Below are 72,089 nucleotides of genomic sequence, written 5' to 3'. Positions count from 1 at the left end.
GACGAATATGTTGCAACCCGAGTGATTGCAAGGGGGGGGAGAATGTTCACGACAGAAGGCCCTTCGCGGCGGCCGCGGCGCCGCCTCTGTCCACCGAGCCTCCAAAGCCTTGGCCGCTCTTGCACTCCCGCAAGTCGGCTCTTCGAGCACTGCTTATCGGGCTAGTCTAAGCGCTCCCGCGCCCACTCTTCGATGTTCGCGAACGCCCGCTCCCGAATTCCCGAGCTTCGCTCGCTGCTAAGCGAGCTGAGGGACGGCTTGTTCGCGCTCCACTTCTCGGGCCCGCTCTCGCACTGTTAAGCGTAGCTTATCGGTCGGGAGCGCGGCCCTTACATTTAAGCTAGAGTTAGTACTATGTATGCAGCGAAATAAAGCTGACGAGTTGAATTGCCCACGACGCCCCCGCCTTTACTTTTCACCTTCGCTTGCGACGTGGGAATTTCCATGGGCTACATTTGACAAGACAGGATCTTCAGCGGCAGGATCGCCCCCCTACAAACAGAATCAGCTTGTAAAAAAAAGAAGAAGAATTTTATAATGAGCCGAGAAGCGACGGCGGCACCATGAATTACCACACTGAGCGCTCAGGGTGAATTTGATCATGAGTCAAGCAGCGACGTCGGCATCATAAATTACCCCGGCCACACATGAATAAAAGCGAATGAGAACTTTATATAAACGTTGGGTCCTACCCACCGAACGGGTAAGCATGAAAGTCGGCAGGAATTTGGCTAATGCTTAAACTCCCCTCAGAAACCACAAAGAAATTGGTGGAATCAATTCTGAAACACCTCAAGCTAGGAACACACGATGCAAACAATTTGCATCAAGTTGATTGCTGCAATCAAATTTGCACATATAAACACGAGTGAAAACATTTTGCTGCAAACAAAGAACTTGCGAAGTTTTTTTGCAGCAATATATTTTGCTTGTCGTCTGTATACATTTTTTTACCGCTATCTTGGTTGCGTCAGTTGCTTGCTTGTTTGCATGTGCTGTTTGCTTTCAGTCGCAGTATTGCAGCAAGCAAAGCACCATGTGGGATAGCGAGAACACAATAAGATTAATTGAATTGTACGAGAATCATTCCGTGGCTACAAAACGCAATGTCAGTGCTAATCGCTCATTTGGTGGAATCGCAGGACGCATTACAGTGACTTGTTTAGTTATGTAAGTTTTTTACTTTTTCTAATAAAAAGTTGAAATCACTGACTGACATGCGAAAAAATTGTATTAGTTTGTTTCATCGCCATTTTGTAGCTCTTAAGAGGTTCTGATGCACTCCTTTTTCATCTCTTTTCGAAATCCACTCTTTCACCCAACACTTTCTATTTTTTGCAGATTTCAATCTTCTCACTTTTTTACGTTTAAATAATGTTGCTAATATAGCAATAGCAGAAACTCTCGATTTTTGTGCCGACATAATATTAACACGTCGTTATTCCTTGACTTTCATAAAACAACAGAACTTGCAAATAAGCGTCCTTGCAAGCACTGCAAACAAAAAATAAAAACACGTGTAGAAATTAACGCAATAAATTGCACGAAATAACCATGCAAAAGTTTGCGTGTAAAACAAAAATTTATTGGAGCATTTGTGCAAATTTTGCTGCAAATTATTTTCAACTTCCTGCAAATTGTTTGCATTGTGTGTTTCTAGCTTTACATTTATTATAAACCATAAGGGAGGACACACTAAAATTTACGTTTAAAAAATAAATTGTTTCCGTATTTTTTTTAATACGCTTTTATTAGTTCGGTGTATGTATGTATGTATGTAACGAAATCTTTGAACATTATTTTCAAGGGTTTCCAAATATCTGATAAGCTTGAAACTTTGCATAATTCTCAAGGACCGATGACAATGCAATAATTTGATAAAAAAATTTCATTATCCTGGATTGATAAATTCTTTTTTTATAAAGCGTCTGTAAAGGAGTAAGAGAGACAGAGAGGCGCGCGATCTGCGCATGCCTGCAGGACAAGCAGAACTTGATTGCTCAAAGTTAACAGGAAAAACCCCATGCAACAAATAGGCCTTAAATGAAATAATGAGATTAAGAAATAGTTCGTAAGATATTTCATAATTACATGCCCGCAAAAATTGATTATTGATAAATCGAACTAAAATACGAACAATAACTGAAACCTTAGATTAATTTAAATAAATTTAAAAAATCACGCAAAAATCACGTACCCACACTAAAAAATATAAAATAAATGACAGTTTAAAAAAACTAAAAAAACACTTTTATAAATAACCGAACTAAAAAGAAGAAAATAATTTATAACTACAAACAAAATTATTCAATTCAGAGCAATAGTATATAATTATAAACAAGATCACTAAATTCAGAGTTAAAAGCATGGGGTGCGTCTATAATCAATGTTACATTTATTCTAAGGGAAACTATTTGTAAGGGAAGAATTATAAAAATATAGAAAAATCCAACAAATAAGCGTTTCACTGTGCAATGCTTTGCCAAGTACATGTTTAACTATTTTTACAAACAATGATAAATGTATTTCTGTGAACATTAAATATAAAAGAAAAATTCTTATATTTACAAAAAATTATTAGATTAACAAAAATAGTGCAGCTGTAGAATATCTCGTCATGTAGGTATTTAAACGTTGTGCTTAGTGACAGCATTATGTATATCCGTCAAATGACAAATTCACAGCAATAGCGAAACTAAATACATGTTAAAACAATGATTGATATAATTAATTACAGAAAAAAAACACGTACTTGGCGCGAGATACTACCGTGTCTCCGGATGCACCCTATGCTTTTAACTCTGATTTTAGTGATCTTGTTTATAATTATATAAACAAGTGAAAGAATATCGAAACCTAACTACAAAGTTTCATTCAGATATCTTAAAACTGAAAGACTAGACGGTCAGACGGGCATGGCTAGATCGACTCGGCTGTTGATGCTGATCAAGAATATACAGTGACGCACTAAATTGTTGGCACAGTTGCAAACTTGTACTTTAAGTGCTATTTCCAGGCGTATACATTATTTTATTGAATAATTTTTTTTTAATATAGTTCATTTAAATTATTATGTATAAAATGGGTAATTTTATACATTTATTATTATTTTTTTTTTTTGTTTCATATATTTAGCACTTTATAAACTTTAAAAGAAAATTACCATATTTCGTGACACAAAAATCTTGGCACAGTTATTAGTTTTACTTGATTTATTTTAGACTTAAGGCCTTTAGGTTCTTATTTGTTTAACAAATGTAAAAAGGGACTTTTTTTAAGAACATGGCGTCACAAAGTTTCCAAAAAAAATTTACATTCATCCACAGTTCCTCTGCCATTTGCCTACATTTTAAGAAAATGGAGAATATCAGAAAAAAAAACCGACGTAGCTCAAAGAAAAATTGTCAAATCGCCAAAACGATGGAACTAAGCCTATTTTCCATTAGGAGCATCGTGCAACGCTACGACGGAGTCGAGAGCTTGGAGAGCGCACCTAAATCTGGGCGTCCCAAGGCTTTAAGTCATCGGGGACGCAACGCGGTCAAAGTGGACGCCTAAACATCATCCTCCCAGATCGCCGCTAAAGTTAAAACCGAGTTTGGGAAGGATATTCATCCGATGATCGTAAAAAGTGCCCTTTACGAAACCAACTTACATTGCCGAGCTGCTAGGCGAAAGCCGTTCGTATCTGATATCAATAAAAAACGAGTTTGACCTATACTAAAGAGTATCTGAACAAGCCAATTGAATTTTGGGATCAGGTACTCGTTTCGGAAGAAACCAAAATAAATATTTATCGCTCTGATGGCCGCCAGCACATATAGAGAAAACCGAACACTGAGTTGGATAAAAGTAACTTGGCACAAAAGACAAACCCGGTGGCTGAGGCGTGATGGTATGGGGATGCATGTCATCCGCTGGTGTCGGTAACCTGGTGTTCATCGGGGGTATCATGGATAAAATTACTTTACCTCAATATTTTTAAAGAAAACTTAAGAAAAAGACCCTCAAAGTTCAAAATGCTAAAATTCGTTACTTTTATGCAGGACAATGATCTGAAGCATTCTGCTCACGATGTGCGTATGTTGCCCACTAACTATAGAGCACATATACTGCCACATCCACCACAGTCACCGGACCTAAATCTGTTCGAACATTTGTGGGAGAAACTCGATAGACGAATGAAAAAACACATTTCATAAAAAAAATTGCCTTAAAAAGGCATTGTTGGAGAAATGGCTGAATATTTTAGCAGAAGTTACTAAAAAAAATTGGTGCATTCTATGCCCAGACGTTTTGCAGACGTGATTAAACAGAAAGGACTACCGACGAAATATTAATTGTTATTTTAAATAAATAAAAAAAAAAAATTTGATTAAGTATGCCAAGAATTTTGTTTCACAAAATTTGTTCTGTTTTTGTTTAAATTTAAATAGTTTTTAGTACGTTAATAAATAATACATATGTACATACTTTATATGGCCGGAGGTCCCTCCACTGAGTTGCAAACTTCTAACTGAAGTTATAATGCCCTGCAAGGGAATAAAAATACATTACTTAAGTTAAAATCTGTTTATCAATTCAATTCTTGTCGGTTGCTCTTATGGTTGAAAAGTTATACCTCTATTATTTGGAAAATTAGGAGTCTGGGACGACTTACTAACGGCTCCCGAAACTCATAACGGAAAGAGCACCGGGAGCAGAAATGTGCTCATTTAGATTCCAATTAAATAGCCGAGCTGACTGAGCTTGACTGTGAAAACATCCGTACAAAAATAGTTCCGACCATCTTCAAAACATTATATTTCCTAAATAAAGTAAAAAAAAAAAACTTTTTTTATCATTATTTTAATTTTTTGTCGAATAAAAAATAGCACCCTTACAGACTATACAGAAAGTTGAAGTTCGAAAGTTATAATTTAAATCCTGCAAAATGCTTTAACGAAGTTAATTGAGGTAGCCATCATTTATAATTTTTACATTTAAAATACCTAAAGATAAATCTATATATATAAAAATGCTCTGTTCGTGTCTACATCCTTCATAGACTTGAAAAGTTCTGAAACTAAGCCCAAATTAAGCCCAAATTTTTACACAACATGCGTTGAGGTTCCAGCTTGGTTATTGTCTACTTTTGATGTTGATAGCTTATCTGCGGTTGCGAATATATCAATTTTTTTAGCGTTTCCCCGTGTCCCTACTGCTGCGCCCTCTACAGGCAGCCAGCTGAATCAAAGCATTTCCTGTCAAACATTCAAAACATATTGAAAGAAGAAATTGGAGATACAAATTTTATTTTTTTGTTCAGGTTCAGTAAGAAACGAAGTCATGCCACCAAAGAAGTCGAGATTGGGTCGTCGTATTCGCAATACAGAAGCAAAAAGACGTAAGATTACGAATATGACTGACGAAGAACGGGCCTCCATCCGAGAGACTGAGCGGCTGCGCGATGAACTTTTACTCATACAGGTTAATGGTTAGGAGGACCGATTGCAATCATATATTAAAATGTCGTCAGTTGTTTCATCAGTACATTGTCGATATGTATGCAAAAATTGAAACAGAACGTTTGCTGTTCCTCCGATTGAATCAGAAGAAACTTCGGTCCGAGGAATATATCCATTTGCGGGATGCTGTGATGAATGATTGTAATACAACCAACGTTGGAAAGCTCACGATTTTGCCATCCTCATACATAGGTAGTCCACGCCATATGCATGAATATGCTCAAGATGCCCAGGCATATGTTCGTTGCTACGGCCGTCCAGACTTATTTATCACCTTCACATGCAATCCAGCTTGGGACGAGATAGTACAGCTGTTATTTCCTGGACAATCATATAGGGATAGGCATGACATCACAGCCCGTGTTTTCAGACAAAAGCTCAAGTCACTGATGGTTTTCATTGAAACATGGAGTTTTTGGATCTGTGCGGTGCTGGATGTATTCAGTAGAATGGCAGAAGAGAGGATTGCCGCATGCGCACATACTGATTTGGCTGTATGATAAAATTACTCCAGACGAAATTGACAATGTGATATGCGCTGAGATTCCACGGGCAGAGGTTGATACAGATTTGCATGCAGTTGTCATCAAGAACATGATCCATGGCCCATGTGGTACCCTCAACCGAAGTTCACCATGCATGGTAGACGGGAAGTGTTCCAAGCGATATCCTCGAGCATTTACAGCCAACACCGTAACAGGGGACGATGGATATCCTCTGTATAGGAGACGGTCAACTGAAGATGAGGGACTTCGGCAACTTTAAACATGAGAATTGGTGACATTAAGGTAGACAATCGTTGGGTGGTTCCATACTCACCACTATTGTCAAAATCATACAAAGCGCACATCAACGTAGAATATTGCAATTTCGTGAAATCGATTAAATATAACTGCAAGTACGTGAATAAAGGCAGCGATATGGCAGTTTTTGGTGTTCAGGCAGAAAATGGTGACAGCAATGCAGTACGAGTTGTCGATGAAATCTCTCAATAACAGGCTGGAAGATACATAAGCAGCAACGAGGCTGCATGGCGAATTTTTTCGTTCCCAATTTATGAATGCTATCCAGCTGTAGTTTACTTGGCAGTCAATTTGGAGAATGGTCAACGTGTCTATTTCACAGAACTAAATGTGCAAGAAAGAGTCCTGAATCCGCCTACGACAACTCTGACTGCCTTCTTCACCTTATGCCTGGAAGATGCTTTTGCCATAACCTTGACGTATTCAGAAGTGCCCTCTTAACCACAATATGCCACAGAGAAACGTGGCAGGGTACAGCTAGTAATAAAATAATAATAAAGCTGAATATAAACTGTCGTGTACTTCGATAAATTTATAAAATTTGTTATCTTCTATATATATAAAAATGCTCTGTTCGTGTCTACATCCTTCATAGACTTGAAAAGTTCTGAAACGTTTAAGCCCAAATTTTTACACAACATGCGTTGAGGTTCCAGCTTGGTTATTGTCTACTTTTGATGTTGATAGCTTATCTGCGGTTGCGAATATATCAATTTTTTTAGCGTTTCCCCGTGTCCCTACTGCTGCGCCCTCTACAGGCAGCCAGCTGAATCAAAGCATTTCCTGTCAAACATTCAAAACATATTGAAAGAAGAAATTGGAGATACAAATTTTATTTTTTTGTTCAGGTTCAGTAAGAAACGAAGTCATGCCACCAAAGAAGTCGAGATTGGGTCGTCGTATTCGCAATACAGAAGCAAAAAGACGTAAGATTACGAATATGACTGACGAAGAACGGGCCTCCATCCGAGAGACTGAGCGGCTGCGCGATGAACTTTTACTCATACAGGTTAATGGTTAGGAGGACCGATTGCAATCATATATTGAAATGTCGTCAGTTGTTTCATCAGTACATTGTCGATATGTATGCAAAAATTGAAACAGAACGTTTGCTGTTCCTCCGATTGAATCAGAAGAAACTTCGGTCCGAGGAATATATCCATTTGCGGGATGCTGTGATGAATGATTGTAATACAACCAACGTTGGAAAGCTCACGATTTTGCCATCCTCATACATAGGTAGTCCACGCCACATGCATGAATATGCTCAAGATGCCCAGGCATATGTTCGTTGCTACGGCCGTCCAGACTTATTTATCACCTTCACATGCAATCCAGCTTGGGACGAGATAGTACAGCTGTTATTTCCTGGACAATCATATAGGGATAGGCATGACATCACAGCCCGTGTTTTCAGACAAAAGCTCAAGTCACTGATGGTTTTCATTGAAACATGGAGTTTTTGGATCTGTGCGGTGCTGGATGTATTCAGTAGAATGGCAGAAGAGAGGATTGCCGCATGCGCACATACTGATTTGGCTGTATGATAAAATTACTCCAGACGAAATTGACAATGTGATATGCGCTGAGATTCCACGGGCAGAGGTTGATACAGATTTGCATGCAGTTGTCATCAAGAACATGATCCATGGCCCATGTGGTACCCTCAACCGAAGTTCACCATGCATGGTAGACGGGAAGTGTTCCAAGCGATATCCTCGAGCATTTACAGCCAACACCGTAACAGGGGACGATGGATATCCTCTGTATAGGAGACGGTCAACTGAAGATGGAGGGACTTCGGCAACTTTAAACATGAGAATTGGTGACATTAAGGTAGACAATCGTTGGGTGGTTCCATACTCACCACTATTGTCAAAATCATACAAAGCGCACATCAACGTAGAATATTGCAATTTCGTGAAATCGATTAAATATAACTGCAAGTACGTGAATAAAGGCAGCGATATGGCAGTTTTTGGTGTTCAGGCAGAAAATGGTGACAGCAATGCAGTACGAGTTGTCGATGAAATCTCTCAATAACAGGCTGGAAGATACATAAGCAGCAACGAGGCTGCATGGCGAATTTTTTCGTTCCCAATTTATGAATGCTATCCAGCTGTAGTTTACTTGGCAGTCAATTTGGAGAATGGTCAACGTGTCTATTTCACAGAACTAAATGTGCAAGAAAGAGTCCTGAATCCGCCTACGACAACTCTGACTGCCTTCTTCACCTTATGCCAGGAAGATGCTTTTGCCATAACCTTGATGTATTCAGAAGTGCCCTCTTAACCACAATATGCCACAGAGAAACGTGGCAGGGTACAGCTAGTTGTAATATAAAACTAAGAAATGAAAACCACTTCGGCAACCCGAAGTTTATATACTCTTCAAGTTATAGCAATAACACTCTGCTATTGTAATTTGATTTAAAACAAATATCAATACAACGTTTAAATAATGTTGCTAATATAGCAATAGCAGAAACTCTCGATTTTTGTGCCGACATAATATTAACACGTCGTTATTCCTTGGCTTTCATAAAACAACAGAACTTGCAAATGAGCGTCCTTGCAAGCACTGCAAACAAAAAATAAAAACACGTGTAGAAATTAACGCAATAAATTGCACGAAATAACCATGCAAAAGTTTGCGTGTAAAACAAAAATTTATTGGAGCATTTGTGCAAACTTTGCTGCAAATTATTTTCAACTTCCTGCAAATTGTTTGCATTGTGTGTTTCTAGCTTTAGATTTATTATAAACCATAAGGGAGGACACACTAAATTTTAAGTTTAAAAAATAAATTGTTTCCGTATTTTTTTTAATACGCTTTTATTAGTTCGGTGTATGTATGTATGTATGTATGTATGTAACGAAATCTTTGAACATTATTTTCAAGGGTTTCCAAATATCTGATAAGCTTGAAACTTTGCATAATTCTCAAGGACCGATGACAATGCAATAATTTGATAAAAAAAATTTCATTATCCTGATAAGGATCGTCAGGATTGATAAATTCTTTTTTTATAAAGCGTCTGTAAAGGAGTAAGAGAGACAGAGAGGCGCGCGATCTGCGCATGCCTGCAGGACAAGCAGAACTTGATTGCTCAAAGTTAACAGGAAAAACCCCATGCAACGAAGAGGCCTTAAATGAAATAATGAGATTAAGAAATAGTTCGTAAGATATTTCATAATTACATGCCCGCAAAAATTGATTATTGATAAATCGAACTAAAATACGAACAATAACTGAAACCTTAGATTAATTTAAATAAATTTAAAAAATCACGCATTTATACGTACCCACACTAAAAAATATAAAATAAATGACAGTTTAAAAAAACTAAAAAAACACTTTTATAAATAACCGAACTAAAAAGAAGAAAATAATTTATAATTACAAACAAAATTATTCAATTCAGAGCAATAGTATATAATTATAAACAAGATCACTAAATTCAGAGTTAAAAGCGTGGGGTGCGTCTATAATCAATGTTACATTTATTCTAAGGGAAACTATTTGTAAGGGAAGAATTATAAAAATATAGAAAAATCCAACAAATAAGCGTTTCACTGTGCAATGCTTTGCCAAGTACATGTTTAACTATTTTTACAAACAATGATAAATGTATTTCTGTGAACATTAAATATAAAAGAAAAATTCTTATATTTACAAAAAATTATTAGATTAACAAAAATAGTGCAGCTGTAGAATATCTCGTCATGTAGGTATTTAAACGTTGTGCTTAGTGACAGCATTATGTATATCCGTCAAATGACAAATTCACAGCAATAGCGAAACTAAATACATGTTAAAACAATGATTGATATAATTAATTAATTAATTACAGAAAAAAAACACGTACTTGGCGCCAGATACTCCCGTGTCTCCGGATGCACCCTATGCTTTTAACTCTGATTTTAGTGATCTTGTTTATAATTATATAAACAAGTGAAAGAATATCGAAACCTAACTACAAAGTTTCATTCAGATATCTTAAAACTGAAAGACTAGACGGTCAGACGGACATGGCTAGATCGACTCGGCTGTTGATGCTGATCAAGAATATACAGTGACGCACTAAACTGTTGGCACAGTTGCAAACTTGTACTTTAAGTGCTATTTCCAGGCGTATACATTATTTTATTGAATAATTTTTTTTTAATATAGTTCATTTAAATTATTATGTATAAAATGGGTAATTTTATACATTTATTATTTTTTTTTTTTTGTTTCATATATTTAGCACTTTATAAACTTTAAAAGAAAATTACCATATTTCGTGACACAAAAATCTTGGCACAGTTATTAGTTTTACTTGATTTATTTTAGACTTAGGGCCTTTATGTTCTTATTTGTTTAACAAATGTAAAAAGGGATTTTTTTTAAGCACATGGCGTCACAAAGTTTCCAAAAAAAAATTACATTCATCCACAGTTCTTCTACCATTTGCCTACATTTTAAAAAAATGGAGAATATCAGAAAAAAAAAAACCGACGTAGCTCAAAGAAAAATTGTCCTTCATCTGCACAATGAAGTCAAATCGCCAAAACGATGGAACTAAGCCTATTTTCCATTAGGAGCATCGTGCAACGCTACGACGGAGTCGAACGCTTGGAGAGCGCACCTAAATCTGGGCGTCCCAAGGCTTTAAGTCATCGGGGACGCAACGCGGTCAAAGTGGACGCCTAAACATCATCCTCCCAGATCGCCGCTGAAGTTAAAACCGAGTTTATCCTTCCCTTTCCTTTGGGAAGGATATTCATCCGATGATCGTAAAAAGTGCCCTTTACGAAACCAACTTACATTGCCGAGCTGCTAGGCGAAAGCCGTTCGTATCTGATATCAATAAAAAACGAGTTTGACCTATACTAAAGAGTATCTGAACAAGCCAATTGAATTTTGGGATCAGGTACTCGTTTCGGAAGAAACCAAAATAAATATTTATCGCTCTGATGGCCGCCAGCACATATAGAGAAAACCGAACACTGAGTTGGATAAAAGTAACTTATATAACCTCAATATTTTTAAAGAAAACTTAAGAAAAAGACCCTCAAAGTTCAAGATGCTAAAATTCGTTACTTTTATGCAGGACAATGATCTGAAGCATTCTGCTCACGATGTGCGTATGTTGCCCACTAACTATAGAGCACATATACTGCCACATCCACCACAGTCACCGGACCTAAATCTGTTCGAACATTTGTGGGAGAAACTCGATAGACGAATGAAAAAACACATTTCATCAAAAAAATTGCCTTAAAAAGGCATTGTTGGAGAAATGGCTGAATATTTTAGCAGAAGTTACTAAAAAAAATTGGTGCATTCTATGCCCAGACGTTTTGCAGACGTGATTAAACAGAAAGGACTACCGACAAAATATTAATTGTTATTTTAAATAAAAAAAAAAATAAAAATTAGATTAAGTATGCCAAGAATTTTGTTTCATAAAATTTGTTCTGTTTTTGTTTAAATTTAAATAGTTTTTAGTACGTTAATAAATAATACATACATACTTTATATGGCCGGAGGTCCCTCCACTGCGTTGCAAACTTCTAACTGAAATTATAATGCCCTGCAAGGGAATAAAAATACATTACTTAAGTTAAAATCTGTTTATGAATTCAATTCTTGTCGGTTGCTCTTATGGTTGAAAAGTTATACCTCTATTATTTGGAAAATTAGGAGTCTGGGACGACTTACTAACGGCTCCCGAAACTCATAACGGAAAGAGCACCGGGAGCAGAAATGTGCTCATTTAGATTCCAATTAAATAGCCGAGCTGACTGAGCTTGACTGTGAAAACATCCGTACAAAAATAGTTCCGACCATCTTCAAAACATTATATTTCCTAAATAAAGTAAAAAAAAAAAACTTTTTTTATCATTATTTTAATTTTTTGTCGAATAAAAAATAGCACCCTTACAGACTATACAGAAAGTTGAAGTTCGAAAGTTATAATTTAAATCCTGCAAAATGCTTTAACGAAGTTAATTGAGGTAGCCATCATTTATAATTTTTACATTTAAAATACCTAAAGATAAATAATAAAATAATAATAAAGCTGAATATAAACTGTCGTGTACTTCGATAAATTTATAAAATTTGTTATTGTAATATAAAAATAAGAAATGAAAACCACTTCGGCAACCCGAAGTTTATATACTCTTCAAGTTATAGCAATAATACTCTGCTATTGTAATTTGATTTAAAACAAATATCAATACAACGTTAATGGGATAAATGTTGAACACTTTTTAGCGTCATATTTTTCTCTGTTCGAGCTTGTGGGAAAACTCCTCTATTCATATCCATATCTTGAATTATATATGTATGTTTGTACATGGAAATATGTTGAAAAACCACAAGGTAAAATTTCTATCTGCGATAAAATGAAAGCCAATCTACAAAGATTCATTCAGATACCTCTACATCTAAGAGACTATGTACTTTCCGTCGAAACGAACGGCAATGACCAGTTCGACTCTGGTAATAGCGATGAAGAAAATGTACCTGTGTATACTTTATATTATATTGCCGTTACTGCGTCGCAAACTGAGCGGTCAACTCTTCAAAACATGATTATGATTACTCCAATGGACAACAAATATTTATAATGAAAAACAGGAAAATAAGAAAACTTCAGCACGCCGACGATTGTATGTATATCCTTGCAGATTGAAATTGGATCACTAGTAATTAATACAATATAAATTATATATATTATTAAAAAAAAAACAAGTAATGCCTTTTTTCATATTATTCACCTTTAAACATTGTATTTAAAGTTTTACATTCATAGTTTTGCATTTTTTTTTTTTTTTGCATTTAAAAAAAAAACATGTACCGACTTAATTTTAATTTAACAAAAATTTAAATGTATAGCTCTTGGTTAGCACTATAATTGGTGCTAAGGTCGATTTTGAATCCTTGGTCATTTCCAAGATATTCACTAAAATGTCCTGCGTTCTCACGCGACAAAAACAGAAGCTACATTTGCAAGAAACCAGTATAGTCTCTGGTTTCAGCGAAACGTGATGACAAATTTTAGTACAATAAGTTTTAATGAATTATGCAATGAATTATCTTAATAATGTATTTTGTTTGATTTTAAAATATTAAGTAGATATTTTTTAAATTCAATTTTAGTCCCGGTCGCACGCGACAGTTTGAAAAGCGATAATTCAAACTAAAGCTGTACGAATATTGGTGATCGCATTTGTCCTTTTGCACTTTTTATTGACTCTTTGGGTTTTCTATGTGATATTAGAAAGCAAAAGTAAATGCAAAATGCTTTTGTTTAAGAGATTGACATCAAAATAAAACATTTTTTGACTTTTTTTTATAAAAACGAGATTATTTGCGTTTGCGCGTGTTTGACATCGATTTTTTAAAGTTTATTTTAGAAAATGAAAAATTCTCTTAGTCTTGATCAATCTGACCAGTTTTTTATGTAACCATGTTAAAAATACTCGTTTTTAAGCAATTTTAAGTTTTTGGCCGCGCGAGAATTGCCCATATAACGAACGTCGTCCGATGTTCAGAAAATTAAAAGCGAAATTCTAGAATAATACAAAATGAAAATGGCTTAAATAAAATGAAAATCTGTAGAAAAGTGGAACAATTATTTCGATTGTTCCTATGGCATCTATACAGTCGAGTCCCGATAATTCGTACCCCGCTAAATCGAAAATCGCGATAATTCGTAAAAAATTCTGTCCCCTTGAAAAAAACTCGTTAATTCGTAAAAATTCCATACATTTTGGTCCCCTCGTTAATTCGTATTATTTGGCGCAACGCAAAGAATATTGAATCTCTTATAAATCGTAATTTTGTTTCGTAACCTCTTATAAATCGTAATGCAATGCGAAATTTTTTGTAGGTTAGATTTTTCAGACAGCTATTATTTTAAGGCTTGAATTTTTGTTTTTTATAATTTAATGTTCCTGCTTAATTGTTCAATTTTTTTTATTCTAATTTTATGTTATTGTTTAATTTTCCTTTAATTTGAAAAACGTACAAATGAATGTACATACTTATAATGTTTGTTTGATTTTAATAAACAAATGTAAAAACCCCGGTTATTCGACTCTTTCATTTTTGAGCCCCTTTAAATAGAAATCTCGATAAATCGAATTCCCGTCTAATTCGTAAAAAAAGTGATTCCCTTGCCATTTCGAATTATCGGGACTCGACTGTATTATATAGTTGTCCGCTCCGGCATATATAGGGTATATAAACTTCGGCGTGCCGAAGATAGCTTTCTTCTTCCTTGTTATACCCTTCCAGAGCAACATTATTTTAGTCAAAAGTTTTCAGAGCAGTAAGGGATTCATCTCCGACCATATAAAGTATATATTTTTGATCAAAATCAACAACAGAGTCAATCCAGCAATGTCCGTATGTCCGGTTCTACGCAAACTATAGTCTATCAGTTTTCATACAACATTTTTATTTATTTATTTTGAGAAATGTTCATTTTATCTTATTCTAGATGTAGAGAAAAATGCCAAACTGTGAATGAAAATCTGTAAAAATACATGGTATTTATAAAAAATTTTATAAAAATATTACTTTTCGAGTTTTCAAGAAATTTTCATCTATGTAATTTGATAAATACTGCGTTCGTTGAGACAAATTCAAAACTGTGAATGTATGTATAGGTGAATGTAACGAAAGTAGGCATTACTTTGTTGTTTTCAACATAAATACATTCTATTATATACTACCATAACTATTCATAATCTACAAATTTTCGCGAGCAGAAGTTAACTTCCTGTCTTGTTATACCCTTGCAGGGTATTATAATTTCAGTCAGAATAAAGAATCCGACCATAAAGTATATATGTATGTATGTTCTTGTTCAACATCAACAGCCGAGTAGATCTAGCCATGTCCGTTTGTCCGTCTGTCGTTTCTACGCAAACTAGTCTCTCAGTTTTGAAGCTATTTGAATGAAACTTTGTAGTTAGATTCTATATACTCTCACTCGTTAATACGTTGGAACGGGTCGGATCGGACGACTATATCATATAGTTGCCATAGGAATGTTTGGAAAAATTATACCATTTTCAGTTTTTAACTGAATTTGATCAAATTTGAGATATAGCCATTTTATAATATTCTAACATTTTTTTTTTAAGTTTTACGAAAATCAGACTACTATACTATTACGACTACTACTACTACTACTACTACTACTACTACTACTACTACTTCTACTACTACTACTACTACTACTACTACTACTACTACTACTACACACTCACTACTACTACTACTACTACTACTACTACTACTACTACTACTACTACTACTACTACTACTACTACTACTACTACTACTACTACTACTATATATAGCTCACATAGGAACGATCGATAAATTAATGTAATTAAAAATTAAAACTTTTTCAGCTTTCAACATGAATAGTTGAATGAAATGAAAGCAGGTATTACTTCATTGTTTTTTAACATAAATATACATATATAATTTATATTGTATTAATTCCTAGTCATCGAAGTTTTATCTGCAAGGGTATATAAACTTCAGCGTGCCGAAGTTAGCTCCCTTTCTTGATTTTATTTTTATATTCAACAATTATTGATTGAATCCAGTGATGCACAACTTGAGATACACAATTAAAACTTTAAAAGAATATTCACTTATTAAAAAAAATCGAAACTGAAACAAATATCATAATTTTAAATCATACTTTGTCAGATCAAAACAAAAGAATGTATATATGCATAACAAATCTAGTAAACGAAAAATTAATATCGAAACATGACTTATAAAGTACGATTTCGCTTATTTATATTGTGTGAAAATAGGAGCTTAGCTAGCAGTTTATTTGTTATAAGCGCTGTGAAAGCACTTCAGAAGAAGGAACTATTTTGAAATCTTTGCCTAAAAGAGATACGGGGGTTGAAATAGCATCATCCTTCCTATTGGTGGTTCACTCTGGAGGGTTTAACCATTTACCATATACCTGAAAATTTAACGAGAAACCGAATATAGTTGTCTCATTTTGACACATTAAAATATGCTAACATCTGGAGTGTGAAAGGGACGATACGAATGTGAGCGAATGAGCTGAGCTACAGCGAACTGTAGAGTTGTGTCGAACTGTAACCTTGTGCCGACCTGGTTTTCAGCCCAGCCCTCTACATTTCTCGAGCTGGCATTGGCTGGTTGAAGTAAAATGAATAAGCAATATTTCATGTTTGTTTTGTTCAACTAAGTGTGTAGCCAGTACCAAACACAGCACAAAGTCATCGTTAATAGGAAAAACTTATTCGAGGGCTATCCAGAAGCCATCTGAGGAGTACTCGTCAGTACTGTTCAGACCTCTTATTTCATTTGACGGAATCGTGTCGAGTGGATATTCATAATAAATTCTCTATCGTAGGCTTATATGTGTCGAAATTTACATACATACTTATATTGTGCTGAAGAAATAAGAATCAGATGTTTAATGATTTGCCAATAAATATTTTGTCTTCAAAATCAAGTATTAAATCAGTCATTTCGAGATAATTAAAGACTTTTTTTACGAATATCACATTAAGTGAGTGTAAATAATTTATCTTACCATTTACAAAAACAGAGAATTTAAACCTATATCCTAAATTAAAGCCATTGTGAAAATAAAAACAAATTTTAATATTGTATATAAATAAGTAAGTGTCCCTCCGTTTGCAAGAAAAGTTAAATTTTGATGTGTGATGTATTTTTAAATAAGTGCAGCTTATTCCGTTTTAAGTGGAGGAAGTCAAGATTTGTAAAAAATCTTGAGTTACGATTAAATTAAATATAGGAAATAGAGCAGTAAAGTTGTAATACAACATAATAAAGTATAAGCCAATCGTTGCTATAAAGCAAGGCTTACCTAATTATTTACACGCATTAAAATGTTAAGCTAAAATTGCCTAAAAACCCCGCTTTCGCCCTTTTATTTTTTTCAAGGGGTTACCACATAAACACCTGAAAATTTAAGGGTTTTTAAAAAATATTTTGACAAAGTTATTAAAAGTAAAACTTTTTATTGATTGGAATATCAAAGAACATATGTTGAACTAAAAAAAAGTTTTTGGAATAAATAAAATATTTAGAAATGGCGGAGATGTAGCCAATTAAATCAGGCACTGTTTTTTAGCGCACGTATGATTTAAATGCTGCAGAGCACATTTTTTATCTAAGATCCAAAAACAATTTTTTTTTAGAATATATAAAAATGTATAACTTTAATTAAAAATCATCTCAAAAAAATCCTACACCTTTCCAGAGAGAACGGTATAGAGAAGCTGTGCAGCAGTTTTTGAGAAATCATGTACACCGATTTAAAAAATGTAATTTTGAACAATACGCAAAAGAAGATAAAAAAAAAGTACTCTAAGGTATACCTGCAGCTCTTACTTTTAATGACTTTAAGCCCGATGTCTTGAAATGTTAAAGATATTGGCATCAAAATCATTAAAATTGTTTTTTTTTTTCAAAAATTTTAAGGGGGGTCTAACCCGTTAAATATAGTTTAATATTTTATGCGTGTTAACAGTCTTTCCAAAAAATCCCTCTTCTTTAATTTATAATACAAATAACAAGAATGGAAACTAAATTTTGTACGCCGATGTTTGTATACCGTTGCAGATCGCAATTTGACCACAGTTTGGCATTTTCATATATATTTAAAGATATATATATATATACATAGGACTTAAATTTTCATAAAATTAAAACTAACATTCCAGAACAATACAGAGTGGCTATATCTATTTTATGAATATATTTAGAAAACTAATAAAGTTAAAGGTTTTGATTTTATTAATTTCTGGATCGTTCCTATGTCAGCTATATGTTGTTATTATAAAATTAACTACAATAACTACTAGAATAATACAAAATGGCTAAATCTCAAATTTTAAATAAATCAGTAGTTATCATTTATTTTTTAAATTTTCCGATCGATCTTATATGATATGGTCCTTTGATCCGGCCCGTTTTAACTTATCTACGAAAGAGAGTGTATAGAATATCAAAGTTTCATTCAAATAGGTTGAAAACTAAGAGACTTGCTTGCGTAGAAACGGACGGATAGAACGGACATGGCGAGATCGATTCGGCTGTTGATGCTGATATAGAAAATATTAACTTTATGTGAAATTTACGGTAAAAAATTTCTAACTGAAATTATAATACCCTGCAAGGTTATAAAAAGGAGGAGAGGAGTGTACTATGCACATTTTTCCAATGAATTTGAAAAACAATGTATGTATATGTTTAATAACAAATCGTCAGTATATATATGATATGATATCCATTCAACTGTTAGACATTGGTAATTTCCATAACAGTTCAAACTATATCTTATTTGTGTGTCTGTAATATTGCAAATAATTATAATAACCAGGTCTGATAAAGAGAAAGACCAATTTCGGCCGGAAAAATACATATTTCAATGAAATTAAAAAAAATATATCAGGAAAAATAGCGATCAGGTCGATTGACAGTTGACAACAAAGATGTTGTACAATGTCTAGTCGAATTTCTAATCCACTTCATACCATTTAAAAGTCAATGTTCAACCAATGCATCGGCATAAATCGTTTATTGTAACAAACAATTAAATCATAAAAGTGATTAATCAATTGAGTTAATAATAAGGGCCAAAGAAAGCCAACAAAAATTCGTTATTTTACTTATAAATGATTTTGTATACCCCTGCAGGAGATTTTAATTTTATTCAAAAGTTTTCCAAGCAGTGAAAAAGTAATTTTAGACACTCTTTTTTCAAGGAAAAGTATCAGAAGCTAAAATCAGCGACATCAAGCTCGCTGAATGACTAAAAATTCAGTGTGGCAACCAATTTCATATAAATTAAGGTTTTGGACAGCTAACCAAATGGTAGTATAAAATAATTAAAGATTGTACAAAAGAATGAAGAAGTGTGGCTACCAATTTCAAATAAATTAAGGTTTTGGACAGCTAACCAAATGGTAGTCTAAAATCATAAAAGATTGTACAGAAGAATGAAGAAGAATATTCCCGTTTTGAGACTGTGTTTTGGTTGAAAGTTTACCGAGTGACTTTTGACCTGACCTGACCCACTTACAATAATAATATGTACATGAGTCGAAAAAGGAAAATTCGCATACGGCATATCTGCGATAGGAATGATTGAAATATTTTCAGAAAAATGTATTACTTTGCCGGGCTTCAACATATTTTTATATACTTTTATAATACCCTTGCAGGGTATTTTAACTTCAGCTAGAAGTTTGCAGCGCAGTGAAGGTGTCACCTGCGACCACATAAAATATATGTACATATTCTTGATCAGCATCAACAACCGAGTCGAACTAACCATGTCCGTTTGTCTATTTCTACGCCAGCTAGTCTCTCAGTGTTGTAGCTATATAATTGATATACTCTCACTCATATACATATATGTCGGAACGGGACGGATCGGACGACTATGTAGGTATGTAATAAAGCTGCCATTGGAACGATCGGAAAATTTTTAAAACAAAAATTATAACTTTTCCAGTTTTCATCAAATTAAGTATATAGCCATTTTGTATAATTCTAAAAATTCGCTTTTAATTCTAGTATCGGACTTCTATATCATAAAGCTGCCATAGGAACGATCGATATATTAATACAATTAAATTTTATCTTTTACAGTTTTAAACTTTTTGGATTAATCTTTTTATTTGTCCATTTTATATTAATCTTGAATTTTTGTTTTAATATATTTTTTTAAATCGGGAGACTATATCATATAGCTGCCATAGAAACTATCGTTAAATGTAAAGGAAAATACCGTCAGTGTAAAACTTTAACTGTGATACTGTAAATAGAAAACGTACATATAACGTGACTATAATTAAAGTACTCTGCAGTACCATTCATCAGTAATTCATAAACAATTCATCATTAGCCAAGGCGGTGTTGTTGATGAATCATTAATGAATGTTGAAACAAATTACTGATGAATTTAACATAGGCATGTCCTAAACTGTTAACAACAATTAATCAATGATTCATCATCAATTAATCAAAGATTCATCAACAATTCGTGAATGATTCATCAACAATTCATCAACGATTTGTCCACAATTAATCAACACTTCAGGCCTCTTATTTCCACTTGAAAAAAATAATTCCCTGTTAATTGTATACCACCCACCCCGCTTTTATTATTGAGAAAGGGAGAGTGCAAGGGAATCTACATACGTGCTAATTTTTACTAATGGGAGGCCTATGTGTTTCGACGTTTCATCATACTTTCTTCAACCGAGAGCAAATAAGAGCGCGAATTTTTTATGACAGTGGCCTATTGATGACATGTGGTACTGTAGTTACAGTTACGACGGTAGCCTAGACGGCAATCGTCGGCAGTACCATGGCCCGGCCGTTAATGAAACATCGATGAATTGTTGATGAAATATCGATGAATTTGTCGATGAATCATCGATGAATTGATAATGAATTGTTGAATAATCATCGATGAATTGTTGATGAATTTTGGTTGATGACAGCCTAGAACATGCCCATGTTAAATTCACCAACAGTTTGTATGGCCATTCATCGATGAATCATCAAGAACACCGCCTTGACTGTTACTGAAACGTTGATGAATTACTTATGACTGGTACTGCAGGGTATGTACATGTACACATGTATAATATACTAGCTGTACCCTGCCACGTTTCTCTGTGGCATATTGTGGTTGCACGCATAAGAAATAAGTCAAATAAAAAAAATAATTTTCAAATTAATTTAATTCTGTAATACTTGTGGGTATACAATATTCTTCGTTTCTCCAATCTCCGCGTAAATATAAAGACTATCTGGTTTTCCGACACGGGAACACGCAACATATAATTATCCGTGTGAAAAACAATCTGCATCCAAATCTAGACCACACAACTCCATAGATTGACCTTGAGCTTTATTAATGGTCATTGCGAACGCCAAACGAATGGAAAACTGCAATCTCTTGAACTCAAACGGTGTATCAATCGGGATCAGAGGAATCCTAGGAATGAGAACATCTTCACCTTTGAAAGGATCAGTTATAATCGTTGCTTGTTCATCAATTACTTGACTGCAAGTCGCGTACCGTTGCAGAGTTTCGGCTGATTTATATTCCGGAGCATGATAATCGGCACATCTATTTTTAATTTCAATATGTGTGGTGGCATTCCAGGCAGATCAAGTGAGTTTAGAAATTCCGTAGGGTAATTAACTGCTTCCTCTGCCTCCACAACGGTATCTATCGACTTATATGTAATTTCGTCAGTTTCTATGCTGGATTGGATTACATGATTGAGCTGGTAGACATCTTTGTTCTTGGCAGCGAGAATAGCTCGTCCACTGAGCCAATCGTGATTCCTATAATTTATTCGGATATCGGGGAACACTTTTTGGATAAGTTCTTCCTTCTATGTAACTAAATTAGAGAAATTCTCGGGCAATACTATTTTTCTCGACGTCTTGTTGACTGGCAGCTTTCCGTTCCCAATGTCCAGTAGCTGTCGTGAGAATACGTCGGCAGAGTCATCGTTCTGTAACTGGACACGCATATTCGTCTTCAACTGTAATGTACGTACATGTTGCCACAATATAGAATATTTCAGGCAAGCATTTATCTCGTCAGCTGGTGTCGATCGGGAAACCACAGGCAACGTTTGCTTGAACTCCCCTGCGATCAATATTAACGCATTCCCAAATGGTTGGACAGCTCCATGCAAATCCCGCAATGATCGATCGAGAGCAAATTTTGTGTGCCATTGTGCATTCATCCCAAACAATGAGTTTACATCTTTGCAATACTTTTCCCATGCCAGATGCTCTGGAAATGTTGCACGTAGGAGTCTCGATGATTTGCATGTTCAACGGCAACTTCAGCGCTGAATGAGCAGTCCTCCCATCAGGTAAAAATGTCGCAGCGATTCCAGATGAAGCAAGAGCTAAAGCTATGTCCTTGTTAACTTAAACCGTAGCCAGAATCAATGTAATGAGGAATGTTTTCCCCGTTCCTCCTGGAGCATCCAAGCTTCAGCTACCCTTGCCCTGTCGCGTTCATTATTTTGAGAGTGAATCAAATCGATTGCTGCCGAACGCGACTGCCTAACTCTCAATCGTTTTCTCTCAAGCCTATCTGCTCGTCTTTCTGCTGATTCCGCGTTGTGCATCTGCATTGCTCTCAGCCGCTCAGTCTCTCGAATGGAGGCCCGTTCTTCGTCAGTCATATTCGTAATCTTACGTCTTTTTGCTTCTGTATTGCGAGTACGACGACCCAAACTCGACTTCTTGGGTGGCATTACTTCGTTTCTTACTGAACCTAAACAAAAAAATAAAATTTTAATCTATAATTTCTTTTTTCAATATGTTTTGAATGTTTGACAGGAAATGCTTCGATTCAGCTGGCTGCCTATAGAGGGCGCAGCAGTAGGGGCACGGGGAAACGCGAAAAAAACTGATATATTCGCAAACGCAGAGCTATCAACATCAAAAGTAGACAATAACCGAGCTGGAACCTCAACGCATGTTGTGTAAAAATTTGGGCTTAAACGGTTCAGAACTTTTCAAGTCTATAAAGGAAGTAGACACGAACAGAGCACTTTTATATATATAGGTACATATACATACACTCATACAAATATTTTCCTAGATTTTAGAAAAATCGACATAAAAATAATGGCCCTTAAACTAAGAACAATTTTCTAGAATTAAGATAAGGTTTTTCAATAATTTAGGGAAAGGCACCATAAAATCAAGATAAGCCACCATAAATACGTGTTTTTTGTGTTAATTTACATTTTTTCTGATTTGGTTCGTTTACATACATATGTACATATATATAAACTATTAAAGAAGTAGCAAGTGTATACTGTCTAATTAAGGGAAATACCTTTAAATTTGGAAAAAATTAACAATAAATTAAAAAATTCGTCAAACCAAAATTTTAGTTTTTAAGATTATGCTATAGTCAAATACCCCTAAAAGATCCAAAAAAAAATCAAATTGACCTAAAAACAAGACATTTTTTTCTACATATAAAAAAAATCGACTTAGATTTAAAAAAGTTTCTTTCCTGATTTTAAAGGAAGTTTTTCCAAAATTTGGGGTGACTTGCCTTTAGATCCATTTTAATGGCAAATTTCTAAATCTACGGGCGAAAAGTATCTTTTCAATGGCGATTTCAGGTTAAAATTTTTATGAGTGTGCTAATGGCAAAAACATGTATAGTTCCACAGTTTTTTTTTATGGATTAAACGTTTTTTCGAATTGTGACTTACATTTTCGAGAAGAAGGAGAAGGAAAAGTAGATTAAACAATCTTACATATGTACATATATAAATGGAACCCAGAACACACCCAGAACAAAGACAGTTTTAAATACATTTAATAAGATATAGAATCAGATCCGCAATAATATTTAAACCATTAGCAATACTACGCAGTTAAATGAAAATGTACTCTTAGGATTAAGTAAAATTAAATACATAAATATATAATATACAAATAATAATAAAAGAATAATAATAATAAAAAAAGATAATAAAAGAGTATCCTAAGATCGAATTTTTTAGTTTTACGACAAATATGAAAAGTAGACTGTGACTAGCGCACTTATTTATAAGTTTTAAACATGAAGGATAAATAAAAAGCTATGGTTCATGGCTTCATTTACAAAGGCTTAATAAACAGTTAGCCTTCACCACAACAACATACTCAATGATTACCGATTTGAGAAACATATTAATAATTACAAATTCTGTGATTAATTATGAAATAATATATGATAATAATGATTCGTTTATCACGTTTTTATACCATTGAAGGGTATTATAACTCCAGTCAAAAGTGTGCAACGCAGTGAAGAAGTAATCTGCGGCTATATACATATGTATATATTCTTTATCAACATTAACAGTCGAGTCCATTTAGCAATATCTATCTGTTCGTCCGTTTGTCCGTTTCTACGTAAACTAGTCTCTCAGTTTTAAATCTATATTAATAAAATTTTGTAGTAAGTCTTCAATATATTCACACTTCTATGTATGTCGGAACGGGCCGGATTGGACGATTATATCATAAAGCTGCCATAGGAAAATCATATCAAATTTGTAATATAGCCATTTTATGTTTATACCCTTGCAGGGTATTATAATTTCAGTCATTTTTAATTTCCAACATATTTTCTTCAAATTTCAAATTCATATATCCATTTTATTGTATTTTATAATATCGGTTTTAATTTTACAAAAATCTGACTACTATTTCTAATAGCTGCCATATAAACGACCGTTGGATATAAAGGAAAACGCAAAACTGTAAATGTAAAACTGTAAATGTAAAAGCTTAAATATGTTTTTTGACATAAATATAAAAGCATAAGTATAAAAACTTCGGCGTGTGGAAGTTAGTTTTTTTCTTGTTTATGTTATATATTTCATATTTTTATTTGTAAAGTTCTTCCTAGCGCTACAAGTACAAAGAACTTAAAATTTAATGCGCTAGTCACACAGGACAAGGTAATCTTGAGATAATATTTCTAAATTACAGTAAAGATTTTATTTATTGTTATGTCAAAGTTAAAAGTAAGTTCTCTATTAGTTTTTCCCTAAAATGCGCGGAACTGCCTATGTTTTCAAAATAGTTTTGTAATTGGTTCCATAGTCTAATCGCAAAAATATTGCAGTTCATAGAGCATGTATCTGAGTGCATTCTTTATTTGTATAATTGTTTTTGCTCTTCGTGATGTTGAAAATCTAAGTGTGCAAAAGAGATAGTTTGGTTTCTTAGTAAAAATGATTTTTTGGAAATACACATACACTCTCATTTTTATTCAGTCTTCCAGGTGAAATTCAAATGTCTTGTATATTCATTTCTAGTGACGTGAACAGATAGTTGCAGATTAAATACGAATCTTGCAATACTATTGTACGAAATTTTGACTTTGTGTTAGCTGATTGAATCACAATTTTCAAATACTTTAATCCGATAAAATGAAGTTGGGAAGAAGTTTGGGAACTTAACAACAAGCCTTACGTTTTCCCAACAGCTGTGTTTATGTGATCACTCCAGCCCAGGGAATTACTTAAAATTTAGTTCGAGTCCTCGTCCGTTATCTTTTCCCCAGTTGCTTATTTGAATCAGTTCATTATTAGACATATTTACACACTCATATATTCTATTATTATTTACATAAAAAGTGAACAACGGAGCAAGAAAAAAACCTTGAGGCACACTACGTTTTATACATTACATCAGTTTGACGACGATTTTGTAAATATGATGACAATAGTTTGACAGCAGCTTTCGAAAAGCTGAACTGAGTAATCAATTGTGTACATATGTATATCATAATGCTTAACAGTTTCAAAAGTTTTACTGTAGTAAAGTAGCGTCACATGGGACTTGTCAAAATTTTTTAAAATTGGTAAAATTAACTGCGGTTTTTCCTGAATACGGATTGGCTATTATTAAGTAATGCATTTCTTGTATAAATGAATAAATTAAAACTGTCTTATTAATCTCAAAGGCCTTTGATAAATACGGTATTATTTTAAAAATTTTGGAATTAATAGTTTTATAAAATTGAGATTAATATTGTCAAGTCGTACAGCGACAGATGTTATTTTTAGAATATAGAAAAGCATTCCACACTGATTAGGACAAGCAAATTTAAAACTTATTATCAAAGATATTTTCTGGTACTAAACTCAGGTACCTATTATTTTCTGTCCCTTCGTTGGTGTATACCTGACTATACCTAAAGACCACTCTGCATGTTTGACTGGTTGAAGTTAATTTTTTTAATCTTCGAATACAAAAGTTTTACCTTGCGGAGTAAATTAGTTTAGTCACTGCCTTTCTCTGTAATTTAAATCGTACATAGTAATTTTGTGACCTGCACCTTTTGGTATGCGTAATTTCGGGATTTTCTTGTCTATTTAATTTAATTTAGAGGAATGTTTGATCGATCAATGTTTGAATGTTTGACCGGAACAAAATCTTCATACAAATAGCTGATATTGTCTGGAAATTGCGTGAGCTGCTGCTTCAGCTCGCCTAGAAGACCATTAGCCGTGCCTTTTGTAGCTCGTCTACTTTCTTTACCACATTCTCAAGTTGAGGGACTCTTTATCTGAGGCTGTGGATTTCTGCTGACATCGCTTGGAACTTCTCTTACCTCCTTGGAAAGGGTATCCATCTGCTCATCAAATGATTTGGAGCAATTGGGTCGAAGCTGTATTAGACGCTTTCAACTCCGGGTTGTCTCGTTCCCGCAGGCGCTTCCAGAATACATATTGTTGTATCGTATAATTGAGTGTTTTGTTAAATTGAGCGATTTATCGGTTTCTCTGCTATTTGATTGTGTTTCGTTTGAGTATTTTGTAATAGTTTTGTTTTTGTATAATAGCCGTGTAATTCGCATGAATGCGATTGATGTGGATTTGATTTGGATTTTACAGAAAATATAGTTTATCCAGTTTTTAACAAAACCCACTGTCTGGATCGTAAAATATTGGTAGAGAGCTTAAGTTATGAAGTTTATTTTTCATTTGCAGTCATTATACCCTTGCAGGGTGTTATAATTTCAGTCAGAAGTTTGCAACGCAGTGAGGCACCTCCGACCATATAAAGTATATATATTCTTGATCAGGATCAACAGCCGAGTCGATTTAGCCATGCCCGTCTGTCCGTCTGTCCTTCTGCCCGTCTGTCCGTTTCTACGCAAACTAGTCTCTCAGTTTTGAAGCTATTTGAATGAAACTTTGTAGTTAGCCTTCTATATACTCTCTCTCGTATATATGTCGGAACGGGCCAGATCGGACGACTAAATCATATAGCTGCCATAGGAATGATCGGAAAATTTTTACAAAAAAAAATTAACATTTTTAGTTTTCAAAAGAATTTAATCAAATTTGAGATACAGCTAATTTATATTATTCTACAATTTTGTGTAAAATTTTATGAAAATAGGACGATTGAGAAATTAATACAATCAAAAAATATAACTTTTTCAGTTTTCAACAGATTTTCATCAAATTTGAAGTATAGCCATTTTATATTAGTTTTAAATTTGGTGTCAGATTTCTTGAAAATCTGACGAATATATCATATAGGTGCCATACAAATCTGTGAATGTAAGGCTGCAAATATGATATGTATAGGTGAATGAAATGAAAGCAGGTATTACTTCATTGTTTTTTAACACAAATATATATAATTTATATTGTATGGATTCCTAGTCATCGAAGTTCTATCTGCAAGGGTATATAAGCTTCGGCATACCGAAGTTAACTTCCTTCCTGGTTTTATATAATTTAAAGATTTTTTGGAGCTATGTATAAATTTTACGACTTTCACTGTCAAATTAATCTCCTTTATAAAATTAAACCAAAAATCATTAAATATTACAAAAAGCCTACATCGCTCAGTAAATTAAATTAATTTTTAATTATTTCTTGATTGTTCATATCGCGGCTATACGATTGTCATATATAGATTTTCATAAAATATAACCGAAATTCTAGATTAAAAAAAAACTATATTTTAAATTGGATGAAAATATATTAAAAGCCGGAAGAGTTATAATTTTTTTTTTAATTTTGCGATCGTTCCTATGGCCCTGTGATATGATATACTTAGTCGTCCTAAAGGCCTGTTTCAACTTATAAACATGTGGGAGTATATAAAATACTATGTGCAAAGGTTAAGATATCTTAAAAACTGTTTACGTAGAAACGCACAAACGGTCATGGCTTTATCGACTCGGCTGAAGATGCTGACCAAATGGATACTAAAAATAAAATTCAAATAACTACATAGATATATATCCTTAAGGTGTCGAAAATGTCTCAATCAGTACATTGCTAGCTTCTGAATAAAAATTATAATACCCTGCACATGTATAATAATATATACATACATATGTACATATGTAGATTTAAAGTTCGTTTTTTTTCAAAACCTCTATAAATTCTCACATTTACTATTTCAGATCTATTTTTTTTATTTTATTAAAGTCGAACGTGTGTATTAATTACAAAAATGTTTAAAGAATTTTCTGTTTTTTTTTCTACAATACAAAATATTAATTAAATACATATGTATTATAAAATACATAGATATATATATTTGTAGTTTATTTATTGAATTAAATCGATCCAATTACAAAATATTTTTTCCTTTGTTATTAAATAATAAGATTAATAAAAGAGAGAGGGTAATCATTGACTTCCAAAAGCTCGCATGCATTCTTTTATAATATACGATTCATAAAAAATATTTATTCATGAAGACTTTGAATTATATAAAATTTATTTGTAATAAATGTTTTTTTTTATTTTAGCGGAAGTACTTTATTTGGAATTATTAAGCTGGGATAAATATATTCGCATGTCATCCCACGGCCTAAATAATACATCATCAATCGAAAAAAAGAGCTATCAAGAACATCAAATTAATACAGATATAAATTTGGTAACAGTATTAAATGAAGCAGATTTGGTTATGAGTTTATCTCCCAAGGACATTCTTATGCCCTCATCCATTGGTCAGCAACATCAACTGGATACCAAACTGCATCCAAACGAAACTTCACTACTAAATTCGGTATCTACAGCAGCCGCTGCAGCGGTTGCACATCACCACCACCATAATCTTTCAAATATACACCATCTCCAAAATATTCATTCTCAACATCAAAGTACTTTTATAAATAGCAATCACTCAACACCTTTTAGTGTGACTGATATTTTAAGTCCAATTGAAGAGTCATATCGAAAACTGGAACTGAACGGAAACCCTCCATCGCCGTTTCGGTAAATATAATATGCTCCTAAGACTTAAATACTATAATATATATTATAATTAATATAGAATTAGAGATATGCACAAATGTTTGATCCTACGACAAATTTCTGGCGCCTACATAAATGCAATTTTTATTTTTTTTTTGGAAAAAAGTCATTAAAAAAGAGATGTTTTGTTTTGTTAAAAAAATTCTCAAATCAATGATTTCTCTTTGCCTTTTGCTTTCTAAACATAGAGAATGCAAAGAGTCGAAATAAAATGCAAAAGCCCAAATGCCCAAATTTTAATTTTAATTATCGCTTTCTAAAACATCCGGTGCGCAATGTTCTGTGCAAATCTACTTAAAACTGAATAAGATAAGAGAAAAGTTGTTGAAAGGACTTGTAACCATTGTGAGGAGGCATCAAAGCACAAATAAAATTAATTGCTTTAAAATATTGACCCCGGATCTGCAGAAATTTGTGTTTGAAATGGTCGACCCCAAATATTAAATATACTGTCCGATAGTTTTCGAAACGCTTAACTCGAATCTGGTCCCAAAATTTCTTATACGTCAGGTTTTTATAACTTAAAATTTCGTTTTTTTTTGGGTACATTTGAGGTGATGCAACTTAAAAAAATGTTTTTTTTTTAACCGACTGGTACTGTTAAGTCTGTTAGTCTGACGTATAGGAAATTTTGAGGCCGGACTCAACGAAAACTATTGGCAATGTATATTCAGGTTCTTGGCTCTGAGTTTTTTTAAATTTTGGCCCTGTGTTATATGATATATGCTATATTTCGATTTCAGAATTACGTTTTAAATTGCATGAAAATTGATTGCTCGTAGAATTATGACATCTTAATTATAAGCGTTGAAAGCTAAATAGAATAAAACAAGAAAGGAAGCTAACTTCACGCCGAGGAAAATATACTCTTGCACATAAAACTTCGATCGCAAGTAATTAATACAATATAAATTATATATATTTATTTTAAAAAGTTTATGTTAGGTAATGTTTTTTTTTTTTATTTCATGTACCTATATATATTATATTTACACTTTCACATTTACAGTTTTGCGTTTTCCTCTATATCTAACGATCGTTTGTATGACAGCTATATGATATAGTCGTCCAATTTTCATAAAATTAACATCGAAATTCTAAAGTAATGCAAAAAGCCTATATTTTATTTCAAAACAAGAAAGGAAGCTAACTTCGGAAGTTTATATACCCTTGCAGATAGAACTTCGATGACTACGAATCCATACAATATAAATTATATATATTTATGTTAACAAAACAATGAAGTAATACCTGCTTTAATTTCATTCACCTATACATATTATACATATATGCAGTTTAACCTTCACAGATTTGCATTTTTCCTCTACATCAAACGATCGTTTGTATGGCACCTATATGATATAGTCGTCTGATTTCAATGACACAAAATTTAAGACTAATATAAAATGGCTATACTTTAAATTTGATGAAAATCAGTTGAAAACTGAAAATTTTATAAATTTAATTGTATTAATTTCTCGATCGTTCCTATGGGAGCTATATGATATAGTAGTCCGATTTTCATAAAATTTTACACAAAAGTGCAGAAGAGTATAATAAAATGGCTATATCTCAAATTTGATCAAATTCTGTTGAAAACAGAAAATGTTATAATTTATTTTTGGAAAAATTATTAAATATTTTTCCTGTGGCAGCTATATGATATAGTCGTCCGATCTGGCCCGTTCCAATATATATACGAGTGAGAGTAAATAGAAGGCTTATTACAAAGTTTCATTCAGATAGCTTTAAAACTGAGAGACTAGTTTGCGTCGAAACGACAGACGGACATGGCTAGATCGACTAGCCTGTTGATGCTGATCAAGAATATATGTACTTTATATGGCCGGAGGTGCCTCCACTGCGTTGCAAAGTTCTGACTGAAATTATAATACCCTGCAAGGGAATAATAAGAGCACAAAATGTATATCCTTGCTATTTTTAAAAATATTTGCATCTACTGAAAGATTTAGCCATTTTTTATTACTTAAAAATTTTGCTTATAACTTTATGAAATTCAGATGATGCAAAACTGTGAATTAAATAATGTAAATAAAATATGTATAGCTAAATGTTAAAACCAAGTATTCATGATATCTACAAATGCTTTATATAATTCCCCTTAGTTTTCATAGTTGAGAAGGCAATTGTGCTTGAAATATTTTTTTGTTATTATAATTAATAAGTTGTTACTGACTATGGACATATTTCTAGGTCAAATTCCAGTGGTAGCAGTATAAACTCTCCTGGTACTCTGACTGCTTCAACTATGGCCAACCCTTACGCTATGGGATCATTGTATCATAGCCCAGGAGTGCAAAGCTATTGCGGCCCAACCGATAATTTATCTCTTGCTGGTCACTACACTGACATGAGAAGCTCAGCTTCATGGTACGGATCTACCGCCAACGATCCAAGATTTGCAAGTACGTAATTTCTCAAAAAAAAAAAAAAAATATATATACATATATGTATGTAAAAAATTAATAAATATTTGGTTATAAAGTTTCATTTACAAAAAGAACAGAAAATCTATCTCATCATGCAATGCATTTCGGCATTGTTATGTATTTTAGTTTTTCACTTTTAAGTCACGCATTAGATATGTATATTCAAAGATTAAAGTTATCCCAATAATATTATAAAATGAAATTTGGAAAAATTATATTATATGTGTTATATATATATATATATATATATATATATATATATATATAATATTATGTATATATGTATATATATGGGTTTATGTGTATCTAAGTACCCTGCAGTGCCTGTCATCAACAAAAATCAACGTTTCATCAACAGTCAAGGGGGTCCTGTTGATTTTACATCGATGACAGGCCATACAAACTGTTCATTTATTTAACATGGGCATGTCCTAGGCTGTCATCAATAAAAATTCATCAACAATTCATCATCAATAATTTATCATCGATGTTTCATCAACAAATTTCTCAACGGCCGGGCCATGGTACTGCCGACGACTGCCGTCTAGACTACCGCCGTAAGTGTATCGTGGGCAGAGCGTCGTAGTAGAAGTCGCAGTCGGCAGAGGGTCGACTCGGTAGAAGTCGCAGTCGGCAGAGCGTCGCCTCGGTAGAAGTCGCAGTCGGCGCGTTGATGACATGTTGGTGACAGTGGCCTATTGATGACACTCGGTACTGCAGGGTATATTTATATATAATATAATATACTTAGATACACATAAATGTATATGGGCAATTCTCCAGAAACGTGCACCGCGGCCAAAAACTTAAAATTGCTTAAAAACGAGTATTTTTAACATGATTACATTAAAAATTGGTCAGGATGATCAAGACTAAGAGAATTTTTCATTTTCTAAAATAAGTTTCAAAAAAATGGATGTCAAACACGCGCAAACGCAAATAATGTTGTTTTTATCAAAAAAAGGCATAAAAAATGGCATGTTTTGTTTCAATGCGCATCTCTTAAACCGAACCATTTTGCTTTAACTTTTGGTTTCTAATATGACATAAAAAACCCAAAGATTCAATATTAAGTGCAAAAGGACATATCCGATCACCAATATTCGTACAATTTCAGTTTGAATTAGCGCTTTCCAAACTGTCGCGTGCGACCGGGACTAAAATTGAATTTAAAAAATAACTACTTAATATTTTAAAATCAAACAAAATACGTTAGTAAGATAATTCATTGCGTAATTCATTAAAATTTATTGTACTACAATTTTTCATCACGTTTCGCTGAAATCAGAGCTTAAACTGGTTTTTTTCAAATGTAACTTATATTTTTGTCGCGTGCGAACGCAGTACATTTTAGTGAATATCTTGAAAACAAACACGGGTTCAAAATCGACCTTTGCACCAATTATAGTGCTAACCAAGAGCTATACGTTTCAATTTTTATAAAATTAAAACAAAGTCTTGGCACATGTGTTTTTTTAGTTTGAATGCGTACGAATGTCGCATTCGACACCAGAGAATTGCCCATATGTATATATGTATGTATGAATAAGGCCGCTTAATATTTGCATACTTATGCATAAATGTTTCACATGTAGCAACGTTTTGCGTACATATGTATGTATGTTTGTACATGTGTATGTATGTTTAATTATAAGCATGTTAAACGTGAGCGCCGCTGTGATTGAGGTAAAATACCACAAAATATAATCCCCATTTCAGGTAAAAATATTTTTGAGAAGATAATTGATTTTGAATTTATTTGATTGTCATTGTTTATTTAAGAAATGAAATGATGATTGTTGACTTTTACGTTTACGACCTTTTGGGTTCCAAACTGTTAGCTGTTGTTAGCAGATCATTTAATAAAAACCATTCCGAGCATACATCATTAATTAAACAAGAAACTAAATTAATTTCGGCACGCCGAACTTAGAATACCCTTGCAGATTGCTATTCGATTATTAATATTTCATAACAGTCACCTTATTATATTTACAGTATTCATAGTTTGTAATTTTTCTCCGACCCGTTTTGCCTTATATATACGTGAGAGTATTTATAAGATAAGCTGCAAAAATTTATTCAGATATTTTTTCAATTGAGAGACTAGTTTGCGTAGAAACCAAAAGAAACCTGTCAGTCTGTCCGACAGGGCGATCAAGAGTATATATCCTTTATAGAGTGGGAATTGACTCCTTCATTGCGTTGCAAATGCTGATTAAAATTTTATAATTTTTAATAGTTTTAAATATAAAGCCGGAAGTGAGTTACTGTAGAATTACTTAAAGAAGTTGTGTTTTAAACGATTGGTCCAGTCCAGATTTTGATTAAAGGGGTCAACTTTGAAATTACATTTTTTTTCTCACTTCTTCTTTGTAAAGTTTTTGAACACCATTATTTCTTCATGTATTATGTAAACAATATTGGAATCCAAAATGCTTTCTTGCAGGACGCCATATAATTTGTTTAATTTGTATAATTTGTAAACCCTCGCAGGATGTTAGAAAGTATCTGAATGAGACTTTGCAGTTAAACTCCTTTTTACTCTCATTAAGTCGGATTGGACGACTATATTATATACATATGTAGCTGCCAGAGGAATAATCGGAAAATTTCTAGAAAAAAATATACATTTTTGAGTTTTCAACATAAAATCTCGGTATACGCTTGCATATCTATCAAATAGATGATATTTAAATGATTGTTAAATGTAGAGGAAAAAGCCGAAATGTGAATGTAAAACTGTAACTGTAAAACTGTGAATATAATAGGTAAATGTGTCTGTAATGATAGTAAGAATATTTGGTTTTTTTATTAATAAAAATATATATAAAATAATACTGAATTATTTATTAATGATTGAATTGGAATGGCCGACGGTATACAAACTTCGGTATGTCGAAGCTTCATTTCTTGTTATCTATTGAATTGCCCTAAAACTAAGGAAACATTTAAACAATTTGCAAGTAAAATTTTAAGTTATCTGAATAAAGCATTGCAGTTAGTCTTCTAGTCGTATAAAAGTCGGAACGAGCAAGATCGGACGACTATATCCTATAGCTGCCATAGAAATGATCAAACAATTTTTAGAACAAAATTATAACTTTTTTATTTTTAAACGTTTTTTATCAAATTTGTGATACAACAATTTTTTTTTTATCATTCTTGCCCTTCGACTTTAAAATAGGACTACTATGTCATATGCGTGGAAACAAACAGACGGACGGGCATGGCTTAATCGACTCGGCTTTTAATGCTGATCAAGAATATATGTACATATATACTTTATAGGGTCAAAAATGTGTCCTTCACTGCGTTAAAAACTTTTCACTAAAACTATACTAACCTGCAAGGGTATACAAATTGGATGAATATATTTTATAGCTTCTATTGTTAAATGTAACTGTAACTGTAAAATTGTAAATTTAATATAAAACCAGAAAGGAAGCTAACTTCGGCACGCCGAAGTTTATATACCCTTGCAGATAGAACTTCGATGACTTCCTGGATTCCTTCCATACAATATAAAATATATATATTAATGTTAAAAAACAATGAAGTAATACCTGCTTTCATTTCATTCACCTATACATATATTATATTTTCAGTTTGACATATTCATTTTTTGATCGTTCCTATGGTAGCTATGTGATATAGTAGTCCGGTTTTTTTTATAACTTTACACAAAATTATAAATTAAAATAAAATGGCTATATCTCATATTTGATGAAAATCTGGTGAAAACTGAAGAAGTTATAATCTTTAATTTTATTAATTTATTTTATTTCTTATAAAATGGCTATGTATTAAATTTGATGAAAATCTGTTGAAAACTAAAAATGTTATACTTTTTAATTGAATTAATTTCTCGATCGTTCCTATGGGAGCTATATGATATAGTCGTCCAATTTTCATAAAATTGTACACAAAATTGTAGAATAATATAAAATGTCCCAGAGTCAGTAACAAATAACTTTGGCTTTATCGTACAAAACTCGTTTCGGTAATATACATATGTTAAAGAGTTTTGGTGTCTGGTATCTCTTACTTACTTCTTTATTATTTTATTTTCATCATCATTTCTTAAATATATAGTTGACACGTTTCAATAAAATTAGTATTATAAAGAAGGCTTTCCATTTATTTTCCTATTCATATTCAATTCCCATGTCAGGTTTATGACAGAAAAAACGCATTGGTGTGAAAGCATCTAGGCCGGTCCCAACAGCCCGCAGTGGGCTGTCATCGACCTCAGGATCGAACTCAAGATTCCTGAGATCGAGCGTTACAAATGATTCGTTATCCATATATGCCGCAAGAGTGTTCGTGCTCCCGTTTGCATTAACACGGAACCAATATGCACTGGTTCGCCCTGCAGAAACGCTACTTTAGGATAGGCGAAATTTTACTAGAAGAAGACCACCTGTAAATTTGGACTTCAATCGCGCTGATTATGGCAACTATTCGGTCATATTCACAAATAACGTTGGTTTTTGCATCATATGGCATCTTCCATTTCAATTTAAGAGGATTCGGTTCCCAGTTTGGTTGGCTTTTGTGATGACAATAAATCGCAAGGCCAATCTTTGGAAATCTGTGTGATTAACCTTTTCCGCGTGTTCAGTTGTTCCGGCGTTAGAAAGCAGTTTTCAAATCAAATAACATAGTTTTCCAACGGAAGAGTTTTAAATAAATTACATAAAATAATTATCTGTGCTTTATTTTATCACCCAGGGGTTATTTAAACATCAAATAGGGGCGAGACAGGAGCGCCGGGCCAGCTTGTGTCCTATAAAAATATTAGAGTCTTACGCAGTAAGCTTTTTAAATAGTATTTCGATAGTTTAGTTAGTGCCTGTTCTTGTTGGTACAGTGGTCAACGGCTTGATCGGCGATCACACGAGAAGGTAGTGTCATAGCGGTTGGGTCCACAGTCATGCCAGAATTATTAACCTTCGAGAAATGCATATTGAATTCCTTTGTGTGAAGTTACTAGTCAATTGTAGCTCTAACTTTATTGCATTTCCCTTCATTCCTCGCTTGTCAAAACATTCAATTTGTAGGAACCAGCTTTCCGCTCTGCATTTCTAATAGACTTCGGGATTGGGAGCATTTGATAGTTTATATAACTCCCCAAATACATTTCTAACATACCATGATTTTATTGCAAGTTTGACCGACATTTCACTATCACGAGTCAACTATGTCTTATCTCAGATCCGTCAAGAGTTAATTTAGCTGGAGTGGCGCCGATGACGCAACCCGAAGATCCCTATGATGCTACTTTCAATTTGACTCTCGACATTGGGACTGATTTAGAGAATATACATATCTGGTCGACCAGCCAAAACAGTCCTGGGTTTTCGCAAGTCGGTCTTCGAATGGCTGAAAAATTTTATATCTTGATTTAATTGGTTCATTACACATTTATACATGTGCATGTGCACTGCCCTTTCCACGGCTCCTTTAAGGACTCTATTGCTAAAACTATTTGACTCGTTGCAAGGTCCTGGACTCTAAAGAGTTCTGTAATTTTATTAACACTGAACGGAAGCCTAAAACACATCATCGCTTTCATTTAAAAATACGACCGTAAATAATGATCGGGATCTATATGCGAAGCTTTTCAAATTACATGATCGAATTCCATAGATTTAGGTCAGACTAATTCATAAATAATACATCATACATTGAACCTAAATTTCAGTCTTACACAGATAAAAAAGTATTTCAAAAAAACTAACTAAAATAAAAAACTAAGAATAATAGGGGTGGTTTTTCCGATGTGGGGCATTAAAATTTTTAAGTACGATTCCAGGTTAAATAGTCAAATTAAGCCCGTATCGTTTTAATCCCGATACGGATGAATTTGAATTCATATGATTCCCAACAGATTTGAACATCTCTGGCATGAGGTTACGGTTGCCGACCAAGTCTTAGATAAGTTTGTACTTATGTATGTATGTATGTATGTAAATATGTATGTACGCAACGACATTTGCAAGCAACAACAAAAAAATCTCATAAATAAATTACATTTTAATATAGACATTAGACTTAATATAATTAAAATTAATGTTAATCGCAAAACTACATTTTAATCGTATTTAGGATTAAAGTTGTAAAGAATTTTGGGAAATAAAACAAGAAGTCTTGGGATAAAAAAATATTACATATTAAATTTGGCAACAATCTCCCGGATTTTTTTCTGTGTAGTTTAAACGAAAGCTCTTTTCTTTAATATCTTCATCGTGTGAAGCCAGTTTGATTTGCCAGGTCCCGACGGAATACCTGATTGTGTGCTTAGGTATTGTGCAAATTCCCTATGCAATACCCATCTGAAGTTGTTAACCTTATCCTTAGAAACCTCTCACTTTCCCCTTACTTGGAAGGACAATTTTTCGGAAATGTTTTTTTTTTTTTTAATTTTAGTCAGAAGCTTACAACGTAGTACAGGAGACATTTCCGACGGTATAAAGATGATATATTCTTGATCAGTCACGGCCCACAGTTTAGCATTTTCCTCTACACTTAACCATGAATGATGAATATAATGAAAGTAGGCATAACTTCTTTATTTTTTAACATAAAAATATGTATCATATATACATTATCTTTTATAAATTTATAATGATCCAGTTGCAATCTGCAAGAGTATACAAACTTAGGAGTGCCGAAGATAACTTCTGTTTTCACTTGTCTTTCCGCCTAAATATGTTGTAGGAATAAAAAGAATGGTAGAACATTAGTTGTAGTATAATAGAAGGGTCGTAGTAATATGAAAAAGTGATTAGATTCAGACACCTAAACTCAAAAAAGGTTTTTATTTGGAAAAAAATCGCATATCTTGTTTATTAAATATCTTTTGATTTAGATGATGTTAGACGCGTTATCAGGCACACCATATTTCCTTATCATCATCCAACAAGAATAAAAGCTAACTTCGGCGCGCCGAAGTTTATATACCCTTGCAGAGAGATTTTCGATGACTAGGAATTAAATTATATATATTTATGTTAAAAAAACAATGAAGTAATACCTGCTTTTATTCCATTCACCTATACATATTATATTTACAGTTTTACTTTCACAGATTTGCATTTTTCTTCTATATCTAAAGGTCGTTTGTATATGATGTAGTCGTCCGATTTTCATAAAATTTTACACAATATTGATGAAAATCTGTCGAAAACTAAAAAACTTCAAATATTTAATTGTATTAATTTCTCGATCGTTCCTATGGGAGCTATATGATGTTGTAGTCCGATTTTCATAAGATTTTACACAAAATTGTAGAATAATATAAAATGTTTATATCTCATTGGCCAATTCTGTTGAAAACTGAAAATATTATAGTTGTTTTTTTTTTTTGTAAAAATTTTCCGATAATCCCTATGGCAGCTATATGATAAATTCATCAGATCCGGCCCGTTCCGACATATATACGAATGAGAGTATATAGAAGACTAAATACAAAGTTTCATTCAGATAGCTTCAAAACTGAGAGACTAGTTTGCGTAGTAACGGACAGACCTATGTACATACATATGTACATGGTTGATGCTGATCAAGAATATACATATGTATGTATATATTTTCTAAAGTTGGAGGTGACTTCTTCACTGCGTTGCAAACTTCTGACTGAAATTATAATGCCCTGCAAGGATATAAAAAGTATGTAACAAAAAACTTTGGTCGTTCTTCAACATTCAAGAAAAAAGATTTTATTGTAATAATATTATTTCATAATTTTTTTGTGAAATGTCTATTATAAATTCATTATGCAAATTATTTTTCAGTATCCCGCCTCATGAGTACTTCTGCCAGTGGGTCAATGAGTCATATGGGGAATATGACTGGATTAGCTGCCTGCAGCGTAAGCGATACAAAGCCTCTACAATTTCCATTGGCACAGAGAAGAAAACGCAGAGTTCTATTTACTCAAGCCCAGGTTGGTATTATACTTATAAGAATTACTTATATACAAAGCATATAAATGTAGATTTTCACCCTGTGAAGTTAATTATGGTCAACAGACAAGACGATCTAGCAATGACCGTCTATTTGTTTGTCTATTGGTGTCTGTCCGTTCTCTTGTATATTCCAGGTGTATTTGTCGTATATTAATAGTGTATTCTATGAACATCTGTTTGTTTGTCTATCAGTGTCTTTAATTCTTTTAATATCTTAATTTTTTAACACAGAAAAAATTACCGTGGGTTAAATCAATAATTTTTCGAATTATAATTTTAGTCAGGAATTTGCAACGCAGAGAAGAAGGCATGTTCTTGGTCAGCATCAAAAGCCGATTCAATCAAGCCATATCCAATATTTATTGTATTATTTTAAAAAAATTATACAAAAATTATTTTAAAAAATGATAACTTCGGTATTTTTAAAATATTTTCATATAATCAAAGATGTAGCCTCTTCTTAATATTCAAGAATTTCGGATTTTATTTTATGAAAATCGGACTACTATATCATGTAGCTGCCACAGAATCGATCGTTTAATGTGGAGGAAAATGGAAAACTTTGGGTATAAGACTGTGAGTGTAAAACATTTTATTTACAGCTAAACAGTCAAAGTCTTACACTCACAGTTTAGCAATTTACTTAGCGATGAACGGTGAATATAATGAAAATAGGCATAACTTCTGTGATTTTTATCAAGATATGTTTTATTTATTTTGTATTAATTATTTATGATGTAACTGCAAGGGTATGCAAACTTCGGGTAACCAAATTTAGTCCTCTGGGTTCTTAAATGTACATATGTATATACATAAATATATTTAATTTTTCCCATTTAAATAAGCAAAGTAAAATTAAATATTGAGAATGTTATAATGAAAAACGAATTTTATATTTATCATCCACTTGAAGAGTTTCGGTCTTGAATAAATACAAGATATTTTCATGAGCTTGTGTTTACATTGAGCAAATGGCTGTTTGCACATCAGTACGGTTGTTACTGACGGTTGGTAAGCATGCTCACACAATAATATATCCATTTGTATGTATGTAGGTACATATGTATATACATATGCCATATACACCCTGCAGTACCATTCATCAGTAATTAATCAACGATTCATCAACAGTCAAAGCGGTGTTGTTGATGATTCATCGATTAATGGCGATACAAACTGTTGATGAATTTAACATGGGCATGTCCTAGGCTGTCATCAATAACAATTCATCAACAATTAATCAATGAATCATCAACAAATTCATAAAAAAAACTCATCGATTATTCATCAACAACTGATCAGCAGTTCATCAAAAATTCATCAACAATTCATAAAAAATTCATCAACAATTCATTAACAAATTCATCAACGGCCTGGCCATGGTACTGCCGACGACTGCCGTCTAGACTACCGTCGTAACTCTATCGTGGGCAGAGCGTCGACCCGGTAGAAGTCACAGTCGGCGCGTTGATGACTGTTGATGACAGTGGCCTATTGATGACATGCTGTACTGCAGGGTATTGACTTGTTAGCCATATCCGTCGTTCACTTTCTACGCAAACTAGTTTTTCAATGAATGAAACTTTGAAGTTTTCTTTATACTCGCACTCGTATACATATGGGCAATTCTCCAGAAACGTGCATCGCGGCCAAAAACTTAAAATTGCTTAAAAACGAGTATTTTAAACATGATTACATAAAAAATTGGTCTAAGACTAAGAGAATTTTTCATTTTCTAAAATAAGTTTCAAAAAAATGGATGTCAAACACGCGCAAACGCAAATAATGTTGTTTTGATCAAAAAAAGGCATACAAAATGGCATGTTTTGTTTTGATGCCCATCTCTTAAACCGAACCATTTTGCTTTAACTTTTGGTTTCTAATATGACATAAAAAACCCAAAGATTCAATATTAAGTGCAAAAGGACATATCCGATTACCAATATTCGTACAGTTTCAGTTTGAACTAGCGCTTTCCAAACTGTCGCGTGCGACATGTCGAGTGCGACATGTCGCGTGCGACCGGGACTAAAATTGAATTTAAAAAATAACTACTTAATATTTTAAAATCAAACAAAATACGTTAGTAAGATAATTCATTGCGTAATTCATTAAAATTTATTGTACTACAATTTTTCATCACGTTTCGCTGAAATCAGAGCTTAAACTGTTTTTTTTTCAAATGTAACTTCTATTTTTGTCGCGTGCGAACGCAGTACATTTTAGTGAATATCTTGAAAACAAACAAAGATTCAAAATCGAGCTTTGCACCAATTGTAGTGCTAACCAAGAGCTATACGTTTCAAATTTTATAAAATTAAAATAAAGTCTTGGCACATGTGTTTTTTTAGTTTGAATGCATACGAATGTCGCATTCGACACCAGAGAATTGCCCATATATGTATGTATGTATATCGGAACAGGCCGGATCGGACTTCTATGTCATATAGCTGCCATAGGAAGAATCGGAAAACTATTACTCTTTCAGTTTTCAACAGATTTTCATCAAATTTGAGATAGCCATTTTGTATTATTCTAGAATTTTATAAATAAACAAGAAAGGAAGCTAACTTCGGCACGCCGAAGTTTATATACCCTTGCAGAAAGAACTTCGATGACTAGGAATCCATACAATATAAAATATATATATTAATGTTAAAAAACAATGAACTAATATCTGCTTTCATTTCGTTCACCTATACATATTATATTTGCAGTTTTACATTCACTGATTTGCATTTTTCCTCCACATCAAACGATCGTTTGTATGGCACCTACATATATGATTTTCCTATTTTCATGAAATTTGACACAAACTTTAAGACTTATATAAAATGGCCATACCTCAAATTTGATGAAAATCAGCTGAAAACTGAAAAAGTTATAAATTTAATTGTATTAATTTCTCGATCGTTCCTATGGGAGCTATATGATATAGTAGTCCGATTTTCATAAAATTGTATGCAAAATTGTAAAGTAAAATGGCCATATTTAATATTTGATCCAATTCTATTGAAAACTGAAAAAGTTAAAACTTTTTTTTGTAAAAATTTTCCGACCATTCCGGCCCGTTCCGACATATGTATGTATATACGAGTGAGAGTAAATAGAAGGCTAACTACAAAGTTTCATTCAGATAGCTTTAAAACTGAGAGACTAGTTTGCGTAGAAACGGACAGACGGGCAGAAGGACATACGGACAGACGGACATGGCTAGATCGACTCGGCTGTTGATCCTGATCAAGAATATATATACTTTATATAGTCGGAGGTGCCTCCTTCACTGCGTTGCAAACTTCTGACTGAAATTATAATACCCTGCAAGGGTATAAAAAGACGACTATATCTTTAGCTGCCATAAAAACGATCGTAAAAAAATACAAAACTGTGAATATCAAACTGTAAATATATTATGTTTAGGTGAATGAATTGAAAATAGGAACTAATTCATTGTTTTTAAAGATAAATATTTATAATTTATATTGTATTAATTCATAGTGATCGAATTTAAATATGCAATAGCTTCCTTTCTTGTTATTAATTTCAGTTGTTAAAAATTTGTTAATGGCGAAGTAGTTTAAAATTATTACACTTGTAGCGTTAGGATATTAAAAAAATTAAATCAATTGTTGACCTGTCTGCGATTTTCCACCGACCCAATTGACACAGAGGTCTTCTAGATAGACTTAACATTTGTATCAAAAAAATTCGGTAAGTAATTGCGCCCAATTCTGGCTTCCTAAGGTTCTTCCCACACGTGGTACTGCAGGGCATCTTTATACATATGTATGTATAAAATACAATGAAAAATTACAATGAAAATCTTAATAACTTCTGTGTATGTTCTGTTAAAAATGTTCTGTGATAACCTGATTTATTTATCGTCAGATACTAATTTTAACACGCTTTTATTAGTTCAATCAACAGCACCCACTTGACTGTTGATGATTTTTTGTTGATGACAGGTGCTGCAGGGTAACTTGATGAATTACTGATGACAGGTACTGCAGGGCAGTCGATGAAAAATCAACAGCACCCCCTTGACTGTTGATGAAACGTTGATGAATTACTGATGACAGGTACTGCAGGGAAGTTATTATGATTTTTCATCGATGACAGGCCATACAAACTGTTGATTTATTTAACATGGGCATGTCCTAGGCTGTCATCAATAAAAATTCATCAACAATTCATCATCAATTCATCGATGTTTCATCGAAAAAATCAACAAATTTCTCAACGGCCGGGCCATGGTTCTGCCGACGACTGCCGTCTAGACTACCGCCGTTACTGTATCGTGGGCAGAGCGTCGTAGTAGAAGTCGCAGTCGGCAGAGGGTCGACTCGGTAGAAGTCGCAGTCGGCAGAGCGTCGCCTCGTTAGAAGTCGCAGTCGGCGCGTTGATGACATGTTGATGACAGTGGCCTATTGATGACACGCGGTATTGCAGGGTTTGAAAACAGACCACCCACAGAATGTCAATTTGCATGTTTTATGTTTACATGTACATATTTTAATATTTGTTAGGCATTGTATTGCGATGGGCAGTTGTTGCAGTTAAGCATACCGAGCTGAAAAAAGTACCTCCAAGCTGCAGTTAAGCAAGGTAGTGGCCATATTTTGTTTTGGGCCTAAATAACGGTCTTTGGAGTGGGAAACCAAATTTTTTTACGGTATCAATATTTTCCTTTCATTTTAAAAGGCTAATACGGAATCGTTTTCAAAGCTACTATAGCAGCAACTCCTAGTACTTGTCGGACATTCTGAAGCATTAGCTCATCTACAACTGTCCAAATGGGAACAAAACAACATCACAGCCACCTAGACGTAAACATAATTATAAATTTGAAGCACATATACTATACTATATTAATAATAATAATTTTTAATTCTCCGATCATTCCTATGGCAGCTTTATGATATAGTCGTCCGATCCGGCCCGCTCCGAATTATATACGAGTTAGAGTATATAGAAGACTAACTACAAAGTTTTATTCAGATAGCTTCAAAATAGGGATACTAGTTTCGTAGAAACGGACAGACGGACAGAAGGACAAACGAACAGACGGATATGGCTAGATCGACTCGGCTGTTGATGCTGATAAGAATATATATACTTTATATGGTCGGAGGTGACTCCTTCAGTGCGTTTCAAACTTCTGACTGAAATTATAATACCCTGCAAGGCTATAAAAATGGGAGAACTATCTTAGTAACATTTAAGGATTAAAGTGACATTCCAATAAACTTTCGAGTAAACTATGGTAACTTAATAGACTTTTTTTATTGTGTGATTGTAGGTATATGAATTGGAAAGAAGATTTAAGCAGCAACGGTATCTATCCGCGCCTGAACGAGAGCACTTGGCCAGCCTCATTCATTTAACACCTACACAGGTAAGTTACTTGGAGTCGGAATATCATTTGATAACCAAAGAAATTTAAGAGTTAAAAAACTTAAAAAAAAAACCCATAATTTTTTCCTATTTTAGTTAAACAATAATTTATAATTATAAATTATACCATACTCCCAGATTTAGTCCGTTTCAACCCAAACTAGTCTCTCAGTAGTAAAGATATCTGAATGAAAGTCTGCAGATAGTCTTTTGTTTAGAAAAAATTATGATATTTTCCCAGTTTTCAAAATATTTTCACATAATTTGAGATACAGACATTGTGTATTCTTTTTTTTTTAGAAATTTTAGAAATGAAAGTCATACGACTATATTATATACTAGACAAAGGAACGACTGAAAAATTAATATAAGAAAATTTATGAAGTGTTTTTAACATATTTTCATTTTTATTTGGGAAATATAAATTTATTCTCATTTTAAATTTAGATTTTAAATTTATGCAAACTTTTTATATATCGTATAGCTCTCAAATGATGTAGAGGAAAATGCAAAACTGTAAATAAGATATTTATAGGTGAATTCAATAACAGCAGGTATTACTTTGTTGTTGTTGTTTGGCGAGTTTACGAACAAGGCGCTGGCCTTTACTCATTTTAACTTGCGAGAATCATAACTTTCGCACCAAATAAGATAATCAAATAATATAAATAATAGTTTAAAAAACTAAAAAAATACGCGTTTATAAATAACCGAACTAAAAAGAAGAAATTAATATATAATTACAAAAAAAATTATTACATTCAGAGCTATAGTATTTAATTATAAACAAGATCACGGTGCATCCGGAGACACGGTAGTAACTCGCGCCAAGTACCTTATTATTATTCTTTTTTTTTCCTTTAATTAATTATATCAATCATTGTTTTAACATGTATTCAGTTCTACTATTGCTGTAAATTTGTCATTTGACTGATATATGTACATAATGCTGTCACTAAGCAGAATGTTTAAATATTAGTATTTTAGTTTGATTTATCAATAATCAATTTTTGCGGACATGTAATTATGAAATATCTTACGAACTATTTCGTAATCTCATTATTTCATTTAAGGCCCCTTTGTTGCATGGGGTTTTTCCTGTTAACTTTGATTCTTCTTCAATGCGAATACCGTCAAAGGTTCTTACACGACTAAGTGCTACATAAGCTTGTCCAGCAGCAAACAGGCATGCGCAGATCGCGCGCTAGCTCTGTCTCTCTTACTCCTTTACGGAGGATCTATAAAAAAAATAATTTATCAATCCTGATGCTCCTAATCAGGATAATGGAAAATTTGTATCAAATTATTGCATTGTCATCGGTCCTTGAGAAGTATGCAAAGTTTCAAGCTTAACAGATATTTGGAAACCCTTGAAAATAGTGTTCAAAGATTCCGTTACATACATATGTACATACATCCCGAATAAAAGCGTTTTAATAAAATGGACTTTTCTCAATAATCAATCAAAAATCAATTTGAAAACTGAAAAATAAATTTAACATACCAATTTTTTAATTTAATATTTTTTTGTTATTTATCTATTATTATTTATAATTTTGACTACTTATTACTAAAAATAAATCTATATTAAAGGAATTTCTTATATATTACTCATTTTTTAACTAACAAGGTAAAAGGTAAAAACAATGGACACCTGGCAGGTAGCAATGTGCCTTTACAAGCCCAAACCAAAATACCGTTTTTCTTAGTTTGGTTTACGGTTTTTACCTTTCCAAGGTATTAAAATTTCGGTCAGCGCAGTGAAAGAGTTATCTCCTACCATATATAGTATATACATATATATATATATTCTTGATCAGCATCAACAGACGAGTCGATCTAGCCATGTCCATCTGTTCGTTTCTACGCTTCTACGCAAACTAGTTTCTCAGTTTTAAGCTATGTATCTGAATAAAATAGAGGAAAACGCAAAACTAAGAATTTAAAACTGTACATATAATATATACATGTATGTGAATGAACAGACATTACATTATTGTTTTTTAACATAAATATATTTAATTTATATTGTATTAATTCCTAGTGATCAAAGTAATATCTGCAAGGGTATAAAAAATTCGACTTGCCGAAGTTAACTTCCTCGTGTGCATATATCATACTGCGTTCCAAACTTCTGACTAAAATACGAGGTCGCGCCATATTTTAGAAATTTTTTTCATTCTTAATAAACGTTTGACTTGTTTTTATACCCTTGCAGGGTATTAAAATTTTCTACGATTAAGCAATAATCGGAGTAAGGTGGACCAAACAGAAGACTTAACATCTGTTAACTTAACAGTGGCGCGCTCAGTTAAAATTTCTTTTACGTAATATTACAAATTTATATTGTCTAAATACATTCAATAAATTTACATTAGAATTAATTTAATTTAACGACTTTTAAAAAATGGGGTTTGTCCAGAAAAAGTAGTTATTCTTCCCATATTGCAATGGTATAAAAGGCTCTCTAGAACAAAGAACAAATGCATTAATGTTAGAGCTTAGCAAATACATAGGTCAAAAAGAAATTTTAATAAATGCGAAGTTATTATCATTTATTATTTTCCGAATAATCATTTTATTATCATTAGTTCCTAAAGATTGTCTGCAACATATTTGCCGCAGAAACTATGAATTTTATTTATATATTTTTTGTAATGATCAAAATAGTTCAAACACTTAAACACAAAAAAAAAAGATTTCCGGGAAGATTTTCCAGGTAAAATGGAAACAATTAATCGAGCCATACATTAAAACACCCTCGTATCTTAGATTCCGGATATAAAAAACGTCATTAATCTCTTGTCAATATATTTAAACTCATTTAATAACATAATATTATTTACTTCGCTTCAATTTTAAAGTTGAATAAAAATAATACATGGAAACAATCATGTAATTACCAATGGAATGCCTGCTCGTATAAATTCACACATAGTTTTATAATTAAGGTGCCTTACTACTATTTCATTACTTATGCCTTTAAATAGTGAAGAGCATGATCAAACAAAGACCACTTTTCTGTACAGTTTAGGGGTGAGTTTAAAATGTTTTATATTTTTCATTGTTCCTTAATGCATTTTTATCTTTCAAAAACAGGAACTTTTGTGAATACATATATTTTGTTTTCTTTATTCAAGGGTAATCAGCAGCTACGTTTATGTGGGTAGGCATTGAACAAATTTCAACGACATACAATGAAGGGTGACAATACAATTCAGATGTTTTTATTGTTATAACACGTCGCATCTTGAACCTTTTGTGCAGACCGCAAAAGTAATTGCTTAACCTAATGACAATTATCTGTTAAGTGGTAGTCATTGTTATTAAAACGCCCTCTTATTGATCGACGTGAATATGAGTCCTCATACATTTGCATATGTTTTTGTTTCAAAAATAAATCTACTAATATACTTAATACTTAATATCAAATTTTTTATTGTTATTTTTATTTTATAAATTGTTGGTTATAATATACCTATGTATATTATAATAGCTATGAAATGTTTTTTTTTAGAGCTGCGATGACATGAAACTATATGCAATTTATCTTTTTGGTTATTTATACTAAATTGATATTAGAAATTTTACCTAAAACCTAAAAGTGTATGCACCATTTTAATGGAGAAAAACATAACTGTAACGGAATCTTCTGCTGAAGTAGAGCTCCTGAGCCTATTGAACCATACAGCGCACGAATTCTAGAGCTACAGGTTGATGTTATTGAGGAGTTTGATGCGGATTTAAAAAATGAGCTGACATTATTTGGAAAATAGGGATTTGCCGGCAGCTCGGGACATGGCGCATATAAACAGCAAGTCGAAATTAATAATTTGGAGGACTCGAATGTTTTTGTTACATCCTACATCCCACTGCACCTTCTTAAAAAATCCGATGTGAACAAACAAAAAAGTTATTTGGAAAAATCCTTGCCCATTATACATTCGGCACGCCGAAGTTTATATACCCCTGCAGATAGAACTTCGATGACTAGGAATCCATACAATAAAAATTATATATATTTATGTTAAAAAACTGTGAAGTAATACCTGCTTTCATTTCATTCACCTATACATATTATATTTGCAGTTTTACATTCACAGATTTGAATTTTTGCTCCACATCTAACGATCGTTTGTATGGCACCTATGTGATATAGTCATCCGATTTTCATAAAATTTTACACAAAATTTAAGACTTATATAAAATGGGTATATCTCTAATTTAATGAAAATCTGCTGAAAACTGAAACGTTATAACTTTTAATTGTATTAATTTCTTGATCGTTCCTATGGCAGCTATATGATATAGTATAACACAAAATTGTAGATTAAAATAAAATGGCTATAACTCATATTTGATGAAAATCTGGTGAAAACTGAAGAAGTTATAATTTTTAATTTTATTAGTTTCTTGATCTATGGCAGCTGTATAATATGCTTGTTTGAGTTTCGTAAAATTTTACACAAAATTGTAGAATAATATAAAATGGCTATATCTCAAATTTGATGAAAATCTGTTGAAAACTGAAAAATTTATAATTTTAATTGTATTAATTTCTCGATCTTTCCTATGGGAGCTATATGATATAGTAGTCCGATTTTCATAAAATTTAACACAAAATTGTAGAATAATATAAAAAAGCTATAAATGCTGAAAATGTTATAATTTCTTCTGTAAAAATTTTCCGATCATTCCTATGGCATCTATATGATAAAGTCGTCCGATCTGGCCCGTTTCGGCATATATGTATACGAGTGAGAGTATAAGAAGACTAACTACAAAGTTTCATTCAGATAGCTTCAAAACTGAGAGACTAGTTTGCGTAGAAACGGACAAACGGGCATGGCTAGATCGACTCGGCTGTTGATCCTGTTTTTTTTTTTTTTTGAGTACTTCATACTCATGGCTTACAGACTTCCAATTAAACAATGGCAAACAAGAAATGCAAGGAAAAAATGCAGGAACAAAAATTCTTATTTAGAAAGAATTTCGTCAAAAAATGGCGCTTATTTAGGCAAATCTAAAGGTGAAGGAAGTGGATCCTCAAACGATGGAAACACAGACACGGTTTTTAAAAAATGTAAATTGTCTGCGGAAATTACCGGGATAGATTGTCACTTGATAGATAGATGTAGTACAATATTAATAGCATTGTCACTAGGCTATCGAATTAATCGCAAAAAGTTTAAGAATTATTCATTATGAGAACGCTTTAGTTTCAATTGGAGAACTTTCGGAATAAGCGGCTGAGTCAAAAAATAAATACATCAAAAGATTTGAAAGACAGCACACACGTAAAGTTTCTCGTATTCTTACAAATTCAGATATATTTAATAGTCTATTATTAAGTTCTGACCCTTAAATATCTGGTCAAAGAATTATAAAAAACAAAAAATAGATTTTGGACGCATCAGTTTATGATTGGCTTGAGTAATGGTTTTTAGTTCGCATTAACATGTTCTTTTAATACTTTAAACTATTGCATTCGTGTTTTTGTTTTAAATATACTTTGTTAATTGTTTTTTTTTTTTTAAATTAAGTATTAAATTTTTTTTTTATATTTATTATAAAACATGACTGGATTTTAAATTAAGGCCAAATTCTGTATCATTGTACAAGGAATATTACAATTAAGAACTACTTCAAGTCTCTGTGTAATGCGGAACCACGCACATACCAGGGGCAGCCCGTTATTTGCCTAAGTGCTCGGTTTTGCAGAGTTGGGATGCGCTTATTGTTAGATTTAGCCGCAATCCCCCATACTTGTATGCCGTATAACCACATTGGGGCTATGCAATGGATATACACAGCCTTCTTAGCCCTTTTCTTTGAGTTGTGGTCCTAAAGTAAGGAGTAAGCTTGCTCCTCCTCATTTTTTGCCAATTCTCCGCCTGGGCAACTGATTGGAACTTGTCTGAATGCCTGTCTTTAAAGTGATCTAGTGGACTTCCTAAGTGAATAACTTTCATCAGTAGTGTAATCCATGTTTGCAAACTTTTATTCGAAAAAATCACTTCAAAGTTCCTCCAGGAGTTCGCGGAGTTGTTTCGCTGCTCTATTGAGATTGAATTGCTCGTCTACGAAGGCACCTTTTAGTTTCGAGGAGGTCTCTGCCTGCCCTTGTGAGCACAATGCCATAGTTATTCTGGGCTGCCGGAGGGCGTGGGGGCGTTGCACCAGCAGCTGCCGTGTTAAAGTTTCTGGTGAGTTTGTCTATAGCAGCCTCAATATCATCCCCTGTATTCAGAGATTCATTAAGCTGGAATGCCGTGTCTAGATACTGTTTGAAAACGGACAGGTTAGTATGCTAGTAGTACCACTTCCGTTGCTATTGTGGCTACCAGAACAAGGCGGTCCGAGTCCAGATCCCAATAGTGGCTTATGCTGCTTCGATGATATTGATACCTAGTTGGCGATCCTGTTGCGAGTATTTTGTTACTACAGACAGATATGGCGTCAGCTAATTCTCTCCCTCTTGGCGAGTTGTAAGTATCACCCCACATCCAGCGACGCGCATTTCAATCAACGCCAATCAGGTATCTGTGTCTGCAATTTCTAAAGATGCCTGTAAAATCTCTCTCAAGTAGTCTATTTTCAGGAGGGCAGTAGATGGCACTTAACTCCATATCACCGAGCCAGGTGACTACATTTATTGAAGATATTTGGATATTTAATGTCTCAAGGATTTTTACGTTTTAGTGAGGTTTTCAACAGAAACTCCGTTCCACCTATGTTCCTATTAATGTGAGGTGGTCTAAAAGCTGTGTAAAAGACATAGCCGTGTACTTTGATGGTGGCTCCCATGTTTATTGTTATTGTGGTCAAAAAGCTCAACTTCTTTGGATTTCCCTGCGATGCCATTGATATTTCAGTTTAAAAGCTTAAGGGAACTCATTGTGAGTTTGATGCGTTGTTCGGGACGTGGGGGTACGAAGAATTCCCTATTGCTTTGCTTAATCGTTTTTATCAATTCAAATACCATACCTTCAGGCCGCCCTTAAAAAAAAAAAATAATTATTTTGCTTATTGCTTCGATTAATTGCTAGATTAGACATTACTCTAACGAAATGTGTTTGGTTTTTTAATTTCGGATGATCCAGCTCCGACATATAGTGGTCACCGCAAAACGCATTTTTTTTTTAGGAGGAGCTCCCGGAGATCAGGTGTAACTCTTTTCCAAATAAACATTTTTACTAATTCTAAATTTTAAAATACAGATAAAAGATACTTTAATATGTGTATAAATTTTGGGATCAATAAGTTAAAAAGTTTTTTCAGAAAACACTCTGAAAAATGCACTTATTTTTGGCGCTTTAACTGTATGTAACCCCTTAAAACTAAATTTCTCAAAATTGGAGTTCTAAGCAATCTACTATCCACATTTTCTGCAGATGCCAAACTAGGTCAGATCAAAACGTCTGATAACTCAAAGCTTTGAGTCCCTTTTCTGCGGCTGAGCGCAGAGTGAGGGGAGATGCTTTGCCCAAATGGGCAGCGATGCAGTCTTATCAAACAGTTGTTTAATTGTTATTGTCCAACTGCCGACACTGTGGAAGACAGCGTCCCAAAATTATCGCGTTATCTCTTTTGCACACAAAAAGTAATAGATCAATATGAATTGTCCGCGACACAACCAATCTCAACGAGAGCAGATTACAGACGAATTAAAAATTAAATACATTCATCTCGGCAATAACACCAAAAAAGTTGTACATTCTTTTAGGGGTCCGCTTTGATTAATTTTTCGTATTGGCGTAAAAATGGAGGATATATACGGTTGCTATCTAGCTATCTAACAAAAAATTTCAAATCAATATCTCTACTGGAAGTATTTTTGGCCATGTTCTTTATATTCACTGTCCACTGTACATTTGTCTGTATGACCGTTTTTTCCCTTCTGTCCGTTTGTCCCTCTGTATGTAAGTACGTAAACTTATATCTCACTTTTAAAAGTTTTATCTGAATGACACATGGCAGTTTTTCTTTCATATACTCCTAATACTACATATGTAAGTCGGAACGGGCCGGATCGGTCGACTATATCATAGGTTAGGTTAGCTTAAACCGGAAGGTCTTCCTGAGTCAATCATAGGCCAGTATGGCCCTTATATATCCGGATGTTGTTTTCACATGGTCCTGGAGAATCTTACGCAGTGTTGAAATCCTTAAGGACCGCGGTAGTTTTTGCGAAGGCAAGTAGTTCACCTGGTGACCTCTTGGAGGCATCTACTAGTGATGCCAGTAATGGGACACCTAAGTGCTTTATTCTTGCCTGCGTTAGAACTGGGCACTTACAGATGAGATGCTCCAAGGTTTCGGTTGCCTCAGATTCATCGCATTTCCAGCAGTTGCCGTTGTTAGTGATGCCCAGCTTGACTGCATGCGCGGCAGCCAGGAAGTGACCCGTGAGCATTCCCACTAGTAGTCTGCAGTCCTTTTGAGATAGATGCAGTACGTAGTGGCTGAGTTTGTCATTGCGCTCTTTGCATATGATTATTTTGGATGTTTTGCAAGTCGCGGAGTTTTCTCTCCATCTGCTTTTTGCTAGTACGTCCGCCCGCCTCTCTAACTCGTCTTGGAGCGCTCTTAGAGAGGCTGGGACGTTTCCTGTTCTATCGATAGCCAGTCCGACTCCTTCCTTTGCAAGTTCGTCTGCGATTTCGTTTCCCTCTATGTCCTGGTGGCTAGGAACCCAGTAGATCCGCACTGACGTTGTCGTGCTCAGGATATCTAGTGCGTCCCTGCTGGCCAGTACATTTTTGGAACTGACCGCTGACGATTGCATGGATCTATTCGCCGCCTGATTGTCTACGAACAGGTATCGCCTCACATGGGCTGGATATTTTCTGCGCAAGCTCTGCCGCCTTCCTGATGGCGAAGACTTCCTCCTGGTAGCTTTTACGATAGCTTCATCTCGGGGTCTGTGCAGTATATGCCCGTTAGAGCTCCTCCTTCCATCATGGAGCCGTCAGTGTAAATATTGAGGTGCCGAGAGTGGTCCTTAACCGTTTTCCATTCTTCAGGTACTTCCTAGCGCTACTAGGCGTTGTGTGGCTTTTCCCGCGGTCAGTTGCGGGTGAATGTCCAGGGGATCAATTCCAAGTATAGTCTCTAGAGCTTTTGTGAGGGTTGACCTCAGCGCCCCAGATATGCAGAGCAGTGCCTGCCTTTGGGTTCTCTCCATGAGCATTTTAAAGGTCGTCCTTTCCATGGCATGCAACCACACTAAGACCCCGTATAGCAAAGTCGGACGCACCACCGATATGTAGATCCAGTGCATCAGAGCGGGTGAGAGGCCCATGTGCTGCTGAGCAACTTTTTGGATGCATATATCGCAATGGTGGACTTTTTCACTCTCTCTAGTACATTGGTTTTCCATGCAAGCTTGCTGTCCAGTACAGTGCCCAGGTTTTTGACTTGTGTTTTTTGGGTCAGCCTGGTTGAGTTTATTTTTGGGGGGATTTATGGCGGTACCTTGTATCTCTTTGTGAAGAGAATGAGGTCCGTCTTATCCACATTGATATTGAGATCTACCTTGTCCGTCCACTCACATTTTTCCCTGAGTATTGATTCCATGATCGAGCTAAGGGTCGATGGACATACTCCCGTGATAATTATGCTTATGTCGTCAGCATAAGCTGTTATCTTTGGGGTCTTCCTCTCGAACCTTCTGATTAGGTCGTCGACCACTAGATTCCATAGGAGGGGCGATAGGACTCCACCTTGCGGCGTGCCTCTGTGCGCTCCTTTTACAATGGAAGCGGTGCCCCAATCCCATTGTAAAAGTTGATGGCGGGGGTGCGTGCTTGTTGCTCCTAGGTGCTCCATTATTGCGTTTGTGCTTACATTATTGAATGCCTCGGATATGTCTACGAAGACTCCGAGCGCATATTTCTTGTTGTGCAGGGTTTCCTCAATAGTGGCTACTAGCGAATGCAGCGCGGTCTCCCCTGATTTCCCTTTTGTATATGCGTGCTGGTTGGTTGACAGTGATCTACCCACATCGTTTTTGATGTATAGGTCCAGCAGCTTTTCTAGCGTTTTGAGTAGGAAGGAGGTGTGCTCCTCGAGGTCCTCTAATGGATTGGGATATAGTCAGTACTAAGACAAGCTGTTTATATTGCGTATACCCATGGAGTCATGATTTCTTTGGTCGCCTGCAGCATGGCTGGATATATTCCATCTATTACTGGCGCTTTTACCCCCGCGAAGGAGTCTATAGCAAAGTGAATTCTTCTAGAGGATATGAGTTCATTTGAGGCATGCTCTTACCTGGTTGCTAGTAATTGGTGCTTGTTAGCACCGGTGATCTCTGTGCAACCTGGGAAGTGCGCGTGCATTAGTGCTGTTAGTTTGAGCTGACTCTGTATGGTAGGTTACTTTGAAAGCAACTTCCGTAGTCTAGCCGCTTCTGGGGCCGCCTCTATGTTGGAGCAGAAGTTCCTCCAAGAGCTTCTTTGTGCCCTGCTTATTCCTTCTTGTAGTTCTTTAGCAGGATTTTGTATTCCTAGTATGATTATATCATTCTTCGCCTGCTTGGCGAGTTTGAAGAAATCTCTGAGGTTATCGCGTTGGAGCGAGAGGTCCTTGTTCCACAGGGTGGTCTGGTTCTTTACTTGCTTCTTGAAATTGGGAATATAATAATTCCTTTAAGAGGGTCTCTAAGAAATTTTTTTTATATCTTCATCGGATTTTACGAGTTTACGAGAGATTATTTCTAGAAACTTTCCCCATTTAGTGTTCCGGGGGTTGGAGAGTTACCGAACTCGCATTGGAACTGTATGTACCTGTGGTCTGAAAAGGATGGTCTCTCCAGGACCTTCCAGTCTGATACCATGGTACTTTTTCCCGCTTCGAGTATTATGTCTAGCACGGTGGACGAGGTGGGGCCTACAAAGGTGTGTTCCTCCCCCACGTTTGCTATATCTAAATTGATAAAGAAAATAAAGTCTAAAAGTGACTCACCTCTGTCGTTTATGTCGGGGCTTCCCCATACGCTGTGGAGCGCATTAGCGTCTGCTCCCACGAGCTGTTGCTGGTCCTTTCGGTCGGGATCTACCAGACTCCTGAGTTTTTCCGGTGCAGCTGGCCTATCGTGCGCCATGCAGCAGGAAGCTACCATTAGGCGCTTCTTCTTGCTTTTTAGCAACACCACAGTCAGGACGTCCGAGCTGTAATGAGACAAAAGGTTAGCTTGAAGAGCCTTCCGTACGAGTACGGCAGTTCTGTTTCTGTTTACCGATGGTGTGTAGAACGAGTTGTAATTTAAGGATTTTAGTCCTGCGACGGTATTGCCCGAGGCAATCCAAGGTTCTTGGACTTGAGCTACATTGGGGGACCCTTGCTTCATGGTAATTAGGAGTTTCGCTGACGCTACCTTGCTCTTATGGAGATTGAGCTGCAGCACACTTTGGGACATGGGTACTGGGCTCAACTCCAGTCGACAGGTTGACTACTATCGTCAGGTCACCGTCTTCCTCCTCTTCGGACTCATCCAGCGCAGTTCCTGGGCGGCGTCGACAATGGTTTCCAGACCAAGGTCTTTCTCTATCTCGCCTGCCTTCAGGCACTAAGCAAGAAACACATAGAGGTGTCAAACAGTACCAAAAAGTACTATCACAAAAACGGCTGAGCCTGGAACCCCAGAGCACCCGAACGATATGTCTAGAACCCCAGAGTGCCTTCGGCTTTTTCGAGTTCGAAGCAGTCGTTCGAAACCGAGCACAACAAGAATTCACTTTTCAGTGGCAGATCGACCGTGGAAGGATGAGCAGGGGTGCGTTTCTTTGCGCTGTGCTCTCGTTTCTGTGTATATGTGTATATGTGTACAAGCGCTCACACGTTTGTATGCGCGTGCAAATTTCTGTTCGCAGAGTCTTTCAAAGATTTTGGACGGCCACAGCCAGTGGGCCCAAGCGGCGGCTCACTTGCTTATGACGTCACAGCAATACTTAGCGGTTAGCGCTTGCATTGGGGGACAAATTATTTAAGTTATCTAACTATAATTACCACTTATTTTAATTTAATTTTTGTTTTTCCTGACAATATATTTCCCAAAAGTCATTTTGTTGATGAATCATCTATGAATTGTTCATGAATTTATTGATGAATTGTTGATGAATCATCGATCAATTGTTGATGAATGATCGATGAATTGTTGATGAATCATCGATGAATTGGTAATGAATTTTTATTGATGACAGCCTATGACATGCCCATGTTAAATTCATCAACAGTTTGTATGGCCTCTCATCGATGAATCATCAACAGCACACCCTTGACTGTTGATGAATTACTGATGACAGGTACTGCAGGGTATGTTGTTGTTGTCTATGCAAGTGATTTGCGCGTGTCACTTTTTGTTTTGTTTTGATTTTCTAAGATTCTTTGATTTGTTTTATGCTTACATACATATGTCAATATCTATGTACATATGTATGTATGTACAGATGTATGCATATTTGGGCGCGCTATTTTTTTGGCGCACTTTTTTGTTGTTGCTTAGCAAATGAAAAAAAATTAAATTAAATAAATAAATACTTAAATAAAAATGCATTAACAATTCATCGATCATTCATCAACAATTCATAGATGATTCATCAACAAAATGACTTTTGGGAAATATATTGTCAGGAAAAACAAAAATTAAATTAAAATAAGTGGTAATTATAGTTAGATAACTTAAATAATTTGTCCACCAATGCAAGCGCTAACCGCTAAGTATTGCTGTGACGTCATAAGCAAGTGAGCCGCCGCTTGGGCCCACTGGCTGTGGCCGTCCAAAATCTTTGAAAGACTCTGCATGCTGAAATTTGAACACGTATACAAACGTGTGAGCGCTTATACACATATACACATATACACAGAAACGAGAGCACAGCGCAAAGAAACGCACCCCTGCTCATCCTTCCACGGTCGATCTGCCACTGAAAAGTGAATTCTTGTTGTGCTCGGTTTCGAACGACTGCTTCGAACTCGAAAAAGCCGAAGGCACTCTGGGGTTCTAGACATATCGTTCGGGTGCTCTGGGGTTCCAGGCTCAGCCGTTTTTGTGATAGTACTTTTTGGTACTGTTTGACACCTCTATGTGTTTCTTGCTTAGTGCTTCAGGGCATCTTATCCCCGTGAAGGCGCTTTTTGAGGCGTATTTGGGATACAGGATGTCCTCTGCCTCCTTGTTAATCTGGAGGACTGCGCATTGACTCCCTCTTTGGGTAACGGGCTCGGTCCCCTTGGATAGTAATGGGGAAGAGCACCTTCGCTTTTGGGATGGATGGGATTAGTTCCCTGTCCACTAACTCCACCTTGGACCCGTCCCACAACGCTTCAGTCTGGCCGAATGTTTGCGTCAGCCACTTTCTCGTCAGGTCATCAATACACTTTAAGATTTTCACCCCATTTAGCCACCCGCCACCTTCGAATGTGGGCATAGGCCCAAAAGGGTCTTCCTCCAGCCGTGTAACTAATGACCCCACGAGCCGCGTATGTACCGTCCTCCACCGCATCTCGGTCATCTTGCCATTCTCATCGCTCCTGTCAATGAGTGCCACGATCAAATGTCGATTGGTCACCTCACTGGCCTTCTTCCCTTTTGGGTTTTCGCCTTTAAGGGGGAACCTGTTTCCTTGGGCACGTGTTGCCTCTTGCTCGCCGGAGTGTCTTTTATGAACTCTCGGCAGTGCATTGCCGCTTGGTGGCAAGCATCTCCTCCACCTTGTTGCCGAAGCCGCCTGTTGATGCAATGCTGGGAAGCTTGGCGAAGTGCAGCCTGCTCTCCTCGATCCTTTGCTTTACCCAGTTGAGCTGTAACTTCTCCTCTTCGGATAAGGCAGCTTTTGTCCGGAGCCGGTTTTGGATTCGAAGGGAGGCTTTGTACTGCGCCTTACCCTTCTTCCCCTCGCTTGAAGGATTCGGCCCGACCCTGCGCGGGGTGCTGGGGCCTGGTTCTGGCGAGCGAAGAAGGATCCCTGCCTCTTCTTTAGAAAGCTGCACGCTCTTCACGTCCGAGTCTATGTAGACAACGGCACCCATGCGGCTTAGCCTTCTTTTTGTCGTTATTTTGGCAGTAGCGTTATTACTGACTTGACCTGCTCCCGTCAAATCAGTAGTGTGACCGCTGGCGACACGAAGAGTGGATTGCTCTCCTCCGTGCCCGCCGGTGGAAGCAGTCACTCCTTCCACCGACGTTGGGGCTGACATCCCAGCCCCGGTCGCCTCTCCTGTCTCCATCCTGTAAAAAATGGGTTTATTTCGGGGAACCACCCACTTGCGTCTTATGCCAGCCGCCAGGCACCTGCAACCATGGCTAGTGATTCATTTCCTCCGGCGTTTAGGCGGGAGAAATTGAATCGAAGCCTTAGCTAGACACTGCATTACCCCGAACAGAGCATGAGCCACTGCATCACCATTGTACGGGGTAATACAGTACCCATTGCCCAGCCGGCTCCCTCGTGGAGGGTTCAGCTGAAGGAGTTTTGCCAGCTACTATATCATATAGCTTCCGTATGAATGGTCAACAAATTTCAGTAAAATATATTACTTTTTCAGCTTTCAACTTATTTCTTATTTGAGATTTATTTTGGAATTTCAGTTTTAATTTTATGAAAAAATAACTTATACATCATTAAGCTACCAAACGAACTTTCGAGAAATAAATAAATCAAAAATTAAAACTTCTCTGTTTTCAACATATTAGAGGAATATTAATATAATTATGATATGTTTAAATGACTTTTATAAATTCTGTTATTTTTTTGATAAAATTTTATTAGTCCTTTATGATCCAATTGTCTATTGTATCTGCCAAGATTAGATTAATTTAAGCTTTACTTAAGCTATGATCTGACATTGGTTTGGTGAAATTAATGGGTACTTTTCAATACGCTGTTTAGAATTTATAATATTTCTTCATCTCTTTTCCCTATTTTGTACGTCTATAATATGTTAACTAAAGTTTTAAAATTAAATTTCAGTTTTTATAAAAGTTCTTTATTGTGATAATTAAATGATTTTCGTTTGAATCTGGCAGATCTTTTTTAATTTTTGCTTTAGTAGCTATGTATCTAATATCATACAGACCATTCCAATGTCAAAGATACGATAAAGTTTCCCAGTTTAAACTATGTTCGGTAAGCATGTATAAGCCTCAAAAAAATAGTTCCTAATACTAAATGCCAATCGTTGCTATGGCTGATATATTATATAGATGTGCGATATGTCCAATTTGTGTATACATAAAAACATATATATTAAAAATATGTTTATAGAATTTTGAAAAAAGATTCTTAACAATACAGTTTCATACAAGCCCTACAAATCTGCAGTGTCAGATATCCAATATTTTCAAAATGACCACATAACGAAGCCTTTAAAGCTAAAAATAAGAATTTTAAATTTGATTGAAACTGAATGAATATATCACATAGAAACGATTGATAAACTTCCAAAATTTGTATAATAAGCCTGAGATATAGTGTAGTGAGTTTTTCTAATATCGAACGCCTATGTAAATCTTATTAGTGCCTTAAATGAAAAAGGCAAAATGTATATGTAAATGTAAATGAAATTATTCTATGTGATTTTAACTTTCCTGGAGCAATTTTGCTCCCAAATAATTTTACAAATACCCTCCTAATTTTAACCAAACATGATTTTATTACTTTTCATGTACGCTTGCTTGATTTTTGTCTTGTCTCAGACCTGGAGAGAGTTAATTTAGCTGGGGTGGATCCGCTGTGGCAAACCAAAGATCCCTGTCATCCTACCTGCGATTTGACTATCAACATTGGGACAGATTCACAGAATTTATCAGAAATTTGAATTCTGAAATCAGAATTCGATCGACGAACTAATTAATTTTGTCGAACCATTTGACTATGTTAACAGCTCATTTCTTGTTAAAAACCTCCATAAAGCTTGCGGATAATCTTCAAAGACGGCTCTTAAGATATCTGATTGCTGGCCGCATAAGGTCTTTTCAAAATTGCTCGTCTAATGACCTCTGAGTTACTTATTGCGATTCGCGAGGGAGTCAATCTGGTCCAATGTTTCTTACATTTTTTTCTAAGGACCTGTCCAAAGTTCTGACCACCTCTAGAACACTTCTGTACACGAAGGCGCGATTGTGCGTGCAATATAGGGACGTTGCTTGGCAGTCAGATTTAACAAACATATCTTAATGATTTGATAAAGCTTGTGCTGCTTAATTAAACCTAAACAGCTCTCAACGCAAGCTTGTCACATTCTCTCGTGTCGTTCCCAAGCAAGCGACTTTTACGCTTTGAAGGAATAAATTGAGTTCGGGATCGCTTCGCTTAGATCTTAAACTTAACATTATCGACCATTTTAGATATGACGATAGTGAATATTTGTTATTAGTCTTAAATTTTGTGTCAAATTTTATGAGAATCGGACGACTATATCATATAGGTGCCATACAAATGATCGTTTGATGTGGAGCCAAAATGCAAATCTGTGAATGTAAAACTGCAAATATAATATATATAGGTGAATGAAATGAAAGCAGGTATTACTTTAATGTTTTTTAACATAAATATATATAATTTATATTGTATAGATACCTACTCTAGGGTAAATAAACTTCGGCGTGCCGAATTTAGCATCCTTTCTTGTTTTTTTTTTTTATTATATGAACCCCATGTGGTCTCTTTGGATAGACACCCGTAGGCGAGTTAAAATTTCTAGAAGTCAGTTGTTCTTCCGCGTGAGCCCTGTCTTGTGAAAGACACGATTATCTTTCGGTTAAGACCATCATTTGTTGTAGACTGGCATGCCAGTGTCATGGCACTCAGTCGAGCCAATCCAGTGAGATTTACTGCCAGACACCAGGCACGTGTCTGTTTGGGTTAGGTGTTAGTAAGCGCGATGGAAAATATAGGACAGAATACGGGGAAATTGATTACCGGCGTGCTGCAAGGTTGTTTGCTTGCATTTTTACTAAGTGAGTTTGTATTAAAGATTTTAATTTGGGAAGGGTATCTACATTAGAGATTAGTGTGTACAAATCATTATGATTTGCACATAACACTCTTAAAAGTTCATGCAGTTCAAAGGAGGTTCTGCAGTGGCGCAACACTAATGGGATATAGCATCTAGTAGTTCTACATCGTACGTGGAAATTAAGCTGACTCAACAAGTCAGCACTTTCCACATCATCTTGGATAAAGTTATAAATAAAGGTTATTCCCAGCATCGTTCTACGATTGGCTAAGGACGGTAAGTGTATTCAGAGGAGTCTATTTGAATAGGAAGGTAATCTTTGGTTTGCATCCCAATTTAAACGGCGTAAAAATTCTTTTGAACCGACTTGATGCGTTTACTATAGACGCCATACTGAGGACTGCAAACGCAGTATCCATATTCTCATATAGGTTGAACTAAAAAGGTATATAAGGATTTAGTAACATACGGGTCATTGAATTCCTTTGACCACCGTTTAATAAATCCCAGCGCACTCCTGGCCCTAGACGAAATATGATCAATAAAGTCTTGTTTTGGATTAGTTCCTTCCAGAGGGCAACAGTTCAGCGTGTAAGAAGCGTAGAAACTACATGAGAGAATGCCATTAGCTTGCATTTCGTTTATGTTTAAAAAGTTTACACGGCATCAGATGTTACCCCTAGAACATTAGAAGAATTATTCTTAAAAAAGACCTTTTGCGTCCTTCGAATCAGATAACTTTAGATCCAATTAAGAAGATCACTTGGAAAACCCTTAAAAGCGAGTTTCCTAACGAGGAGAGAATGGTTAACAGACTCAAATGCTTTACTGAAATCAGTATAGATAACATCTTTCTGAAAGTTATAATGGCAGCCCTTTATAAGAAAAGAAGAGAGCTTCAAAAGATTTGTTGTGGTTGATCTTCGATTAATAAAACCATGTTGACATGGAGAAATAACTGACATGGAGAAATAAATAACGTCGGCGCAATACCTGAGCACACAGGCAGGAATACCGTCGGGACCTGGCGAACAAACTGGCTTGAAACGACAAATATCTAAAAGAAGAGAACTTTCGTTTAAGCTAGGTCTTTTTTTTTTTTTTTAAATGCTTATTTATTGAGCTGAATTTTATTATTGTACAATTACTGTAGTATAGCAACTTTTTTACAATAGTGAGGGGAGAAGTTCAATGGAAAATGGAAGGAAGGTCCGGGGGTGACCATGCTACTTACTACCGGGACTCGAACCCGGACCGGCAGTGCTACGGGTTCCAGTGTTTGTCGTCTCAACCCTTTGAGCTACCACCGGCGGCAGGCTCTAAGATGAGCTGTAAATTGGGGAATTGAAAAGGCATTCAATTTTCGGAAGCAGCCGGATTCGGCTTACGGCGAAAGCTCAGAAACACCAATGACCGATCTACTCGGATAGCCGAGCGGCTATAAAATCCCTAGCTGCCGAAAACAACCTAACGGCTAGCGGCAGAATGCAAGAAGACCTTTAATAGACTTGCTAGGTCTGAAAATTAAGTTCGTTTTGAGTACGACGTTATAAAACTTTTTTTGGTTCTGTGAGAACTGGACCCAGCTCGTAAAGTTTGACCGAGCTAATAAATAAAGGGACAGAGCAGATTGTGATTTTATTATTTTTAAGTCGGCTCAATTCTTCAGTAAGCCACGGAGGCCTCTTCGAGATTGGTGGATAGTCTAACGGAACACATTCATTAAAAAATGAGTTCATGGCATTATAAAAAATATTCACGGCAACTGCCATTTCAGTGCACATTTATGGATCGGTCCAATAGATAAAATTAACCACCCGTTTAAATTCCGTCTTGCGAAAACAGAGGACTTTTTGGCTGGACGGTCAGATATATTCTGCAAGTCAGACCCAAAGTCAGAGTCACATTGAAAGTGGAAAGATAGCAGTCTTTGGGTTGCGTCAAAAGCGCCACGCTGGCTAAACTGACTCTCCCCGGATCAGAGACAAAACAAAGATCGAGCAAGCGTTCTAAGGAATTTCGTATACAGACTTGAGACGCCGACATGTCGAACATGCCAGCGATATTGTCACGTTGTGTAGAAGTTAGGAGGGTATTGGTGAAATTGTTTAAGGACCAAATAGCCCCAGGGATATTAAAGTCTCCTAGGACTACCAACTGGTCCCTATCCGAAAGATTATTGAAAACCATCTGAATAGCAAAATGGTGGTTCCAATAAATAGGAAGTTCCGGCAATAGAGGTATGTGGGAACAGGTAATAACAAGAAAGGAAGCTAACTTCGGCACGCCGAAGTTTATATACCCTTGCAGATAGAACTTCTATGAATAAAAAACCATACAATATAAATGATATATATTTGTGTTAAAAAACAATGAAGTAATACCTGCTTTCATTGTATTCACCTATACATATTATATTTTCAGTTTTACATTCAAAGATTTGCATTTTTCCTCTACATCAAACGATCGTTTGTATGGCACCTATATGATATAATAGTCCGATTTTCATGAAATTTGACACAAAATTTAAGACTAATATAAAATGGCTATACCTAAAATTTGATGAAAATCAGTTGAAAACTGAAAAGGTTATAAATTTAATTGCATTAATTTCTCGATCGTTCCTATGGGAGCTATATGATATAGTAGTCCGATTTTCATAAAATTTGTAGAGTATAGTAAAATGGCTATATCTCAAATTTGATCCAATTCTATTGAAAACTGAAAAAGTTAAAAATTTTTGTGTAAAAATTTTCCGATCATTCCTATGGCAGCTATATGATATAGTCGTCCGATCCGGCCCGTTCCGACATATATACGAGTGAGAGTATATAGAAGGCTAACTACAAAGTTTCATTCAGATAGCTTCAAAACTGAGAGACTAGTTTGCGTAGAAACGGACAGACGGACAGACGGACAGAAGGACAGACGGACAGACGGACAGACGGACATGGCTAGATCGACTCGGCTGTTGATCCTGATCAAGAATATATATACTTTATATAGTCGGAGGTGCCTCCTTCACTGCGTTGCAAACTTCTGACTGAAATTATAATACCCTGCAAGGGTATAAAAATGGAGCTACCATTGATAGATAGTGTCACATAGAGAAATTCAAAATCGTTGCTTTCCTTGAAACTTAATAGTTCTAAAGTGAGTGAAGAGTCAACATCTTTCTGATCTGATCTCATAGGAAATTCTTAGAGAGCATGTTTGTTTTTCGGTTCAGAAATGGGGGACGTAGAAGCCGCAGTGGTCTGAAGAGTTTTATCCTATAGGAAATTTTTTTTTTTAGCTTCGAACTTCTTGATAACAACGTCCTTCAGCCAGAATTTGGTATAGCAAATTTGGTCAAAGAGTTCATTAGGGACGTTTTTCCTTGGATAAGGGCGAGAACATCTTCCAATGTTTGAGCAGGGGACAGCAACAAAAAAAAATATATATCTCGTAGGTTAACCAGCTATTAGGGGTTAGGGCAAGGCAGATTGGTTATCTGTGGTGCCATTGTCGGTCGGTAGGGGTCATTTTTTGGGACTCCCCAGGCGACAAAACAGATGTCACCGGCGGCACGGGCACTCACATTCATTTTTAACGCTCGATCTCAGCACTCTTGGAGTGAGGCTGCTGCTGAGTGCCCGTTGCGGGTTGTTGGGTTCCGCCTACATGCTGCCCTCCAATCGCGGTTTTTTGTGCCTGGGAGACTCATTTAATAGCGTAAGTCTATTAAATCGGCTATCCAGCGCCAAGAACATATGAGTTTTGCGAAAACTCGTTTTGCATGAAGGACAACATCTCCACCTCGCGGCAGGCCGCACAGCAGTAAGGTACGCCAATATTTTTTCTAATACCGTCCACCATCCGAGCTGCAACAACAATGCACTTGGCTTTTCAGATGTTGGGGCACAGTCATGTAAATAAAAGTCGAGTCTGCAATCATTGATTCTACCAGAAGCAGCGTATTCTCTAAACCGGGATGGATATTATTATGTATGAGAGCTAATTGGCCGTTTTCGAAATTGTGGAGATTGACTAAGGCTAGACTATTGAAAATGTAAAATGGAATAATGCTTGTAGCTGCAATGCACTAAAACCAAAGGTTTTATAGGGGAACAAAAGCTTTTAGTTAGGAGATACAGTGATTTATTTATTAAATCTTCTTCTGCAGATTGACTATAAGAAGGCAAACTAATATACTGAATAAATTAAGGAATTAAATGAAGGAAAGTGGGAGGATTCTAAGGATAAGGTCAAAAATTTAAGAAGGGGATATAACAGGTCTTCGGCAATATTGTCGAATAAGCTGCCCTGTCAATTAAGATCTAAAAGAGAGAGCTTTCGTTTAAGCTAGTACTGAAAACTAAGTTCGATTTGGGTATAATGACGGAATAAGTCTGATTTAAATCCGAAGTGTTTGATAAAGTTGTTTAAAAAAAAATGCGAAAATACAGCGGCTATTGCCTACGGTAGTCTTTGATTAACCGGATAAGAGTCTCATATAAGTTGGTGCGCGTGTTAGTTAGTTCTGCAGTTAATGTCGTGTTCTTGAATATGTCGATCCACTCTCCACACAATTTTGATAACTGCACGACACCGTGTTTAAAACTATTTAAGATCTGTATGTAAATTCGACTGCCGAGAACCGCAAAGCTTAACGTCGCACAGTAGCGCATTTTCACATTTTTACACTTCAAAAATCATAACGGTTGAACCAGATAAGTTAATCAAATAATTTTAACAGTATTGACAAGTTTTTTTTTTTATTTTATTTTCTATATGCATTGGACAATGTGCCACGACAAGTTTTAGAGAGTATCAAAGTGGATAAACAGAAGTAATAGATAATTTTAGCCAGAAAAAGGTGAAAACCAAACTGCCGTTTTTTATTTTCTTTTACGGTGATTCAATAATCACCCAAGACTTATATCGACTTATGGCTACTCATTAATCGTGTTAAGTACTCTCCTCTTAAAAGTATGATCGTCCTCGGTCATCTGGAACTTATAAATGACCTGTTGTACTTCTTGTGCAGCTCGCCTCTTCGGAAGAGTAGGATGGAGCAGCTAATAAGAATACTGATTCCCAGGCCGACCGCGAACCAGATGTCTGTAGTTCCAGCCGATTTTACCTCCTTCTTAAGCCCTTGGATAATTTCCAAGTTTTTTTGATTCATTCTTTGGAGAAGTGGGATGCTTAGCGCTGGGCTGTGGCCGATGATATTTAGCAAAGGGGATGCCGCCAGGCCTGGTGATTTCTTCATGGCTTCACGCTGGTTGGAATATTTGGTGCCATTGATGAAGGCCACCCGCTCAAAAGTTATAAGATATGAGCCATTTATAACTATTTCGGGTCCATCGTCATTGCTAACTTTAGCGGTGCACTCGTTGATTATTATCATCCCGTCGTCCACCAGTGTGAGAGGACTTAATGGCTGGCCTGCGTTTTGAAAATTGCTTGCAGAACGATGCTTAAGTTGTCAAAACGCAATCAGTTACTGCTAGGACATCATCGTTACATTCGGCTACTACGTTGTCCTGAAGTTGCAGGATGGTATGTTGGTATGAACCGAGGAAGATTGTTACCATTTTGCACATATCTTTAATGTTAGGATATGCAATTAACACATGAATAACACTGTCGGACTGAAAGATTTTAATTTTGGATGCCTCTATTAGGCTTATGGTAGGGACTTCTGTGGGGTGATCAATTAATACAGACTTAAAATAATTGTGGTTAAAAATAGCTGAGTTTATAATATTGGCTTTTGCAAGCGTGACAGTAAGCATTAAATTTTCAATCTCGGTTATAAATATTCTATTTCTGGTCAAGAGAACCTCATACAATTGTGAAGTGTCAATCCATCATAAATCTGTTTCCAAGTGAACGGACGTGTTTTTTTCTTGCGCTCTCGTTTTGTATTAAAGATTGATTCTAACCACCGGGGTTAACTTAAATTTTCTAATTTGTGTTTATAACTTCCCGTTCACTTCGCGTGTGCATGCAGCTATACTATTTTGTGTACATAATTGGCTTTATTTTCCAATTTAGTTGTGCTGCTAGTGTTAGCTTTTGCATATTTTGCATTCCTTTTTGTGCCTTCTTCGTCTAGCTTTTGTTTGCGCCTTCGCAACAGCTAAACGTTTTATCTACCTATCTCGCTTTAGCTGTGCCGCTGCACTTCTTATCTCATCTGATCTCATTCGCTCTCCCGCTCTCTCGCTCTCGCTGTTCATATCTCTGTTGTTATTTTTTCCAAGTACAAGTACAGTGGTAAGTCCTAATAATGTCCGGAAATATTGTCTGTTTAGTCAAAACCTGCAAAAAGGCAGTTGTTGCAGGTGACCTTACAATCGGCTGCTGGCTGTGCGACAACGTCATGCACGCCAAGTGTATTGGAGTTGCAGCTCGGACGGTGGACGATGTAAAAAAAAACATCGGCCTGCGTTTCTGTTGTGAGGCTTGTCGCGATGTAGAAAGGGAGATGATGTCTTTCATGCGGCAAACCAAAAGCGGTTTTAAGGGCATTTTAACGAGTTTTCGTAAAACTCTTGATATGTTCTTGGCGCTGGACTCCCAATTTAATAGCCTTACGCTATTAAATGAGTGTCCTAGGCGGAAAAAAACTATTGGTGGGCAGCATGTAGACGGACCCCAACTATCTGCAACGGGCTCTCAGCAGCAGCCTCCCTCGGCACAGCCCTCTACCTCAACATTGATTCCAAGAGTGCTGAGATCGAGCGCTAGAAAAGATTCTTTACCAGAATGAGCAGCGGGAGTGGCCGTACCGCCGGTGATTTCTGTTTTGTCCCCTGGGGGGTCGCAAATATTGACCCTTCAAAGTCCCGTGTTTAACGATATATCTGCCCAGGGTGTTAGGCCCGGAATACCGGCCGACAATGGCATGGCAGATAACCAATCTGCCTTGCCAAAAGCCCTTATAGAGGATTAACCGACGAGACATATTTTTGTCTCGCGGCTCTCCCTTGACCAAACATCGGAAGATGTTCTCGCCTTTATACAAGGCAACACCAGAGCCGATCAAATTAAGATTAACGTGGAAAAGTTCAAATTTTCTTACGCTTGGGACATTTCATCTTTCAAAATAAATGTCCCTAACGAGCTCTTTAACACTATTTGCTCTCCCAACTTCTGGCCAGAGTACATCGTTGTTAAGGAGTTCGAGGCGAAGAAAAAGAAAAAGCGGCCTGTAGGAATAACTCTTCCCAGGCCTGATCATACCACTGCGCCTTCTACGTCTTCCAATCCCGATCCAAAAAACTAACCCACTCCCTAGGTATTTCCTATCAGAATGCAAGAGGCTTACGTAGTAAGCTTCCTAACTTGTATTCTGATAGCCTTTCGTTTGTATCTTAGGTTATTGTGCTCACAGAAACCTGGTTAAAGCCGGAGATTCTGAGCTCCGAAGTTTTTCCAGCTGTGTTCACGGTATATCGGCTAGATCGCCCTGTCAGACGCGGGGGTGGAGTTCTAATAGCGGTGGACTCCTCACTCATGTCAGAATTATTAACCTTCGAGGAATGTAACGATGTTGAATTCCTCTGTGTGAAGCTATCTATCAAAGGTAGCTCCATTTTTGGATAGAGACCAGTTGGTAGTTCTAGGAGATTTTAATATCCCTGGTGCTATTTGGTGCTCAAATAATTCCACCAATACTCTCCATACACCTACACAACATGACTTTATCGCTGGCTTGTTTGACATTTCGCTGTCTCAAGTCAACCATGTTCGAAATTCCTTACAGCGCTTACTCGATCTTTGCTTCGTCTCTGATCCTGCGAGAGTCAGTTTAGCAAGGTGGCGCCTCTGACGCAGCCCGAAGATCCTTATCATCCAACTTTCGATGTGACTCTTGATATTGGGTGTGACGTACAGAATATTTCTGATCGTCCAGCCAATAAAGTCCTATGTTTTCGCAAAACGGACTTTGAACGGCTGAATAATTTTATAAACGAGTTCAATTGGTCTGATCTATACATGTGCACTGACATGGCAGTTGCCGTGGATATTTTTTACAGCGCCATGAATTCATTTTTTACTGAATGTGTTCCGTTATATTATCCGCCAAACTCGAATAAACCGCCGTGGTTTACTAAAGAGTTGAGCCGACTTAAAAATAAAAAATCTAGACTGTATGCTAAATTTAAAATCACCGGTTCTCAATCTGCCCTTTCATCTTATTTATCAGCTCGGTCAAACTTTACCGTGCTGAACGCGCAGTGTTATAAAAACTATTTAACTCGTTGCAGGGCCCAGTTCTCACAGGACCCAAAACAGTTTTATAATTTCGTTAACTCTAAACGTAAGCCTAAAACAAATCCTTCCTCGCTTTCATTTGAAAATTCTAATGCAAATAATGATCAGGCAATAGCCGATCTATTTTCGCAGTTTTTTCAAACAACCTATTCTAGCTCTTCGTATCTACACCAGACCTATTCCTACGACATACCCAAATCAAACTTAATTTTCTGTCCCAGCCTAAACGAAAGCTCTCTCCTTTTAGATCTTCATCGTGTCAAGCCAGTTTATTCGCCAGGTCCCGACGGAATTCCTGGCTGTGTGCTCAGGTATTGTGCCGACGCCCTGTGCTATCCCCTTCTGAAATTGTTTACCTTGTCCTTAGCAACCTCCCACTTTCCCATTATTTGGAAGGAATCGTTTATTATTCCTCTCCACAAAAAAGGTAGCAAATTGGATGCCAGCAATTATAGAGGAATCTCTAAGTTGTCGGCAATCCCTAAATTATTTGAAAACATTATCACCCCTCACTTACAACACCTTTGTAGATCGGTTATTTCTCCATGTCAACATGGTTTTATGAAGCGAAGATCAACAACAACAAATCTTTTGGAGCTCTCTTCCTTTATTATAAAGGGCTTCCACAATAATTGTCAGACAGATGTAATCTATACTGATTTCCGTAAAGCATTTGACTCTGTTAACCATTCTCTCCTCGTTAGAAAACTTGATTCAATGGGTTTTCCAAGTGATCTTCTTAATTGGATCTCAATTTATTTGAATGGCAGGACGCAAAAGGTCCTCTTTAAGAATAATTTATCCAATGTTCTAAGGGTTACATCTGGCGTCCCGCAAGGAAGCCATTTGGGACCCTTATTGTTTACATTATTTATAAATGACCTGCCCAAATTCTTGACTAACTCCAGAGTGCATATGTACGCGGATAACGTTAAGCTTTGTGTGCAATACATTGACGTTGCCTGCCAGTCGGACTTACAAACAGATCTTAATAATTTTCAAACTTGGTGCCGTGTAAACTTATTAAACTTAAATGACTCGAAATGCAAGCTAATGACATTCTCACGTGTCATTCCTAAGCTTGCTACTTACACGCTGAACTGCTGCTCTTTGGAAAGAATTAATTCTGTTGACGATTTGGGCGTCCGCTTGGACCCAAAACTTGACTTTATTGATCATATTTCGTCTATGGTGAATAGAGCCAGGGGTGTGCTTGGATTTATTAAACCGTGGTCGAAGTAATTCAATGGCCCCTATGTTACTAAATCCTTATATACTTCCTTAGTTCGTCCTATCCTAGAATATGGATGCTGCGTTTGGAGCCCTCAGTACGGCGTCTTAACCATTGAGTCGGTTCAAAAGAACTTTTTACTTTTCGCTCTACGCGGTTTAAATTGGGATGCAAACCAAAGATTACCTTCCTACTCTAGTAGACTCCTATTAATAAACTTGCCGTCCTTAGCCAATCGTAGAACGATGCTAGGGATAACCTTTATTTTTAACCTTATACATGGTGATGTGGAAAGTGATGACTTGTTGAGTCAGCTTAATTTCCATGTACCATGTAGAACTACTAGATCCTATATCCCATTAGTGTTGCGCCACTGTAGAACCTCCTTTGAACTGCATGAACCTTTTAGAGTGTTATGTGCAAATTATAATGATTTGTACACACTAATCTCTAACGTAGATTCCCTTCCCAAATTAAAATCTTTAATACTAACACACTTAGTAAGCATGCTAGCTAACAATCTGGCAGCACGCCGGTAGTCAATTTTCCTTGTATTCTGTCCTATATTTTCCATCGCGCCTACTAACACCTAACCCTAACAGGCACGTGCCT

General features: G+C 35.4%; 1 protein-coding gene and 1 pseudogene across 6 annotated transcripts; one reads left to right on the top strand and one right to left on the bottom strand.

Annotated features, from left to right (window-relative positions):
• The first annotated feature begins 16,535 nt into the window (after positions 1–16,535).
• On the top strand, positions 16,536–70,609 carry scro (scarecrow). Of its 5 annotated transcripts, none has more exons than XM_086840001.1 (6): positions 16,559–16,883; positions 28,686–29,157; positions 31,411–31,622; positions 39,446–39,597; positions 44,919–45,014; positions 70,494–70,609. In XM_086840001.1, the coding sequence occupies exons 2-6, from the start codon at positions 28,733–28,735 to the stop codon at positions 70,590–70,592; spliced, it is 984 nt and encodes a 327-aa protein (XP_086696127.1). In that variant the 5' UTR covers positions 16,559–16,883; positions 28,686–28,732; the 3' UTR covers positions 70,593–70,609. The 5 variants fall into 5 exon arrangements, with proteins under 5 accessions (XP_086696132.1, XP_086696127.1, XP_086696130.1 ...); XM_086840004.1 differs by having other exon boundaries at positions 16,579–16,995; XM_086839998.1 differs by lacking the exon at positions 16,559–16,883 and adding an exon at positions 21,161–21,533.
• On the bottom strand, positions 56,469–59,357 carry LOC147644837 (uncharacterized; annotated as a pseudogene). The gene is made up of 2 exons (XR_015273250.1): positions 58,098–59,357; positions 56,469–56,496 (listed from the first exon to the last, which is right to left on the bottom strand). The product of XR_015273250.1 is annotated as an uncharacterized LOC147644837 (transcript).
• Positions 70,610–72,089: the final 1,480 nt, after the last annotated feature.

Source organism: Drosophila serrata, unplaced genomic scaffold (assembly GCF_035046125.1).
Source record: "Drosophila serrata isolate PLE 108 unplaced genomic scaffold, ASM3504612v1 contig_84, whole genome shotgun sequence".
NCBI classification, from domain to species: domain Eukaryota; kingdom Metazoa; phylum Arthropoda; class Insecta; order Diptera; family Drosophilidae; genus Drosophila; species Drosophila serrata.
Note: the sequence above shows the minus strand (reverse complement) of the source record. Positions and strands in the feature narration are given on the sequence as shown.

What these genes read in the sequence shown, in the direction of transcription:
- scro (XM_086839998.1), top strand. Translation starts at nt 21,473, where the DNA reads ATGATAATCGGCACATCTATTTTTAATTTCAATATGTGTGGTGGCATT. An exon ending in TGGCATTCCAGGCAGATCAA is followed by an intron (nt 21,534 to 28,685) that starts GTGAGTTTAGAA and finishes TTTTTATTTTAG; the next exon opens with CGGAAGTACTTTATTTGGAA. An exon ending in AACCCTCCATCGCCGTTTCG is followed by an intron (nt 29,158 to 31,410) that starts GTAAATATAATA and finishes ACATATTTCTAG; the next exon opens with GTCAAATTCCAGTGGTAGCA.